General features: G+C 35.2%; 4 protein-coding genes across 9 annotated transcripts in view; 1 reads left to right on the top strand and 3 right to left on the bottom strand.

Annotated features, from left to right (window-relative positions):
* Positions 1-579: 579 nt before the first annotated feature.
* Positions 580-1,749, bottom strand: LOC102668858 (uncharacterized). The gene is made up of 2 exons (XM_006579065.1): positions 1,738-1,749; positions 580-1,365 (listed from the first exon to the last, which is right to left on the bottom strand). The coding sequence occupies exons 1-2, from the start codon at positions 1,747-1,749 to the stop codon at positions 580-582; spliced, it is 798 nt and encodes a 265-aa protein (XP_006579128.1).
* A 6,640-nt stretch (positions 1,750-8,389) lies between these two features.
* LOC100500327 (uncharacterized) lies at positions 8,390-10,283 on the bottom strand. Of its 2 annotated transcripts, NM_001249479.2 has the most exons (4): positions 10,185-10,283; positions 8,988-9,105; positions 8,772-8,834; positions 8,395-8,686 (listed from the first exon to the last, which is right to left on the bottom strand). In NM_001249479.2, exons 1-4 carry the CDS (start codon positions 10,194-10,196, stop codon positions 8,607-8,609), a joined length of 273 nt encoding a protein of 90 aa, NP_001236408.1. In that variant the 5' UTR covers positions 10,197-10,283; the 3' UTR covers positions 8,395-8,606. The 2 variants fall into 2 exon arrangements, with proteins under 2 accessions (XP_006577780.1, NP_001236408.1); XM_006577717.3 differs by lacking the exon at positions 10,185-10,283 and having other exon boundaries at positions 8,390-8,686; positions 8,988-9,132.
* Positions 10,284-29,115: 18,832 nt separating this feature from the next.
* On the bottom strand, positions 29,116-31,568 carry LOC100805957 (60S ribosomal protein L13-1). Of its 2 annotated transcripts, none has more exons than XM_006578317.4 (5): positions 31,433-31,568; positions 30,498-30,619; positions 30,228-30,361; positions 29,694-29,852; positions 29,116-29,567 (listed from the first exon to the last, which is right to left on the bottom strand). In XM_006578317.4, exons 2-5 carry the CDS (start codon positions 30,604-30,606, stop codon positions 29,346-29,348), a joined length of 624 nt encoding a protein of 207 aa, XP_006578380.1. In that variant the 5' UTR covers positions 30,607-30,619; positions 31,433-31,568; the 3' UTR covers positions 29,116-29,345. The 2 variants fall into 2 exon arrangements, with proteins under 2 accessions (XP_006578380.1, XP_003522855.1); XM_003522807.5 differs by having other exon boundaries at positions 30,498-30,614; positions 31,433-31,513.
* Positions 31,569-55,033: 23,465 nt separating this feature from the next.
* LOC100805422 (elongation factor P-like) overlaps positions 55,034-58,564 on the top strand; it is a 9,805-nt gene continuing 6,274 nt past the window's right edge. The window contains exons 1-7 of one of the 4 annotated variants that reach the window (XM_006577780.4): positions 55,034-55,125; positions 55,247-55,286; positions 55,398-55,703; positions 55,816-55,846; positions 55,975-55,988; positions 56,071-56,121; positions 57,898-57,967. In XM_006577780.4, the coding sequence (XP_006577843.1) occupies positions 55,500-55,703; positions 55,816-55,846; positions 55,975-55,988; positions 56,071-56,121; positions 57,898-57,967 (370 nt within the window). In that variant the 5' untranslated portion in view covers positions 55,034-55,125; positions 55,247-55,286; positions 55,398-55,499. 4 annotated transcript variants of the gene reach the window in all.

Genomic DNA, 58,564 nt, shown 5'->3' with positions numbered 1-58,564 from the left:
ATTCCAGAGAGATATTTGGGCTTAGCGGGTATCACCCGCTTAGCCCAATTAACATGGGGGTTCAGGCAAAAAGTAATAAGCATTTAGCGCATAGACGCGCTTAGCGAAACACTGGGTTGCGCTTAGCGAGCTGGCTCGCTTATCCCAATTCCATTAATTGCAATTCCAGAGAGGTTTTTGGGCTTAGCGCAACTGTCTCGCTTAGCGAGATCCCTTCAGCCAATGGGTGGGGGTTGGCGCGCTTAGCGCAAGTGACAACTCGCTCAGCGCACGAAGTAAGATTCGCTTAGCACACAGGGCGAGCTAAGTGAGTGGATGACTGAAAAATTTTCTTAGCTATTTCCTCATCCATAACTTCAGAGAAGCTTTTTCCAACCCTTCTATCTTACAAAAGAGACTGAATTCTTACTCTAGCAATCACAAACAAGTTGAAGCCTAACTATATGCAGTGATGTATAGAAAACAATGATTAAGAAAACAAGGAAAAAGTTGGGTTGCCTCCTAGTAACCACTTCTTTAACGTCATTAGCTTGACGCATGTTACCTCTAAGGGTCTTGTGCAATGTTGGCTCTAGCCATCTAAGCCATCTCATTCTTAATTTCGTCCATCTTAGAACACACATTCTGGTCAAGTGACTGCTTTGCTGCATCAAACAAATCAAATGTGACTTTCTGGTCATCTACACCCATTTCAAGATTACCTTTCCCTATATCCACCACACAATTTGTAGTTAACATGAAGGGACGGGCCAAAATCAGTGGGATTTCAGCATCCTCCTCAATGTCCATGATTACAAAATCTGCAGGGAAAGTAAACTGCCACACTTTGACCAAAACGTCTTCTACCATGCCATAAGGTCTTGTAATAGACCGATCTGCCAGTTGCAATGTCATCCTTGTTGGCATGATTTTCAGCTCACTAATCCTTCTGCACATGGAGAAAGGCATCAAATTAATGCTGGCCCCCAAGTCAATGAGAGCTTTTCCAACTGACACGGCACCAATAAAGCAAGGGATTGTAACACTCCCTGGATCCTTGTATTTAGGTGGAAGGATTCTTTGGATAACAACACTGCAATTTCCCTCCACCACAATATTATCACTGTGGATATATTTGCCCTTCTTGGTCAACAGATCTTTAAGAAACTTGGAGTAGAGTGGCATTTGTTGCAAGGCTTCTCCAAAGGGGATAATTATCTCCAATTTCTTGAAGATATCAAGGAAACAAGCAAAGTGTCGTTCCTTGTCTTTCTTGGACGGAACCAAAGGGTATGGTGCTTCCTTCCCTGTATATAGGACAACCTCCTTCTTCTTTTCTCTGGACAACTCACTCTTTGTCTTCTTTTCTTCCTCAACAAACTCAGCCTAAAAGAGTTGCATTAAGTCTACAACATAATATGAACTAGATCGCTGCACTTCATTCCTAGACATACAGTTTTCTAGCTTGCTCTACCAAGTTCTAAGGCTTTAAAGCATTTTCCAATGCTAAAAATCCTAACTATACATACAAATGGGTGATCAAGCCACAAGCATGTAAAAATAAGCATAGATAGAAGCAATGAACACAGAAAAACAACATTAAAAAAATAGTGGAAGAATATTACATCAAGGGTTCAGCAGAACTTCCCAACCAAGAGGTTTAGCCTTCCATTACAAGAAATGAACTATCAATACAAGGAAGAACAAAGTTTAAGTGGAAGAAAATGGCTAAGAAGGATTGGGGATGTCTCCTTCAACCTCTAGAACCATAATCTCACTCCTCTAACCTAAACTCTCTTGGTGGCTCAATTTTTGTCGCTTCAGCTTCTCCCTTGGCTCTATTTTTTTACTCTTTTTTTTTCTCCTTTCAACTCCCCTTGGCTCTCTTTGTTTTAAAGGCTACTTGGACGTTTCAGCTTCTAAAGGCTCGCTTAGCGAGACTAGCTCGCTAAGTGAGAGTAAGTGAATTTTGGCTTAGCGAGCTGGGCGCGCTAAGCGCGAGAAGAAACAAACGACTCGCTAGGCGAGCTAGCAACGCGCTGGGTGAGCACATCTATGACTGATCCTTTTCTAGGATTTCCCAACACGCTAAGCGAGTTGTATGCCTTGCTTAGCGGATGTTACTCGCTAAGCGGATATCCCTCGCTTAGCGAGACACCAGCTACTTGAACCTTCTCTTCTTTTAGCCTGAAATTGAAGTGGTTTCAACGTTAATTCACAAAAATGGAAGCATCTATTGTATAAAATCAAGCTAAACATGAAAATATGTATAATTCCTATAGCGCGTCGTGAAAAGCGACTAACAGCGCATGCCACAGGTCATATTTTAATTTTAATTAAACACTTTATGTCTACCAATTAAAGATGGTGTTTATAGTATGATCGTCGTTGTCTCTCTTGGCTTCAAAGACGGTGCAAGTTCGCACCGTCTTAAATAATTTTAAATTAAATTTAAAAAAATGCCATTGAGCTTTCTACGACAGTGTTGTAGTACCCGTCGTTGAAGAAGTAATTTTAAGACGGGTTTAAGTAACACCGTCTTCGTATAGCAGCTTCAAATTACCAAAATGTCACCGCCTATATTTTTAAGACGGTTACATAACTACCGTTGTAAAAACTGCGTCGTAGAAAGCCCTTTTTTTAGTATTGGGACTTGGAAGTTATAATGGAGGAGGGAGTGGTTTGTGTGGGAACTTGATTTGGTACAACAATTATGGGAGGTTATTGGTGGGATATAACTGAGAGAAGGGGCTTTGGATGAATGGCAATGGAACAACACCAACGATCATGGTTATTTAGTTAAAAATGTTTATGAGCTACTTAATTGTGTGAGGGACAAGGCTCGGGTGACAACAATTTCTTCATCATAATGTGGAAGGTAACGACACCATCTAAGGTTAAATGCTTGATTTGGAAGCTGGCACATAATAGGCTCTAAACCAAGGACAACCTTTTGTCAAGAAATATAAAAAGTGTTCAAAACATACAGTGGAATAAAAAAAGATCTATTTTGCATTTAAATAGATGACATATTAAATGTGTACCTATGGATGAGCTCTTAAAGCAATATTTTTTTCAATAATGTAAAGATTTCATGTGTATCTGCAATCGAGACTAATCTCTATTCGTTAACAATTTTAACAGGTGGAACAATAATTGGTGCTATGAGAGAATGAGAAGAAAAGTCATAACTGGTCTATTCAACGTGCAGCCTAGGGTTGTATTAATAGCACGCTGAAGATAATAGATTTGTGATAAAATCGAAATAGCTATCTTATCTTTTAAGCCATTTTAAAATATTGCTTCTTGTTATTTTTTGTTGCTAACAATTTAGCAATTTGAAAAATAATAAACCAAGTCCAACTTGTAGTAAGAGCTTTTCAAACCAAATTACAAACATGAAATCCTCCGGTTTGTTTCTTTTCTTTTACCAAATATTTATATTATTTATATTTTCTGTGTTAGCAAAAAATATAATAATATTCCACTTAGGAAATTAATTAATCATTTGATTATATTAAATTCTCTAATTTAATTGATCATCAAATATTAAAATAATTTCCTAAATAGAGATTAGAACACTCGTTTATGTGTGACCTCGTAGGTTCAATACTAAGTTAGTAATATATTAATCAAATTAATACATTAGTTAAGGTAGACATCTAGTAACACTGCTTAACATCTGGATAGTATGAAGTAACATTTTGCTTTCAATAACCATTAGAAGAATAATACAATAATTTCTTTCATCTTTACATTTCTAGGTTAATTCTAGAGTATGGTATTATTGTCAAACTCTTTTTTTTAGTTAACTTATAATGACTTAAGAAATTCATTTCTTCTTTTATTTAATTTTCTTAGCCATGATATAGTTTTATTCATAGAGTTCAAACTCATTACCAAGAGTTGATAGATTCCTTCTTGATTAATCATTAATTCTACATGTATTTAATCATAATCATATCCAATATTCATTTAACAAGTGCTCTAAAGCATTAAGTGTCCGGAATTAAAACATAACAAATAACCTGTTAATTATTATGACAATCTCAGGTCAAAGAAAACAATTAAACCTCTTCTTGAGAATTTTCTATTGACAATTTATGGTGATTTTAATCATTAGAAAATTTTAATTGAGTCAATTTAATGATCACATTCACATGTGACTCATCTATAAATGTAAATTAATAAATAAAATCTATTAATATTTAACCAATAAATACTATCACATATATATTAAATCTGAATTATTACTATCAGTGGATTGTATATCTCACTTTTGGCAACATAGTGGTCACCTAAGGGGAAGAAAATCGGTGATGTCTAGTATCTAGGGTGGTGGGGATGTCGGTTGTGTGAGCATAGAAATGCTATCATTTTCAAGGAGGAAATCTTTCTTTTTTTTGTCAGTCAAGAAACGTCTTTGATGAGATTTTTTGTTCAAGCTTTTACTGTTGTAGGGTCGTATGTATGGTTCCTCTTTGTAGTGCTTTTGCGCTTTTCTTGTTACCATTTGTATTGTTGGTGGTAAGGATCTGGTTTCACACCTTGTGATAAGATTCTTGCTGTTTATCTATGATAATTCTCTTTGCTGAGAAAAAAAAATCTCTAAATGCTGATCCTATATGCTGAGAAGTGGCTTCTTCGATTCTTGTTCTGGTGAGTGATCGGCAGATGGAGCCAACAAAAGGTATTCCTATGTCCAAGTCGGATATCGAAAAAAAACTAACACACTCAAACTAAAGGGCAGTGATACTCCTTGTCCTCATACTATCTTTTAATAAATTTTGCTTTATCTTAAAAAAAAAATACTCCAACTAAACAGAAAAGTGGTACGTGTTGTTGTTAGCAAACCCCACACAAAAATGTTTTAATAGATCAAAATTTTGTTTTGGATAATGTTTTTTTAAAATTTTTCATTAGATTGAAAGTTTATTCCAAAAAAAAAAAAAAAAAATATATATATATATATAATATAAAATTATACATATAATGACATAATATTTAAATGTTATTATATATAATTTTATTTATTTTATCACTCAGCTCATTGAAAAATTAATGTAAGAATTTTTGAATTTATTTAATTATAGATTTCGAGTTCAAGTCCGAAACTTTCTCAAATAACTTTTATACTTATAATGAATTTACTAACATTATTGTCAATTGGGTAATTTGATGTCAAGTCATTGTTAATCCTTCCAAATATTTTATAGTCTTTCAAATTCTCTCTCCTATAAAACCTATGTCAAGAAATAAATAGATAACTCATTGTTTGAAATAATACATATCCAAATGATTTGTGACGAAAAAAGATTTGGGTAATATCTGGTGAAGAGGAATGAAAGTATAAAGAATGAGAAGAAATGAAAAGATATGAAAGATACTAGAAAGAGAATAGAAAATAAAGTTATTTGATTGAGATGAAAGAAAGTGTAAAAGAAACGATTTTTTTTAATTAAATTAGTAGTAGATAAAGAATAAAAAGAAAAGATTAAAAAAATAGAGATAAAATAAATGTCAATTTTATTCCCATTAAATACGTAGAGTTCCTACTTGTTAGGCGGCAATTTTTTTTTAGAATCACACTGTTAGTTTAGTTGATTATGAAAATTACATAATTAATTATGCAACTTCATCTTACCACATAATCAATCATGATATAAACATAATTGATTATGTTACAAACCTGATACCAACTATTTCATATTTTGAACGATTCAATAAATGCATAATCGATTATGCTAACATGACAATCAATTATGTAGTCAATTTGACAAAATGTTCCAATCCAGTGTCATACCTAATTCAGTGTCATAATTGATTAAGTTGACAATCCAATGAGACACTAACACCAAAAAGAAGCAAAGAATAATAAAGAAACAACCACAAGAAACAAGAGATCTTCTCTAAGGCAATTTTGAAAAGACGTCACTTTTTCTTACCCGCCAACACAATTTACTCCCTTTCATCTCATTTGGGAGTGAAAATTTTACCCCACATGAGACCCACAATTTTAAAAAAATTGCATCGCACATTCACCCAAAACAAACAATCATCTCCCAACTTTCACTCCTTAAACACCTCAATTCACCCTCTTAAACCAAACATATCCTTGGCTATTTGAGTGAAAGATGGACTTGTGTACTTGTGACTGATCCCACCTAATGATTGCATTAAAGTGTGATAAATTTAAATAAAGGAGAGAAAAATATATAATTAGTCTTAACTTGAGCATCGTTATTTAACCAATGTAAAAAATATTACATTTACAATTTACATCCAGTATTTAATCGATATAAACAATTATCATCATAAGTTTAAATAATATTAAATTTTATTTCAGACCCAAAAATAACACATTATAATTTTATGAAGATAAAAATTTTACAGGGACAAAATTAAATTCAATTTCAAAAGGAGAAAAAACATATATTAATTATAACTTGAGCATCAAAATACTTTTCTGCAGATATCTATCCATTTTCTACCACATCTCAGCTACACTGGGTGGAGCACGATCATACTCAAAAGATTTTAAATATCGATCCACTTAAAGCATGCCAAAATCAATAACATCAGGAGCAAATTAGTTCTCTACCTTGGATACACCAACAATTCAACACAACATCCTAGTCTTTCTCTGGAACAAATCATAAACCAAATTAATAATAATTTTCAAAAATATAAAATCCCTAAGTTTATTTTTATGTACCAACTACTTTGGTGTGTTTATTTAAGATTTGTTCGGTATATATAATTGGCCATGTGGTTGTGGGTTAGATCGATGACGAATTTATGTGTATTCCAGATCCTCACTGTACTCATAAGTGCCTTAACTTTTCCAACTATTCATGCCGTTCCATTTAAACAATACCGACCTACATCTAGCAAAACAACTACTTAACTGCCAAGGGCCACCTCGATTTCTCACAAAATAAATAAATAAATAATAGTTTTCCATTTTGGGGGTGGAAGGAAAAGAGAGAAAAAGACGAGAATAGAAAGAGCAAAAATAGAATAAAAAATGAGGTGAAAAAGAAGCAGAGATACTGATAACGGCTGAAATATGGTATGGTATATGGATATCATTGTTGTATCATAAAGCATCAAGAAAAGAAGCTCAAAAAAGCATTTTTACAGGACCACAATGCATCAAACTAAACCTAGCACTTATAACGGCTTAAAATTAATTATACACAGTATCTTTCTATAGTTGTATTACGTACGTGGTGTCAGGTCTAGAGTATTATTTAAAATCTAGTGACTTATAAAAGAATACGAGCCTATAATCATATGCCACATCGTTGTATCCAGTCCGTTACAATCGATTAAATAAAAGACAGAAAAGGTATGGTTATGGAAGTTCAGAAAGCATGGGACCAGTGTAACATGGATGCTGGTTGCATTCATGTCTGGTCTAAAGAGAACGGTGGGATTGTGACTAAACTGAATATTTGGTACCAAGTCAAAATTCAGAATCTTATCAAATCTCATGCATCCTGAAATAACAAACACTATTACTAATATTAGATTCAGAAACGTCAAAATTGAAAATGGACTTGCTTTTTGTTTATGGTGCAAAATTGTTTAGCATCTCAACTTTATAAGCAAGATTTTATAAAATGGTCTGAAAATTGTAACCTCAACAAAGTTTTTTTTTATCACATTGTGACTACATGCAATCGTATCAGTGGCATTTATCTATAATTTACTGGAATATCAACAATTCCAATGAAAGGTGATGTTCCGATTTTATTTATTTTTTTAATTTAAGAGCCTTATGAACTATCAACATTATCTTGCGTTTTCTTTCTAATATTTTGTTTATGTTTTTGCTTATAAACGTTGTCCTTACAGTTGTATCTTTTGAAGGGGTGTTAAATTTAGTCCTTATACGACCATTTTTCATTTTAATTTGTAAGATTTTTCGAGTAAGAAGTGAGAATTCCTGACAGTTATTTCCTCTGCTATATTCAACATGGGTTCAGTGTGTTTGATATGCTTCCATCGGGAGACATGAAAATTTTCATTAGAGTTGGGAAAAATATAAGTGCAACGTATCTACCAATACCAACATAGATAAACTCCACACTGATCTGTTGTTTCTAGGAAAGTTTCATTCTGCGACTCTAAACACAGCACTGTTGGATTCAGGTTTATTTACATGCGTGAGATGAGATTTGACTCTTCTAGAGTTAAAGTAAATTAAGTAACCTTTGTGGTTGATGAGATGAAATCATTGCATGCCACAGTACAACAAGCATGACATCATCAAAGTGTGGTTAAAAATACATATGCACTATTTGGGAGTTTGTTTAACACAACAAGTATAAGACAAACTCAAGCATCTAATGAAATTTAGATTCATATCACCGAGAGTTGAGAGGGAAAGTGCGAATCAAGCAACTTAAGTAAAAAGTTGACAGAAATTTTCAGGTCCTCTGCATCTGTCTACAGGCATTTCAAATAATAGTGATACAGATAACTGAACTCAAAGCAACATGTCTAAATCATCAGAAATAAATAAGATTATGATAATAAAAGCTTCAAACACTGCAATTGTTTATTTCCAAACTGTTGGGAACTTCTAGCACAGAATAAGAAAGCAAGGCATGACAATGTTATCAAGCAGGCATGCCGGCTGCTTCCAGCAGCTGTTTCACCTTAGTGATGTAATCACTCATTGCTTCGTCCTTGGATTTCCCTGCCAAAAAAGAGTTTTGATGTCTCTCAGAAAACATAAAAGTAATAGAACAAAACATATATTGATCAACCTAGCTTTTATCTACCTTCAACAGCCTTCCATGCATCCCATTTAGCTCTGTCCCTCATGTTGAACATTCCCGGACGGCCTGTAAATCATACAGAAAATTCATGAATAAGGGTAGTCCTATTAATAGAGAAAAGAGGGGTGGAATTACAAAACCACCACCACCTATTGATAGTGAGAATTCAAAAGTAGAAAGACATTGATTTATTGATATTGGCTAAACAAGAGCACTCACTGGTGTTGACAGGTCCAACGGTGGCCTGCTTGTACAATCCATAAAGGATAAGCAAGTCTTCGTTTGATTGAGTCGGTGGCAAAGTCTTTGCTTTCTCAGCATACTGCTCAAAATCCTCCTGCATGACCATGTCCCAATTAGTGTGTGATGCTTCAAGTGTCAATTCTTTTTGACAGAACAATATCAAGCATAGAAGTATAAAGCTAGTTCAAAATTCAGAACATACACACAAATAAGATTCTGATAAAATACTAAACTACATTAAAAATTATCCATGATCATTATAGAGTACAGAATTAGCATCCCTTCCTAGAGATTTAGGATGCATATTTGATGAATTAAATTTCACACAGGCAAAAGAATAGGCCAATTACAGCATTTGAAGACCAGGATTCTTTCCACAATTTGGTCAAATAAATAGTTGTTAAAAGCATTATATAAAGCATTGCTTTACTAATATAACCAGTATCACTGAAAGTATAATAATCTCCCTTTGCAAATTAAATTACTAATTTGAGAGCATGTGCTTCTGCATTCATTCGAGGATCCATAAAAGAACAATCAATTCCCCAAAAAACCTAATCAGTATCCTCAAGTCTACAATACAAACAGTAGATCAAGGGATTCCTGCTACAAACCCTAAAGCAACTGAAGCCAAAAATCACATTTTATGGTACTATGCTGAATCGACATTTGTCCACATGAATTACTAATAAAATCTAAATGAATACATAGAGAAATTACAATTATCTATTACTTTCTTTTATTCAAAAGTAAGGCATAACTATGGAAGAAGCCACTCAATCTAAAGTTCCAACAAATCAAAGGATACTACATCCTCTGAGGCCACAAAAACAAAACAGACCCCATCAAATCTCTTTCACTTCAAGATGAGTCTGCAATACCCACCAATCAAAACCAACAAAAATTCCCTTTATTCCCCAGAAATTCGTCACCCCATAACAAATTAAACAGTGACACGGATCTGAAAATCCATAGCAGAAGAAGAAACATATTTGCTAGCACAGAAACCCCCCACAAAAAAATCATAATAGAAGAACACAAGGCAGTAGCAAAATTGAATGCTATGAATGATATGCATGATATTCAACAATTATATCTATCATGGAGACATATAATGATTGATGAAAAACAAACGCTGAAACACATGAAAGCACATAGATTAAGGAGACAGACCTTCAAACCCATGTCTGTTTTGATTGGGAGACAGAGAGAGAGATTGATCTGCTTGTTGGATCTTTGTTACTAGTTGTAGATGACGATGATGATGTTGCTAATCAGCGTTACGTTCGAAGCGTACTTGTAGTAGCAGAGTGGATGGAGTGTGGGCCTGGGAACAATTTCACACCTCACGCGCGTCTACGTAACGCAACTATATTCCTCTCTCTCCGTTTAAAATATGTTTGTAAACCCCAATTCGTCATTTGAGGGCGTGTTGCGGTCATAAATTAATCTTAACAGATAAAAAAATATAAATTTAATTTTTAAAAATATACAAAGTATAATAAATTAGTTTTATCGTTAAATTTATAAAATTATTTTATTATTAAATTATGATATTTAAGGGCAATTTAATATTTAGGTCATATTATTTAATGGTCAAATTAACGTTAAATTATAAAGATTAGGAATTAACTTATTATTAAATTATTAAATTATTTGTATGATGAATTTATCATATTTTTTTACATTCGTAAATTAAATTTAAATTTTTTATTTTTATGGCCTAAATTGTAGAATTTGGTTATTTATCCTATCAATTTCCTCGCTGGATACAATTAACAGCATTTTTTGTTTGCAATTATAAAATTTAATTTGAGGCAAAAATAATTTCATCAAGAATCATGACTCTTACTTTAATTTTTAGGGACTCTTATTTTTACAGTTCATTTTATTTTTATACGTCAAATTTACATTTCTAACCACACATCAAACATGCACTAATTTGTTTATTTATTTCTCTTTGAATTCCGTTTATTGTTATCAAATTATCTTTTCACGCCAAACAGTAGCATAAATTTGTTTATATACATATTAATATATAATCAAATTATCTTGTCATGCTTAACAATAACGTTGGGTAAAAAAACAAATAACATAAATTTAAGATGTATAATTAATTTATCTTTTAACACGTAACAGTAACAAGAATTTAAATATATCATTAATTATCTTTTTACGCACATAACAGTAACACAAATTATCATCCCAGCCATGTAAGTCCATCTTTTTCTAGCTGGTTAAGGGACCTCGACGCATTTGTTCCCCCTCACCTTCTACTGATCTTTATTTGAGTTCCTCTCATGGGGCCAATGAATCTGTCACTGAGACCAGTACATTGTTGGTTGGGCAGTTTTATATTCCATTCACAGCAGTGGGTTGGTTCAGCATGCCTTGATTATCATCATCACGATTTGTTTTGCAAAAAAAGGAATTGGAAGGGTTGATTAAGTCCTAATTTGGGACAACTACAAAAGTTAAATTATTTCAATCGATTATAATCTGAATCAGTTTTTATTTGGATAGGTTTACCGTTTAAAAAAAGTGATTTTGAAGCCTAGGAGAGTTTGAATTTATTAAGTAAGATTTAGATTTGAGACTTATAAAAGAAAAAAAGATAAAATTATAATAACATTCTTTTTGAGATTTTGTGTAATTATACATAATGTCACCTTTTTTATTTTCCTACATTAATCTTCTTTTAAATTTAAAAATATTACACTAACATTCCTTATATATTTAAAAACATTACACTAATATCCCCCAAACCTTATATTATAATTTCCTACACCAGACGAAAAGTAATGGTTAAAAAAGCAGAAAATACTTATAATTACATGAAACTTTAAGAAATATTGATGTAATTTGCTCAAGAAAAAAAATATGATTATTGAAAGAAGAGATTCTCGAAAAAGAAAAATCTTTTATTTTCCATTATTTTATTTTGTGTGATGTTTTTTTGTTGTTGTTGAGCTTCTTTGTCATTATTTTATGCAGTGTATTGCTGTATATATAAGATACTCTTCCGAGTGCTTTCACGTTGTGAACCTATCTAGTTGTAAATCTTTGCACAACTTGTGCCTTTAATATTAGCCTTGTTTGCCAATAATAAGAAAAAATATTTGTAAATTTTTCTTTCTGTTACAATAAAATCAAAGTTTTAATTTCATATTTTTTTTCCCTCTTGACCGATCTTGTGCAGCTCTGCCACCGCTTCAGTTTCTTCTCTTCTCCCCCTCACGGATTCTGTTCAACTCTGTCGTCGTTTCTATTTCTTTTATGTTTCGTGCATTCTAATTTCATTTACAGTTTTTTGCACTCCTTATCTTTAGTTTTATCTCAGTTTATACATATTGACATATATTATTTTCTTACTTCCTATTTGTTCGACTTATCTCGTTCCGCTGAGCTCTAGTATCAGAGCCTAATAGGAAAGTAGGAATAGTATCTATAAGGACATATGTTAACTGATTTCATGGATCTAAAATATTATACGTACAGAGAATATTTTCCTATGACGTACAGTACGTTTGATTTAAACAATACATGTTTGAATAGTACTCTTGAAAGTACAACAGTCTGATATTTTAGTTGAATGGTACTGTAGCAATAAGACCTGTGAATGAGAAAGAACAGTAAGGCTAATATGTATTGTTCAAGTAAAATATTAAGACATAATATATTGGTGGCTATAGGGGTAACATTCAAATTGTATTGTTCTTATTTTTCAAAAAAAAAAAGAGTTAATTTTTATTTTGCATATCTAAGAAATTTAGTAACATATAACCTTATGGAATTATTTCTATGAAACCAAATGAAGGCAAAGATACTAGAGGATGAAATCATTATGTTGCGTCTTTTACGTTCCTTCTCTCGTATTTCTTTTCATTCTAATTCATCATCATCCTTAAACAGTTCCTCTAGAAACCTAAATTTTCTCAATGAGCAAGAAAACCAGACTCACAAGGTCGCCACAAAACATAATCTCTTCGATAAAGAGGTATGATTCAAAGAAATAAATCAAAATATGGATGACTGAAGTATTCTGAAAATCCCTCAGGACTCACTGTATGTCCCTGAGACAATCAAAGGCAAACATAATTTTGATTACATAAGCAAATCTGTAGAAAATAATATTCCTTTAGGACAAGACATAGGGGAAAAATTTCGTTTGCTTTCCAAAAATTCAATCTTTGAACACAGTCGAAAATACAAATACCTACAGATAGGATGTGTACAAGTAGCCATCAAGCCTTTAATTGATATGAGCATAGATCTCGCAGTATTAATGTGCCTTAGATACATTAGGCACAACAAATTCGAAGATTCCTTAATAGGAACTGTAGAAACAAGCTTGGGACAAGGTTCAGTCTATTTCAATTGTTATCCAAACAAAACAATGAGTCTAATGGACAGAAATATTTTTGACTCTTTGTTCCTAAACATCCACTTTCATGGGCTTCACATGAAAGAATGATCAACCCTAGCAGCATTAATATATAGGATTCAATACAAAGTCATGAACACTTGTGCACCACGAGTCCTTCTAAAACCACAAAGAGGAGAGACAACTTTGTTTATTACTAATATGAAAAAGGCCAATCTTTTTCTCCCAAGAACCATAAAATAGGATGAGGTAACTCTTCTTGAAAAATAGGTCATGAACAAGGCCACATCGTCAGTCCCCCGGCCCACTCCAACTATAGAACAAATTAAGCAAGATAACTCCGGAAAGGTAGAAATAAACTTTAATAGGAGAAATTATTTTTCCTCAAGAATAGAAGCCTCAAGATCCGAATACGAATCGGCAAGAAAGTCTTTTTCAATAAGAACTCGATCAATCCCAGTAGGATTAACTAGATCTATGTCACAAAACCATTTTACTAGTATAAACCTCCAAGGATTAGACACAACTTCTAGTATACCTAAAACAACATACAATCAAGAGCAAGAGGACGACCAAAAGTCGATCCAATCTCTAACCTACTCTTCTATGCATGAACCTTATGATGTTATCTGATAACTTTAGCATAGATAATGATGCAATCCTACCCCACAAGGGCATTGGATTTAATGGCAGCGGAATGGAGAAGAATAAGAGTTGAGAGGAGACGCCACTTCAAGGAGAAGATGAGTCAAGAAGAAGCTCACCACCATAGGAAGCCATGGATAAGAGCTTGAAGGTAGGAGAAGATGAGTGGAGGGAGAAGGAGAAAAGGAGCACGAAATTTTGTGCCTCAAAAGAGGTCTTAACTTTGAAGTGTAATTCTCAAATTATCATAGTTGAAAAAATGCACACACATGGCCTCTATTTATAGCCTAAGTGTCACACAAAATTGGAGGAAAATTTGAATTTCTATTCAAATTTCACTTGAATTTGAAATTGAATTTGTGGAGCCAAAATTTCACTAATTATGATTAGTGAATTTTAGCTATGGTTCAGCCCACTAATCCAAGATCAAGTCCAAGATTCTCCACAAAGTGTGCTTAGGTGTCATGAGGCATGTAAAGCATGAAGAGCATGCGCAAAGTGTGACTATATGATATGGCAATGGGGTGTAGCAAGCAAATGCTCACCACCCCCTCTAAAATTTAATTGGATTGGGCTTCTCCCAATTCAATTAAATTTATTTCCAATCACACACATCAAATATTCACTTAATGCATGTGAAATTACAAAACTACCCCTAATACAAAAACTAGTCTAGGTGCCCTAAAATACAAGGGCTGAAAAATCCTACATTTCTAGGGTACCTTACCAATATTATGGAGCCCTAAATACAAGGCGCAAAAATAATGAAACCCTAATCTAATATGTACAAAGATAAGCGGGCTCATACTTAGCCCATGGACCCGAAATCTACCCTAAGGCTCATGAGAATCCTAGGGCCTTCTTTTGCATCTCTGGCTCAATCTTCTTAGAGTCTTCTATCTAATGCCCTTGCGGGGTAGGATTGCATCAAATAAGGACACTCTTAGAAAATACTTCTATTCTCCAAAGAATGAACCTCAGAGGAGATGGTTTTTTCAACATTTTAAGAGTTCAAATAGAAAACAAATCCAAGACAAATTTTATGAATTTGTTGAAGGAGTCAAGATCAAAGTCCTTTCCTTTGATTGGTTTCATGCCTATACCATTAGAGAAAACATAGATTACCCGTGGAAACAAGATAACATAGGTGATTCAACAACTAATGTCATTACCAATTGGCAAATCAAGGATGGCGAGTTAATCCAATCGGAACTACCTCCCACAACACAATACCAACTACTAAAAGTCAAAGACAGTAATGATAAACCTGTCATGGCCAGTCCGTTCAAAACAAAAGATGTTAACAAAGAAATAACTTCCAAAGACATTAAATGCCTAATGGAACAAGCTAATTACACCAATAAATATCTACAAGTTTTAGGGGAATCCATTAAAACAAAGGCAACTCCTAAACAGAAAAGTCATGAAGAATCTTCGTCATATATCCCTATAGAAAAACCCTTATTCAAGCCTTTTAAGGTTAGTGATAAGGCAAAACAAAAAATTAGGGAACTGAGAAAAAAAAATCCCTCATGGAAGGAGTAGGTGACAATAATAGTGAATTATTAAATAAGCTTGATAGTTTGCTTAGGGTTATCCCTGAAACTCCCCAACCTTCAGAAGAAACATCAAAAATGAAAACGAGAAGCACCTCCAAATTAATTAATGTTATTAATGAAGATAGTGACCAAAATTCAGAAAATACAACTGAAATAGGTTCAGTATCTGAGAAGGACATTAATCCTATAAATTCTAAACATTGGAAAACACCCTCTAAACTTTGTTACCAAAGACCAACCGCCCCAGATCTCCTATTAGAAGAGAGAGGAAAGAGTAATTTCAAAAGCTTTAGTGCAAATAACATCTATGAGTGGAATATAGATGCCCAAACGGAGTACAATATCATGAATACACTTCAATATATGACCATGGTAGCCACAACATACCAGACATCCCATGAGTGTTATGAGGAAACAATCATCGATATCCTAGTGGCAGGATTTTCCGGCCAATTAAAAGGATTGTGGGACAATTATCTCACTAATGATGAAAAATAAAAAATTTACGGTGCAGTCAAAACGAATCTCAATGGAAAAGTTATTACCAATGACGATAATAAGGAGATTCCTGACGCTGTTAATACACTTATTTTTACAATAGCCCAACACTTTATTGGTGGCCCATCCCTTTGGAAAGATAGGTCCGTGGAATTATTATCAATTCTTAAGTGTAGAACTTTAGCGGATTTTAGGTGGTATAGAGATACCTTCCTAACTAGAGTCTACACTAGAGAAGATAGTCAACAACCTTTCTGGAAAGAAAATTTCTAACTGGTCTTCCAAGATCATTAGGAGATAAGGTTAGAGACAAAATTCGTAGCCAATCTTTCAATGGAGATATTCCATATGAGAGTTTAAGTTATGGGCAATTTAATTTCGTATGTCCAAAAAATAGCCTTAAAAATCTATCAGGATGACAAAATCCAAAGACAATTAGCCAAAGAGAAGGCCCAAACGAAGAGAGATTTAGGATCTTTTTGTGAACAATTTGGACTACTCGTCTGTCCAAAACAAAAGAAGAAACAAAACCTTAGGAAAGAACCCCATGAAAATAAAACCTTCAACAAAAAGAGATTTCCAAAAAGGAGATACTCACATTGAAGAACAGATTAATAATCTACTTATTGAGACATCGGAGGAAGAAACGGAAAATACATCCTCTACATCCTCTGAAGAAAACCTCAATCTAATCCAACAGGACGACCAACCGTCGTCTACGGACGATGAAGAGATACAACAAATAAACACTCTAACAAGAGAACAAGATCTCTTGTTCACGATAATCAATTCCATACCAGACCCCCAGGAAAAGAAGGTTTTCTTGGAAAAACTGAGAAAATTTTTAGAAACCAAACCAAAACCAAAAGATTTTATTACAAATAACAAATTCGATGTTAGTAACATATTCAAAAGATTAGAAAATATTTCAGCAAAACCAACTACAATCCAAGATCTCCAAACAAAGATTAATAATTTGAAAAAAGAAGTTAAGGAACTTCGTCAACAACAAGAAATTCATCAAATCATCCTATCTCATCTTTAAGAAAATAGTGATTTTGAAAGTATAGAGAGGAATGAAGAAAATAAAAACCTAAAAGATGAAATGTTTATGGGATTAATCAACAAGATTAAAATCCAAAAATTCTATATAAACATTAGAATCATTATTAATGATTTTGTTCTGGACACAATGGCCTTATTTGACACGAGAGCATATTCAAACTGTATTTTAGAGGGATTAGTTCCTACAAAATTCTTTGAGAAAACCTCAGAGAAATTGAGCACAGCAAATGGCTCAAAGTTGAAAATTAATTACAAATTATCAAGTGCAATCATAGAAAATCAAGGTCTTAGGATTAACTCAAACTTTCTTCTGGTAAAAAACCTAAAGAATGAGGTTATCCTAGGAATACCCTTCATTAGAGTCGTATTCCCCCTTTTAGATATCCAAGGAAGGAATAACTACCACTCATTTGGGAAGAAAAATTATATTTAATTTTTTTACCAAACCAATCACAAGAAACATAAATTTCATAGAAAAGAAATTAGTCAGATCAATTTCTTGAAAGAAGAAATCTATTTTAATAACATTCAGTCACAATTGGAAAAACCCCAATTAAAAGAGAAAACCCAAAACCTGTTACAACACATTCAATTAACAATTTTTTTCGACTTGCCACATGCATTCTAGAACCGTAAGAAACATATTGTCGATCTCCCTTATGAGAAATTTTTTAGGGAAAAACAAATTCCCACAAAAGCTAGACCAATCCAAATGAATGAAGAACTTCTTCAATATTTTCAAAAGGAAATTAAAGATCTGCTGGACAAAGGTTTAATTAGAAAGAGTAAAAGCCCATGGTCTTATGTTGCTTTCTATGTCAACAAACAATCAAAGCTTGAACGGGGTACACCTCGTTTAGTCATAAATTATAAACCTCTAAATCAAGCTTTACAATGGATTAGGTATCCTATTCAAAATAAAAAAGATTTACTCAACAAATTAAATTCTGCAAAAATATTTTCAAAGTTTGATATGAAATCCAGATTTTGGCAAATCCAGATACAAGAATCAGATAGGTACAAAACTGCTTTTACAGTACCTTTCGAGCAATACAAATGGAATGTCATGACATTCGGTCTAAAGAACGCCCCTTCAGAATTCCAAAAAATCATGAATGATATTTTCAATCCTTATTCAAAATTTGTCATCGCCTACATTGATGATTTTTTAATCTTCTCCCAAAATATAAACCAACATTTCAAACATCTACAAACTTTTATTCACGTCATCAAACAAAATGGCCTTGTTGTCTCCAAAACAAAAATCAATCTATTTCAAACAAAAATTCGATTCCTTGGTCATAACATTCACCAGGGAACAATCATACCCATAGATAGATCAATAGAATTCACAAACAAATTTCCCAACCAAATTTTAGACAAAACTCAGTTACAAAGATTCATTGGTTGTCTGAATTATGTAAGAGAATTTGTACCATACTTAAACAATATTGTCAAACCATTACATGATAGGTTGAAGAGAAATCTGCCTCATTGGTTTGACATCCATACTCAAACTATCAAAGACATCAAACTCAAAGTCCAATCCATAAAATGCATGTATCTTCCAATTCCGCAGGCATTCAAAATTGTTGAAACTGATGCATCTGACATAGGTTATGGTGGTATCCTCAAAGAGTCCATAATTAAGAACATGTCATTGCATACACATCAAAGCATTGGAATTCTACACAATTAAAATATTCAACTATTAAAAAAGAAGTTTTAGCAATTGTTTTGTACATTTCCAAGTTTCAATTTGATTTACTAAACCAAATTTTTTTAATAAGAGTTGATTGTAAATCAACTAAAGATATTTTACAAAAAGATGTCAAAAACCTTGCCTCTAAACAAATTTTTGATAGATGGCAAGCAATATTAAGTGTTTTTTATTTTGATATAGAATACATCAAGGGCACCTCAAATTCTCTACCTGACTATCTCACCCGTAAATCCTTACAGAAAAACGGTCATGCCACCTAAGGCAACGGGAACCTCCCTAAGGGGAGGCAGAAGCACAGGTAAAAGTTTTAAGTTGGCCCTACCAGAGCCAACCATCAAAAAGAGTTCTTCAACATCTTTTGGGTCACCAACCCAGGTCATCTACCCAGAAACCTAAAAATGAAGGGTCATTGACCCAAATAGTTACAATCAAACCTGAGTCATCCATATAGGAACACCCAAAACCTGCAACCACAAAACAAACAAAGGCCAAATATGCTTGGTCAATACAAACACTCCAGGCCCTACAAGAAATGGGTCTAGCCAAACTACCAAAACTAGCCAAAAAGACTTGGGCAAACATTGCCTCAAAATCTAATGAAGATTTTGAAACAGATTTACAAAATATGATCCAAAATTCCAAACAATCCAAAATAATTAATCCAAAAGGGAAACGGACTATATCCCAACAAAAAACACCACCACCAAAAGCTACTAACAGTTACATTTACAAAAATAAATTTCAACTGTTTTGCATATGGAGCCAGAATTCTGGGACAAAAATCCATTCAAAGCCACGACCAAGGCATTTCCACCAGGCTTCCATTTCAAACCCACCGCCACAAATAAAACAAGAATCTTTAATGAGTTCATACTAATAGACACAAACTCAGTGTCTATTAAACACTTCAAAGACACAAATGACCCAAATATGAATACTTATTCAACTATCCAGATTTTAAAGGTTTTACAACCTAGAAAATTTGGAACAAATTTGAATCAACCCAAAAAAATTTCTGCACCGTTTGACCTTATAGGTTACACCTACTGGGATTATGTAAATGCCTGGACCAATGTATTCTGGCATCAAAATAGCAAGTTTAAACATTCCTGGTTGATTTACTTCAAAACTAACACAATTTATAATTTTCCAAATTGGTCCCTTCAATGGTGGGATTTCTTTGGACCAAATTCTGAGGTATATCCAGAGCAAGTCCAACAAGGGTTTGATCAATTCAGACGAATGTTCAATTCTCAGGAATCACGAATCCCTGCAGATTTGATGTATTTTTCCAGTTTTGCATTGTCATGGATATTTTCATGGCAATATAGTTATAGAAAAACTGAAAACAACAAGCAGTTTCCATTACTACAGCGACACACATTTATCAAGTGGTGGAATCAGTTTGGTATATCTAAAGTAGCACCAGATCAAGTAAAAATCTGGTTTCAAGCCCATCTGGAATTTCTGAAAGTTGCTAATACAGAGACTTCTTTATTTCCCAATCAAAAGTCTCAATTAGTTGCTTTTCTAGCCAGCTCCAAATCAAAAGAAAGTCTGGCTCAAAATTTGAAAGAAGTCCTACAAATTCTTCAACAAGAAGAAGAAAGCTCTTCCTCAAAAAAGGAAGATAACAATTCCAAAGAAGAAGAAGACCCGTTTTACCAAAATGAAGACGATTGTTTTGGTATTTCTTTAAATGATGATTAATTGTAATTTACTTGTACTATTCAAATAGTTTTGGTCACATAACTAGTACTGTAGCTACAGTAAAACAATTTGGCTATAAAAGGAGTCCTCGGCTCAGTTGTGAGGCACCCTTTCAGATAGTTAGATTTGAGATTTTAGAGAGAGAAGCTCTGCTAAGAAAAAATCTTTGTAAGTTTTTCTTTCCGTTTCAAAAAAATCAAAGTTTTAATTTCATATATTTTCTCCCTCCTGATCGATCCTGTGCGGCTCTGCCGCTGCATATATATTGTACTCTTCAAGGTGCAAAAAATATACATGGTAAGCTATCTGTTACTCTGAGACACATGTCAATCCTGGTAGGGAGCACTAACGTTATGTCCTTAATAGTCAGGATCTCAAATGACAGGTCATCTCTAACTTATTATTTGAATATATTGCAATTTTCTTATCACGTGGAAAATATACAATTATCTATAAGCCACCATTATCTATTGGCTATTATCTACAAGTCGGTAATTATCTGCAAGGGTTGTTATGTCACCATAACAGTCCCTACAAACAAGGACCCATGGCTCCTACTCTATTCTATAAATATCAAGTTTCATCTCATTCTTTTCATAATCACTCATACTTTCCTAACTCACGTACTTACTTGAGCATCGAAATCCTTTATTTAGCAGGTCCTCCCTCTTGTCCTCTTAACAAAGGTTATTTATCATCCGACGTGTGAGATCTAGGAACCCACCTTAGCTGCGTCCACCCTAACATGGAACAGCTACACATTTTGGTAAGTACATTTGGCGCCCACCGTGGGGCCGCGGTAAAACATACCCCGCAACCTCTCTTTTCCACCCATGGTTAGCACCTGTTCCGACCTTAGACATGAGACCTCTTTCAAAGGCTCCAATCCTCCTCTAGCAACCATGACGGTTACCGATACTCTCCAACAACTCAAAACTTCATTGCAGAGATGGAGCGACACCATGAGAAGGAGCTCAGAAAGCTAAAGGCTGACCATGATCATCTGGAGGCTCGTGTCAGACACCCACAGGGTGTCGAGTATTCTGCTCTTACATTGCCTGAGCGCACTCAAGAGGAATCACACCCCCGATACACAGTCAACACTTAAGTTGATCCTAGTCTCTCCCATATACACCGTCCTGAAGGGCGAACTACTCGTCAACACCCCTTTGTCGACCGCATCATGGAAGTCGACATACCCCTAGGTTGGAAACCACTCAACCTAGAGCAGTACGATGGAACCACTGATCTAGATGAACATCTGGACGTTTTCCTCACAAAAGAGAATCTATACACCAATGACAACACAATCTTGTGTCGTGTCTTTCCAACATCTCTCAAAATGGTGGCATTAACCTGGTGTAGTGGACTTCCTCCAAGTTTCATTGATAGCTTCGACACTTTTGTCGTACGTTTTAGTTTGCAATATGCAACCAACTAGTCACATCGTATGACATCGGCCGCTTTGGCCAGCCTACGACAAGAAGATGATGAATCTCTCCAAAAATTCATGGACAGGTTTGGACGCATTGCTATCTAGATTTGAAATATCAACCCAGAGATAGCATTACACTCCATGTTCCTCGCCCTTCAACTCAGTAAGTTTGCAGACAGTCTGTGCAAAAAAACCCTAGTAGCATGGATGAGTTGTGCGAATGAGCTAAAGGCTACATCCAGATGGAAGAGATGTCCAAGTGAAGAAACGAGATCCAACAAGTTGGACAAAAGCGCGATAAGAGAGAAGGAGGTACCAAGACCGACTCCCACAAGTTGGACAAAAGACACAAGCCGTACAAGCGCTAGCCTCTCCCAAAAAGGCCTGGGTATGAGCTATACATACCCCTAACAGCCAATCGCACTATAATCCTTAAGGAGGCCTTCAACCCAGAGGTACCCATAAAACTACCTTTTTCACTTCCTCTCATGCCAAGGTTATACATGACAAAATACTACAGATACAATCGTAGTTACGATCACAACACAGAAGATTGTTGGGCCCTAAAAGACAAGATAGAAGAGCTCATACAGGTTGGGTACCTAGCCCAGTTTGTGAAAAGGTCGAATAGTCATGCAATGGAAGCAAGACCCGGAGGACACCAAGAGGAGCACCACAGACACCACGATGTCGACAAAAAAAGAGACAAAGTAGAAGATCGAGGAAGATGGAGACACCACCATCAAAGACGCCAGCAACAACCTCCGCAGGAACAAGAAAATGAGCCCACCCAACAAATTAAAGGTGTAATCAACACCGTTGCGGATGAATTTTCCTATGGAAGGCAGTCAAATTAGTCTCGCAAACGCCACTTCCATGATATCTGGGACATCGACATCAACTGTGTCGACCTATCACCCCCATAATCACTTTCACCGATAGAGACTTCAAGGATATCAACCTAAGGACTTCATGGTTGTCTCCATCATAATCGCCAAATTCATGGTGTCCAAGGTCCTCATCGACTAGGGCAGCTCTACTGACATCTTATATTGGAAAATATTTTAGAGGCTCGAAGTCTTGTCTGATACCGTCCAACCTCATTCTGATCCACTCCTTGGCTTCGCAGGAGAAATAGTAAATACCAAAGGCTATGTCAACCTAATGACCACCTTTGATCAAGGCCAACTCTTATGGAGCTTTACAATTAGGAAAACGCTCAATGAGCTTAGAGCCATCGTCTCCACACTGCATCTGAAGATGAAGTTCCCCACCTTGACGTGAGAGATCATGACTGCCAAGGAAGATCAAAAGCAGGCACGATAGTGCTACACAGAAATCCTAAAAGTAGCACCCCTATCCTCCCACAAAGGAGCCTCCAAGGCCTTACCCCACAGCGGGTGGTGGTACTTAAGTCATGAGCCTGGGCGAAAGGTCTTAAGTCTGAACCCTGACCGTCTACCAAGCAAGCCTGGATGATATATTCGATGTAGATTCGCGCAACGACACTTCTGATAGAGGCTAAAGCCTATTGAATAACTCGTTAAGCTGTAGCTCAAACCCAAACCTAGGTAGTCTACGCAACTCAGCAGGGACCTCACCAACCATGAGCACAGACGCATAATTGATGTCCTACATAGAAACACAGACTTGTTCGCATGCAGCCATTTGACATTCCGAGAATTCACCCCAGCATTATTTGCCACAAGTTCACCATCTGTCCTCAGCTCAAACCGGTATCATAGAAGAAGAGGAAGATAGGAGAAAAATGACACAAAACAATTAGAGAGAGAGTAGACAAGCTCCTCAAAGCTAATTTCATCAAATTCGGGTACTCTACTTGGCTCGCCAACGTCGTCATGGTCAGAAAAGCAAACGAAAAGTGGTGAATGTGCACCGACTACACCGATCTTAGCACGACATGTCCCAAAGATGCATACCCTTTGCCCAACATTGATAGGATAGTCAATGGAGCATCTGGTTTCCAAGTACTAAGCTTCTTGGACGCCTACTCAAGATACAATTAGATCTAGATGTATGCCCCAGACGAAGAGAAAATGGCATTCACACTGAAGATGTCAACTTCCGCTACAGGGTCATGCCCTTTGGCCTGAAAAATGCAGGCACTACATACCAGAGATTGATGGACCAAATCTTTAAACAGCTGATCGGACGAAATGTTGAGTTCTGCGTCGACGACATGTTCGTCAAATCCCATAGCATATCCCAACACATGGCAGTTTTGGAAGAGGGATTCAGAGAAATCCGCAAATACGACATACGCATCAACCTGGAAAAATGCACTTTCAGGGTCGATGGAGGCAAGTTCCTCGGCTTCATGATCCCAAGTCGAGGAAGAAAAGCCAATCCCAACAAATGCACAGCTATATTGGAGATGCGCAGTCCTACCAATATCTAGGAAATCCAAAAGTTGAATGGTAGACTGACATCCCTGTCTAGGCTTCTCCCAAAGCTCACTGAAAAGGCTAAGTCGTTCTACAAACTGCTCAAGAAAACTGAGTCATTCCTGTGGGACGAGGTCTGCAAACAAGCTTTCTTAACCTTCAAGAAGACCTTGCCACACCGCCAGTCCTGAGCCAACCCAGGGCAGAAGTATGCCTACTTTTATACCTCTTAGTAGCTAACGCAATCGTTTGCTCAGCCCTCGTACAAGAGGAAGGGAAGCATCATTTTCCCATCTACTTCACTAGTCGCATACTCCATGACACTGAGAAGTGCTACCAAATGATAGAGAAGGTGGCACTAGCACTCATCACCTCGAACTGATGTCTCAGGCCATACTTTCAGAGTCACGAAGTGGTAGTTAAGATGAACTACCCCATCAAACATGTGTTGCAAAAGCCTAAAGGATGGTAGCATGGTTAGTAGAATTGTCAGAGTTCGATCTCCAATACGAACCTCATTGCCCCATGAAGATAAAATTCATGGTAGACTTTCTAACAGAATTTTCTAGAAATGACCAAACTTCCCCAGACTAGTGGAACCTCTACGTGGACAGCGAATCCAAGCAGGGCATGTATTATCCTCGAAGTCCCTGGAAATGTCACTCTAGATTAGGCTCTCAAGCTTAACATTAAAGCCTCTAACAATCAGGATGAGTATGAGGCATTTATAGCACATCTAAAACTAACAAGAAGCTACAATGCTACACAGACTCGCATCTTGTCTAGGGGCAAGTTGCCAACAGATACCAGATCAAGGAAAAAGTACTGCTCAAGTACTACCACATTGCCAAAACTCTAATTGACAACTTTGAATGCTTTGAGATGTACTACATACCCTAGGAGAGCAACACCAGAGAAGACTTGCTCTCCAAACTGGCTTGCACCAAAAAGACCGGTCACCTCAAGACTATCATCCAAGGGACGCTCCAAACTCCCACTATAGACATTGAGAAAATTATGGCCGAAGAAGAGGAGGAACCAAACTGGATGACCCCCTACAAGAATTTCCTAATTTGGGGGGTGTTGCCAGTAGACAAGAACGAAGCCCAGCGACTAAAAGGAAAGGTTAGCTACTATGTATCCTTGATGACGAGCTATTCAAAAGAGGGTTAACAGCATCCCTGCTCAAATGCCTGAACTGCCAACAGGCAGACTATGTCATGAGAGAACTTCATGAAGAGATCTACGACCTTCATACCAAGGGATGCTCCCTTGCCACCAAAGTGGTGTGTGCTAGCTACTAGTTTCAAATGAAATATAAAAATTAGTGATTAAAAACATAGTACATGAGCCATAAGAAAAAAAAGTGGACTCAAACAGGATAAGTTGATGTAGTGAGTGCATATATTTCATAGCGACCTTCAATAAATCTCTCTTGCTAAGTATTTTCACATTTCTTAGTCCAAGTCTAGTTTAAAATCATGTCGTAGATTCAATGTTTAAATATTACGATAACAGGAGAAAAACAAATACTTTTATGAGCATCTAATAAGGGGTAGTACTTGGAATTTGTAAAAGCAGTCAATGAATTCTGCAACAACTTTTCTAGGAGTCCTACAAATATCAAACAACTTAGTCTAGTGATTCTCAAGTTTGAGACAGCAAGTCGGCCAAGTGTGGCAAAAAAATTAGTGTACAAAACATTGCAGAGATCAAATTCCACTTTCTACTCGGTTCTCACATTTTAAATGTGTTGTTTGTTTGCCTTTCTCTTTAAATGTTGCTTTTTAATGGAAGAGCTTGGCCGTACACATGCACTACTTTCATTCACCACAACTACATATAAGTAGGTGTTTCAATGTACTTCAAATTTAGTTGTATATTACTCAGACTCATTAATAGAACTAAACATAATTTAAATGCTTCTGTACAAATGCTACCCACACTAATTTGATGTCATTTCAAAACTCCTTACGTTTGTAACCTTGTGAGCTCATGCAGCAAGTTAGTTCAAACTCCACTTCTTTTATGGTTCTTTGAGAGTTTACTTTGTTGAAGTAAACTGATGATTGCTTATCAGCTTCATCATTGATTCTGTAGTATTTGCAGAAAGTGATTTAAAGAATGAGAAATATGCAAGTGCAAGATACATCAATTCAGTTGATTGTTTGGAGGCTGATCAAGTGATTTTTGTGACTTGATCAAGTGTGTTGTGTCATATTTGAAAGTGGTTCAGCTCTACATGAGCAACTATTTAGTTGTCCTCACTGTTTTCATGCTTATGGTTATATGGGATCTGAATATTGAACTAAGTATCATCTAATTCTACATTGTACAGTTTTGTTGATCAGTCACTGGTTGTAGATTGTAAATTAGACAATCTTATACAGTTATGCTATAATTTTCTGATGGGGCAGAGCTACACACCAGCTGCACAAAGTTTATTTCATTTGTTTTTCACCCAAGAGGTGGATTTAGATTTGCAACACAATTGTGTAAGGGTAATTGAAACCATTTGATTGATCTTCTTGATTCAATCTTCTTGATAAGGTGCTGTATCTTATGTTTGTTTGCAGAAGAGTTGTTTCTCTTGTCACCAACAAAATGCTTCCTAAGTGTCTTGTAGTTGCTGCTCAAGTTTGTACTCACTGTTTTGTGCTAAATGTCTAACTAGCTTCTAGTCTGAATAATTTGTTTCTAGACACACAGCATTAACAATTAGGAGAAAGGCGTATGGGAAATGAGAATCATACAATGATCAATTAGTTTCTCTAGAAAGGAATTGGTCATAATTCAACATGTTTTTATTTTTTATTTTTTTGTCGTCAAATGCATTTTGTGTTGCTCCAAGCACGCGCAACCAGTCCAGACCTTTTCCCTGTACAACTTGTGTCCATTATTGTGATCATATTATTACTTTTTTTAATCAAAAGAGGCCAATTGATGCAAACAGACAGCGCAAGCAATCCCAATTAGGTTGGCACCACAAACGCTATCCAGCAAAACAACAAAAGGTCAAGAATATGTTAATAAAAAAAGATTAGAAAAACAAAACAAACATGGGGTGCATCAACCAGACCCATGAGAGATCAAATGATTTTCTGGTGGTCAAAGAAGCAGACTTAGGTAGCAAGATCAAGTGTAGAAGCTGAATACAAAAGCTTGGCTATTACTGCTGCTTAAATCATTGGGATTCAGTCACTGTTGAATGAGCTTCAAATTCAAATTGACATTCCTACTATATGTTGTGATAATCTTAGCACTGTAGCACTTATTCAGTCATAATCCTGTTCTGCACTCAAGAACCAAGCACATGGAACTTGATATCTTTTTTGTATGATAGAAGGTGTTAGACAAGTTTCTAATTGTTACTCATGTTCCAGCTAAGGACCAGCTTGACTGAATTTTCTTGACCAATCTACAAGTGTTGTCTTTCTCTCAACTTCAGAGCACTCTGAGATTGCAGGGGGAATGATGGAGTATAAGTTGAGTCAGCATTCTGACTCAGCGCAACTGTTAAAATTAGTTTATCAGTTGTCATTCTGTAATGCAATTGGCGTTAGTTAGGATCTATCTTCTAGTGCAAGCTACTCACTTCTATATAACTAGCTGAGTTGCAACTCTTTATAAACTAAGAATCATTTACACACATTATAGAATCTCTCTTTTCTTTCTCTTTCTCTCTTCTCATTAATTCTTTAATGTTGAGGGGTTCAGTGTTTAATTTATATTTATTTTATGAACTTTTACCCCTATAACTTGCTATATTTTTTTTATCAGTTTGTCTTTTTTTGATCAGGTAACTTCCTATATTAGTCTATGAAAAAAAGCTTGCTGTCTTTAGTGGTATTGGACCCAATTTTTTAAAAATATTAAAAGAAAATAGGAATCATCAAACACATTTCCGAGACAGAAAAAACTCCTAAAAAAAAAAAGGAGAAATAGCTTGTTTTTTTGAAAAAAAAATAATTGAAGCAACTTTTGAAAAATAAGTTGTACATTTAGTCTTTCTTTTATCCTAAAGCAATCGATCTAAAAATAAAATTGTCAAATAGCTTCTATTTTATTTTTAGAGTTTTGGATTTGAGATCTAATTTTAAAGTAATTTTTAAGCCATAATAAGGGTGAATCAAGTATAGTCATATTTTAAGTTTCTTATAAATTATTGTCTTTAAAATTTCTAGTATTTTCAAATATAAATTAAATGATATAATAATTAACACATAAAAATTAGTTCTTGACTACAAACCCCATATACAACTCATTGATGGTGACTGTCTTAATTCAATTACTTCTCCTTTTCAATCTCTTTCATTTCTATCTTTAAATTTAATTTCAACATCATTTTATGATTTACCAAAAAAAATCTCAACACAATTTAAATTGTTCTTGAAAAATAAAATGTAATTTATTTGAGTAAACAATCAATTTTATAATTTATGAAGTCTCGCCTTTTTATTGGATGCATCTACCATCTCACAATTGGGTTGAGTTTATTTTCTCCCAGAAAAATTATACTTTTGCAGATAGGAATGCCTATTTAAAGCTCTTTCTGTGGGAAGAAGTCTAAAAACCTAGCAGAAATTATCCACCTCCCACCATTATGGTGGGGCTGAGTTAGAGAAGAGACTAACTATTATCCCATAATCACTAATAAATTAATAACTATGCCAACAGCAATTAGAAAACAGCCTCTGAACAAAATCAATACAATACTGCCAAATTAATCCAGACAAAACAAAATGCTAGTTAAACCAACAAACTTGAATAAAAGTTCACAATAAAAATGGGTGAAAATATCCATGTTTTAGACTGAACATGTTCTGAATAGAGCTAATCAATCTCGTGCAAAAATTGTCTTGCAACAACTATTATATGGATGGACTACAAACGAGAGACTTCTAAGGTCATCACTTTTTGTCTTCCTTCTCAGCTTCGGCAGCCTTCTTCAGTCTGGCACCATAATGGCGTTTGTTTGTGCGTTCAAGTCGAAGCTTGTAATAAGCTTTAAAAGCCTTCATGTCATCTGTAACCTTTACAAGTTCAACAGTTGGCTTCTCCCTCACAATAGGCAAGAAAGAACCCTGGACTTGCGTTGCATTTGCAAGCTCCTCGGGAGTAGAATCACCAGCCTACAATAAAACAACAGTCAGATTTCACACAAACATCATTCCTTTTTACCTTTCACCAGAAATGATGATATCAAAATTAAGACAATGCCCACACAATCAAAACAGATAATTGAACATCTGTATTACCTTAACCTTCTGTGCCCGTCTTGGGAACACAACCAATTTGGCCTTGTATGTTTTCAGCCTCTGCACATTAGCTTGCAGACTTTCCAAAGAACGGTTCTTGCGGCGATGATCAACAGCAATACCAATTGTTGGTGCAAGCTTTTTGGGAATCCCTGCTGCCTATGGCATAATATAGAGAATACATAATATCAGAAACATATCTAAAAGCAGAACTCATGTTTAGCATATTTTCATTTTATAATAAATAAATGCTTAAAATAATTTTAGGGTAATATTATCTTCAAGTTAAAAAACAGGAAGAATTGAACTAAAAACCCACAAGTAATAAGGACATTCCCAGAAATTAAATTTCTAATGAAATAACTAATTATTAATGTGTTAACTGTTTAGTACATTACATGCTCTTCCATTGTGAAACACTAAATGATACACGGAGGTTTGGGTTTAGTACCTCAAAACTCATGTGGCATGGAGTTATAAATATCAAGCTGGATAATAACTACATACAATTAAAATAGGAGATACAAGTATTACCTTGAGTTCTTCAAGGGAAAATCCCCTTCCAGCTCTCACTTTCATGTTGTATTTCAAAGTTTGACCATGTACAATGGGTCTAAGAGGTCCAGCTGTAGGTCTGGGGAAAATCTTCACAGCTTTCTTCTGACGAGCTGAAGAATACAGCAATAACATGTCAAAGAATTAAAAGTAACCATAATACTAACTCAAGCTGATCTTTTTACCACAAAAGACTAACACAGAAATTACTAAGAAGTTTCAAAAGAACAAGAAAATATGTTAAATTACCCAACCGTCTTCTTGTCTTCCGTGCTGGCTGATTGAACCAGGTCTTCACATAGTTCTGCCAGTGCTTACGGAAGTGTCCATTGGGGATAACATTGTTATGCTTAACCATGGCTTTGGCTTACCTTACACATAACAGGTCATCCACGACAACAAGTTAGATTATGTAATAAGGTAATTGGATAAGCACAAGAAAGCGTAACCATAGCAGATCAATCACAAACAACAAATACAATAACCACATTTGATACATTCAATAGGCGAAAAGTAATGCAATGTCAGAATGTCCTAAAAAAATAGGTGGCAGTGAAAACCAAGAAGAATTCAACTACAATAGACCATAACGCTTATAATAATTTACAACATATATCAAACATCACAATAAAAAAAAAAAGCATGTCTTTATTCAAAATCATTAAACATATACAACGAAAATTGTTATTTTGCAGCATTTTCATAAAACATTGGATGGTCTCGTTAACTAAATACATGCACAGTTATCAGCTAACATCTTTCCAGAGAGCAAGCTTAGCCACACAACTCAAGAGGCTAATCTCACACTAACGGGAATATATCTTGGTATAATCATAATCACACATAGTACAGAAAATCAAAGCAATTTTCAGAGTCCTACATCTTCCAAAACAATAACAGCTCAAACATACAAATCTAAAACCAAATACAAGGGAAACAGAACATCGAAAAATACGATAGCTCTACCTCTAATTCAACCCCAAGCACTACTAATCCAGAAAACAATGAACAAAAACAGGAGAGCGATCCACTTTCAGAAGCAAAAAAAGACGCGAAATTTCAAAACAAGAATATAACGAGCACTGTCTTAGAAACGTAACAGCGTAATTAAGATCTAGAATGAGAAATATACACAATTTTGCAATGAAGCATCTAAGAAGAAGAAGAAGAAAGGTGAGAGCTACCTGAGGCTTGTTCACGCGCAGGAACAGCAGCTGAGAAAAGTGACGGAGGCACAAATTAGGGTTTGTGCTGCATTTTAAAGTAGGCTACGACTCATACAACACCTAAATTGGACGGTTAGGATTGCGTTTAGGTTTTACTACTATTTCGGCCTCCATGGGTAATGGGCTCATAATAAAAAGTAAGGAGTCCTGCTAGGTGCACCCAGCATATTTGCTGGTGCACCCAGCACTTAAGGGGAAAAGACATTTTTACCCCTGGCTTAATTATTTAAAAAAAACGGTTCATTCTCGTCTCTCTCCCTTCCTCCCGTGTTCCGCTTCTTCTTCCTCACCATTTTTTCTTCTTCCTCGTTACTGAAGCTTTTGGTCTCCTCCCTCCCACATTCTGCTTCTTCTTCCTCACCTTCGTTCTTCTTCCTTTTAGTCTAGGCTTGTCTCGAAAAAGCTTGACCCACGGTCTTCATCAGCCGCAGCGCATTTGTTCCCCATCTTCGTCTTCTTCGTCGGCGTTTCGTTGTGCAACCGCGTCGATGGTGTTGCTGCCTCCACGCGTCGACATTGTCGAGGTAAGCATCGTTGCGTTGAGTTCGTCGGCATTGTTTGCAGCAATAGAAGTTATGGATCAAGTTGATCCGTAAGCTTTTCTGGATCATGTTGATCTGAAAGAAGCTTACGGATCAACTTGATCCGTAAAATTGAAATTTATATATTAATTTATATTAACCGTCAATCTTAATTTTTTAAAAATGTTAAATATTAGATGAATTGTGAGAAAATTGAAATTTTTGTATTAATTTATATTAACAGTCAATCTTAATTTTTTAAAAATGTTAAATATTACATAAATTGTGAGAAAATTGAAATTTATTTAGTAGTTAGAAAAAACCATTAAGAAAAAACATGGGCTAATTTTAAAATTGAAATTTAATTAGTTAAAAAAAAACCATTAAGAAAAGCCTCCTGGTTATAGACATTTGATAAAAAGCCTCCTGGTGAGTAGTTAGAATGGTTAATCAAAGCCTTGGCTCATTTTGGTAATGCATCCACCTCCTCATTATAGACATTTGATAAAATAGTTATTTGATAAAATTTTAATTCATTATTTTTAAAAATAATTACATATCATAAACAATAATATGTTAGCCCTTTTAATTATGAAGTTATACCAAGCAATTTCTTGTTAGAGTATACTTAACTTTGTTATTTTTGTAATATTTAGCATTTTTAAAAAAATAAGATTGAACGTGAACGTTACTGATCAAGTTGATCCGTAAGGTTGTTTAGGATCATGTTGATCCGAAAGAACATCAACTTGATCCGTAAATTGTGTAGACACGGTTTACGGATCAAGTTGATCTATAAGTTTCTTTATGATCAACATGATCCGTAAACTGTCTAAATCTGCATTTTAAAAATTGCTAACTCTGAATTTTATGTGTTTTTGTTTCTGAAATTTGCAGCTTACTTCATCAAGGCTATTTCTTTGTCACAAGGTGTTCATTTGAACTCTGAACAACGTGAGTACTTGATATATTTGATGAATTTTTTTTTCAACGTTTAGTATTACTTTGGTAGAAGAGTAAATATTGCCTATAATTTGGATCATTCTTATTAGATTGTTGTCACAATTTGTTTTGACCTTAGTCACAATTTGGTTGTAAATAATGAGATGTTGACATATAGATAAATAGTATAGATTGATTAGCATGAATTATGATTATATATAGATATATCCTCTTTCAGGAAATTATCCAAATAGTATATATTGATTAGCATGAATTATGATTATATTGAGATGTTGACAATTTTCTTCATTTAACAAATTCCAAAAGATACCTAGTGCTTGTCTGAAATTATCCAAATATTCCAAACCATATATTGCTACTAAAACTAGTCCATTATTACAAAGATAAAAATCACAACTAGAGAGAGCTGAAGTCAAGTAGGGCAACTTCTTAGCAGATGTTATAGCAAACTCAAGCCTTGTTTGATTCTGCAACTATCTGCAGCAAGACATGGCAAACTTCAATTCGTGAGAAAGTTCCAGAGTGTGAGAAGCAGCCCAAAAATTCATACCAAACATTTTCCTATAGATGTTAACTTATGTACCTCTTCATTCTTGCCCTTGCCTCTAGTGAAGAACTTATAACCGCTATAGAAGAGTACACCCTATCCAGTCAAGGAAACAATCACGAACTGCAACAACAGAAGGCTTGGTAAAATTTTAATGTTTTAGCATGACCAAATATCAGAGAAACATGTACAAGAAGCCATGACATGACCAAAATATTCACAAATGGCAATGTCATTATTCAACTTAACCATCTATCTGCTTAGCTAGTAGTTTCAATAGTAGATCAACTTTCTGACCCTGACTTGATATATACTAGTTTATGTGAGTGTGTCAGTATGACGAATTATAACTCAAGTGTGTGTGCTTGCGTGCATGTTGTTCTTCAAGAGTTACTGAGGTAAATTCCCTTGTATTTCAATGTCAACATAAACTTGTACAGGGCTATAATGTTGCCAATACGATAATGACTCGGTAGTCAGCATCAAAATGTGGTCAATCTGAATATCCTGAACTAGCATATGAGAAAGTTTCTAAAATCCTAAACTGACTTAACCATGCTTTCAATGATTTTAATCACTCACTCAACCATGCTTTCAATGATTTTAATCATTCTCATTTGTCATCTGGCTTTGGTGGGTTTGTGAGACTCACACATGTCAACTTGTCTGATTCTAACTTTGAAGGGGATATTGCTTCCCAAATCTCTCATCTTTCCAAATCAGTGTCACTTATAAGCAATGCATATATCTTAATTTCAAAGTGAATATCCTTTTTCTACCAAGTAGTGCCTGAAAAAACATAATGACTATATGCGTTAGACCAATGAAATTTGAGAGAATGAAATCAGTGATGGAATTTGCAGTACTCATTTGCATATCATGGTTAGGACCAGAGGATTAGGTTGTGCCTTAGGTCACGTTACTGGCAGAGGTGTGGGTCGAGGAGATCGTGATGATTCCGATGATGCTCCGCAGCGTCGAAGGCCTACTGCATCCGCACGGAGGCAGCGAGTCCCTGTGACTGCGGTGCACAATGAGCCAGTGGTCCATGCGCCAGATGTAGAGGCTGACATATTTCCAGATGACCCGATGGCACCAACTGATGTAGAGGACACTGGGGCAGACATTCCTGCAGACACAGGCGCGCAGGCTGCTGAGGATGAGCATGAGGGATTTTCGGGTGGTCCGAGCGACCCATCCGTGCTGACCCGGTATGCGGATCACGTTGCTTGCAGTGTATGGACGGGAGAGGTATTTATAATATTTATTTTTAGTTACTTATTAATTATATTTTATGATTGAAATTATTTTTCCTTTAAATGATGATTTTAACGAATTTTGTGTTCCTTTATACTTCAATTCAGGAGCATCCTGAGTTGAAGTTATCCTCTCACGGGAGGAAGGTCCATAGTTTAGGCAGGTCTGTCCCTGCCATTGAGGGACTAGTGCTGGGACAGGACTAAGTCCTCTGATCGCGTGTTCGGTAGACACTGGCGATCAGGGACTTTTGTCCTCGTTTGTCGAGCGGTGGCACCGGGAGACGTCTAGTTTCCATCTCCCTGTGGGAGAGCTCACGATCACGCTGGACGACATCTCCTCACTTCTGCATCTGCCCGTGGTTGGTGACTTGCACGCCTTTCAGCCCTTGCACGTGGATGATGCGGTTTAGATGCTGGTGGACTTATTGATGGTCTCTGTAGAGGCTACCAAGGCTGAGACAGAGCAGTGTCGTGGACCGTATGTACGCTTGTAGTAGGTATGTGATATATATGAGCGTCGATGCCAGGCAGGTCATTGGACAACTGCGGCTCGCGCATATCTTCTGCATCTTCTGGGTTGCACTCTGTTTGCTAACAAGAGTGCAACCAATGTGTATGTTGTGTATTTGGAGGCCCTTCGTGACCTCAGTCAGACTGGGAGGTACGCCTGGGGAGTGGCTGCTCTGGTGCATATGTACGACCAGCTAAACGATGCCTCTATCAGCAGCAGCCGATAGCTTGGCGGTTACATCACACTACTACAGGTAACAAACATGTTTTTCATTCGTTGAGGTTCAACAACGTTCAACTTTAAATTTTGTTAGACTTTCATTATTAATGTTTATCATTTTGATGTTATATCTGTAGTGCTGGATTTACGAGCACTTTCTCTCAGTCGTGGAGTCCACTGTTGATCAGGACTACGACGAGGATTCCTCGCGTGTCGGTTTGTTTTATAGGTGTTGTCTATCAAAAACACCAAATTACATGCGTTAACTAACTTCACTGCATCAGGGTGACACCAAAAGATATTACGAACCATGTCTTCATCCTTTATTCTGTGCCAATGAATATACTAATCATGTTCAAGAAGCTTCATCAGATGTTGCATTTCAAGATCACTTCCTCTTATGGAAGAACGGAATGCACTTCTTGCATTGTATATCTCTTTAATGGTCGTACAACTATTGGCATTGTGTTCCTTCATAGTTAGCAGAATGTTTCTTGGCTTCACCATGGACTTCGTCATATCAACAATAAGTGTTTTTTCAGCTTTAGTCAATTGCCCCACATATGGATGTCCAACTAATGACTTGGCCAATTCATTATTATGCACTCCACAAATCAACTTCACCATCCAGCCTTCTCCTCCAACCACTGGCTTGCAACGAAGCTTGAAGGGACACCCACATTTCCTAGTTCCAGTGTCTCTTCTGATAAATTCCTTTTTCCTACACCTATACTCGCCACTCCTTTCACAGTCAATTAACACAAACGTAGTCCTTCCTCTACTACCTGTGTTTGTGTCCGACCTTAAAATCACCGCCACAAATCCGTTTTCATGAGCCACAGATCGAGCCCACCACAAAACATCCTCTCGGCACTCAAACACCTACAAAGCAATCCACATAATTTAAGTATTCTACCAGTATTCATTTTATTAAATCTGTGACAAACATTAACATTATAACCTGAGAAGTATTGAACGCATCCGAACAATCAACATGTGGTTCATTCGCACCACATGCTTCTGCATTTTCATAATCCATATCCGCTCGTTCAAACATTATTTCATACATCCACTCATCTTCGCCCATCTAACCAACTCAAACAAAAAATTGTCATACAAAAAAATTAGTAATTTAAAAGAAAAAAGGAATCTAAATTCAAAAAACATCAAATACCAAAAATAAGTCTCTTACGGATCAAGTTGATTCGTAAGTGATCCGTACGTCTGCGACAACGCAACCACCTTCTGCGTACCTCGTTTGCCGCCGCCGACCACCGCAACGCACCTTCACCTTCATCGCACCTAACCGTTCACAAACAACCAACGAACCCGAGACAATTCCGCACAAAAACAGAGAAAAAAAGTGAACAAAAATGGCAGTTGTGTAGCGCAGGAAAAAAAGTTTTTATAAGGAAAAAAAACCTAGGGGCATTTTTGCCATTTAGAAAATTTGTTGGGTGCACCAGCAAAAATGTTGGGTGCACCTAACAGCACTCAAAAGTAAGCTCCAATTCAGGCTACTGCTAGGTGCACCCAGCAATTTATGTGAAGTGTAAAAAATATTCTTCACTTAAATTTTAAAAATCCTCTCCATTTCATCTCCCTCATGGCACATTCGTAATCCTCTGCCACAACGCTTCTTCCTCTCTCCACCATCTCTGCATTTTTGTTGCCGCGACATCGTCTTCGTCAATGTTTGTTTGCTCTGTTACAGCCGCCCACACCATCGTCGTGGTATTTGCCATTGAGGTAAGTTTTTTTCTGGTTTTCAATGTCGCTTTTCGTATCCGTGTAACATACGGATTATATAAATCCATATGTGTTATACGGATTAAGTAATCCGTATAACACATAAGGATTAACTAATCTATATGTCTTATACGGATTACTTAATCCATATAACGTATACGGATTATGTAATTTGTATTTTTTTTTTAAAAAATATCAATAAATTAATTTTATTTATTTTTAAAAAATAGTAAATATTTTTTATTTATAAAAAGTATTATTTTGATCTTTTTTTAAAAGTTATTTTATTTATTAAATATAAATATATTAATTTATTTTTTGTTTGTAAATAGATATTATTTATTTTTAAATAACAATAGATTATTTACAATTATGTTTTTAAATAGTAATTTTTTTAATTGTAAATATATTAATTTTATTTTTAAAAATAGAAATTGTTTGTTTTTAAATAAAAATAGTTTATTTTGAATTATGTTTTTAAATAGATATTTTTTTTAATTGTTAATATATTAAATTTATTTTTGTTTTTAAATAGCTATTATTTAATTTTTAAATAAAAATAAATTATTTTGAATTAGGTTTTCAAATATTTATTGTATTTTTTAAAATTTTAAATATATTATTTAGAATGTTGTTTTGAAATGTTTAATATATTTTAATAAAAAAAGATTATTTTAATTTTTGTTTTGAAAAAGCTATTGTTTTATGCTTTTAAATAGTTTTTTTAATTGTAAGTATATTAATCTTTTTTGTTTTTAAATAGATATTGTTTGTTTTTTAAATAAAAATAGTTTATTTTGAATTATGTTTTTAAATAGTTATTTTTTTAATTGTAAATATATTATTTAGAATGTTGTTTTGAAATAGTTAATATATTTTAATAAAAATACATAATTTTCATTTTTTTTTTAGAAATCTATTGTTTTATTTTTAATTATAAATATGTTTATAATTATTATATATTTGTTTTTATGTAATTAATTAATTATATTATTTTTTTTAAGTTGCTTTTTAATAAAGAAGTTAATTCACTATATAAAATTAATTACAAATAAAATTTGAAAATTTATATATATATATATATATATATATTATATATATATATATATATATAATAATAATAATAATAATAATAATAATAATAATAATTTTTTAATTTATGAATGATTGTATTGTAATTGATTGAAGTAATGTTTGAATTTTGACATAAATTTGTATGTATGTCCAAATTTGCAGATTGTGATTAGAATTAGAGGTTTAGGTCATGCTTTAGGAAAAGTTATAGGAAGAGTCCTTGGGAGAGAAGATAATCGTGCTTCAGATGAAGCTCCCTAGCGGCGAAGGTCCACGACATCCGCACGTAGGTAACGGGAAGTTGTCGCTGTTGCTGAGGATGTTCCTCACGTGGATGACACAGCTGAAGAGGTCTTCCAACAACTTGAAGAAACAGTTGTTGATGCCCATGGTTTTGCAAGCAGGTCGCATGACACATCAATTCTGACTGCCTATGCTAATCCTGTTGCAGTCATTGTTTGGAATGGAGAAATATTTATAGTTTTAAATAAATTATATTTCAATAAGTATTTTTTATTATTGCTAAAATTGTTTAAATTTTTTTAGGAATGTCCTGAATTGAAGCTATTCTCCCATGGAAGGAAGGTTCAGAAATTTGGGAGGCCTGCTGCTGAGATTAAAGGGTTAGTCGTTGCCACAAGATTAAGTCCTTTGATCGCATGTTCATTGGACACTGGCGATCAGGGACTTACATTGGCTTTTGTGGAGATGTGGCATAAGGAAACTAGCAATTTCCATCTTCCAGTAGGAGAGGTCACCATCACCCTCGATGATGTGACCTCTTTGCTTCATCTGCCCATCACAGGCGCATTCCACAGCTTCAAGACTTCATGTCGACGAAGTGGTGTTGGTGTTAGTGGAGTTACTTGAAGTCAGTGGAGATGAAGTAAGAGCTGAGACAATATGTGACACCCTCTACCCCTTACATATATATATATATTAATAAAGGAATAAAAATTCAGATATTAATTAAAAAACATTTTTAAATACAAGCCTTTCAAATGGGTAAAATGCTCACATTCACTTTCTTCTACATCATATTCAAACTTGTCCAAATAAATAATAAAGTCATCTCGGCTCAAACAAGGCCATCTAAGTTTCATACAATTAATATAGAACCTATATCCTAATGTCACATCCTATTAGAGGGTGGTGTTCTCGTGTCCTCTAGCATGAGGTTCTTCATAGTCATCCACCTATTCATCTGCTCCCCCGAACACAAAGTTCAAGATCATCACAGGATCCAAACACAAACAGCAAATCGAGAGTGAGTTATCACATGACAAGACAAACTACACACTAGTAAGTCAAGTCACTCACTAGGTAATATCATAGGGAGACCAGTCAGGGTCACAGTGTTTTGCGAGAATGCTCCAACCATATGGGATCAACATAGGCTTAAAGGAGCACTCAAACCGTGTGACCCCCAAGGCCTACACTTTGAAGAGTCCGTCAGGGCCTCTCCCTCCTGATTCAGGTCCAACCCAGAAAACATTTTACCACACAGACTCTATCTATGAACTGTACAAAACACACGACTCCTCAATTGTTCTCAAAATAATTTTAACTCGTCACCCTTTAAGGGTCTTATCATTAACTCGTCGCCCTTAAAGGGACTTAACATTAACTCATCACCCAAAAAGGGACTTAGCATCAACTCGTCACCCTTAAAGGGACTTATGGTCGTGTGATTGTACAATTCATAGTTCACAACTCAATGCACACAACACCTCAATGCACATATATATCTCAATCATATATATACTCAATTTATCGCAAACACTTAATCCCAATCACCATGGTATAATCTCAATTTAACATGTTATCACACCTCAAGAATCATATACACTTTACTTATAAACTATGCAATACACACATTTACTCAATTGTTTCCAAAATCATTTTAACTCGTCGGGTTCCCACAGTGAATCCCATCACAATACTCGTTGCCTTTAAAGGGTCTTACAATTGTGTGATTGCACAGTTCATAATTCACAACTCAATACATACATCTCATCTCAATACACATGTATTTCATCATTCATCACGTGTTCAATTCACCACATACTCACAATCTGAATCATCATTTCATATTCTCAATATAACAATTTATACAAAAGATTATCACCACCTCAGGACTAAAACCCCTCAAATAATATTACACAATTATATCAAGATGATAGGTCAAACTATAAAAATATCAAGAGCACAATTTATCAAACAATTCTCATCAGAACATCAATATTTTATTTATAATTATAAAGGAAAAATTATAATTCAATAAACATTTCAAAATAAACTCAAATTTAGTTCTCTAAGAATTCCTACACATGTTCATTCTAACCCCCAATTGCGATAAACTCATCCCTTACTCTGAGCAGACTCACGTGTCTTCAGCCAGCGATAGTAACATCTCTAGCGGTTCCCTGAGATTCCTTCAATTATTCCTCCGACTGCTCCGATAGAATTTCCAAACATCAGAGAGACGGAGAAGAGATTGAATCCTCCACTTGTACTGTCTTCATGTGATTCCATTTTAACCGTCCAAGAATATTATCTCAACAATCTCAACGGTGGAAGTGTGTGCAATTGAATTTCGAACATCATATCCAAATTTCATGAAAATCCAACGGTTAACGAAACCGTGATCGTAGTTTTACCGAGATAGTTTTCAGTTTCTGCGGGAAATTAAAATGCTACAATGCAAAGGGTTTTTCTCTCAGATCAGATATGATTTTGAAATTCCCAACGGTGAGAATGTTTGAAATTGGGTTGCGAACGTGATAATCCAATTTCAGAATGATCCAACGGTGAACGAGTCCGAGATCGTCATGTTTCTGAGACAGGTTTGGTGGGTTGCGGGAAAAAGAAAGGGTTTTGAGAGGAGAAGGGGAAAAACGAAAACGAGGCCAAAAAGAGACACCTGACTTAACATAACTATTTATACCTAGGGTACTCAGCCTATTATTTGCTCTATATTTATTTATTTATTTTATAAAAATAAACTCTATTTTATTTTCTATCAGACAAATAAATGAAATACCCTTTTTATTTTCTCTCAAATCATTATTTTAATTAATAATTATATCTCCTTATTTATTTATTTATAAAATCTCATCATTTTTCTAAAACTCTATTTATTTATAAATAACAATCCTTTTTAATCTAGATTACAAAAATTGGGATGTTACACAGTATAGTGTCATGGGGCATATGTGCGACTATCTTGGTTACAAGATATTTATTATAGCAAGTGTGAGGTCGAACAGTGGACTGTAGCAGCTTGAGCTTATCTACTACATTTGCTAGGTTGCACTCTTTTTGCTAACAAGAGTGCAACACACGTGCATGTGGTGTTCTTGGGCGCTTTTCGAGACCTCAGTCAGAGTGGAAGCTACGCATGGGGAGATGTCGCCCTAGTGCATATGTACGATAATTTGAATGATGCTTGTAAGAGTGACAACAGACAACTTGCTGGATATATCACACTATTACAAGTAATTGTCATTTACTCTTATTTAATTTTTTTATGTCTTGATTTGATATTTTTTTGTTTTTAAAATTTGTGTAATGTTAGATTTATGAGCATTTTTCATCTATTGCTAAGGCTTTTATGGATGAAGACTATGATGAAAGGTCACCACGTGTTTGCTGCTAGACCTCTACGAAGGCATTACCAGCGTCAACGTATCAGAAGCATTTAGATTGATTGACAATTGCTGATGTTTGCTGGATGCTTTACATTAACCACGGTGCAGTTAGAGACTTCGACCTGATTTCATGTTTTTCTAGACATATCCGATGGGGTCCTGTTGTTGTCATACACCGACCAGAGAAGGTTGTGTGGCAGTTTGTGTATGTTTAGACAATTCTTCCACACTCTCCGGGTTCAAGATTATGCTTGGAAAATATTGACGACAAATGGATGTATTTCTCTAACTACCTTAAATCGGTGGGCCAGATTTGTGTTGTGCTTGGACAATGTGCACCGGACTACTTGGACTGGTTCTACATGATTTCGCATCCATTCATGAGGTCGACACAACCCGGGGATCCACCCAAACATCCACCTGTCATGCAAGATGAAACGTATGTTGAACCAGATATGCCTCAGTACTCGATGGCAGCAACAGCTATGGAGGAAACACCTGTCCATGCACCTTCTGATATGGAGCATCCTAGACATGCAGTGGCAACATATATATTCATCTTACTCTTAATTTCATTTAATTTAAACATGCAATATGGTTATACCTTATCTGTTGTTGTGAATGTCATAGGAGGCTTGCCAAGCAATAGTTGAAAGGTTGGAGCGGTTGCTCAACCTAAGGATAATGACTGGAGGCACAGAAACATACAATGTCATGCAAGACTGCCTAAGGATTGCTAGAGGTGTCACTATGGATCACAATGTATATGTGCGGTCGCGACAAAGGCGATGCACGGATCACGCATGAAGAAATTTAGAATTTTTTAGGAAAATTTATAGACTATGTTCATCATTTTATTTTATTTGACAACATTTTTCTTTTAGCAATTTTATTTGAATTGTTTTTTATATTTCTATTGACAAACGTAAATTATTTAACCCTAAAGCATAACACTAAACCCTAATTTTCACGTACAGTTAACTCTAACAACGTACGTAACACTAAACCCTAGGTATTATAGTAGCCCTAATCCATTTTAACGTAACATATAATACATAATTACGTGAATTTCCAATGAAACAACTATATATTATTGTAGTACATGACAATGTCATAGGTACCTAAATGTTCACTATTCACTTAAATCAACATCATCAAATTTTTGTACTCTTACATTCTACTAATATATGGAATTGGTCACTGCTTTGCCTAAAGATGACAATTCCTAAACCATAACAAAGCTAGAGGCGATAAGGGACAACGATCTCTTAAATAAACCTATTACACATGCACAAATAATTTCAAGTTATGATAACACAATTAATTTCATAAATTTAAAAACAACATTATGATGAATCTACCTGAACAAAATAAGTGTCATACACGTGACCAATACATATTACGCGATGCATAAAAGAATCTATTGGTGGTTGACTTCTAAGAGGAAAAAATGTCATGCTTTTTTGCAGAGACAATGATACAAGGATAACATTAAACCTTGATGCAATGACATATCCCATGTCAGTTATATCCATCCACTTATCCGTAGTAACTTGCATGAACCAGCTATATGAATCACATTTATTTAAACTAAATTTTAAATAAAAAACAAAACATAAATTTCATACCATGGATAATCCATCAACAAGTAAGGACCTCTTTAATTCCTCAAATTTGTCTATGCCACCAAGGAGGTTGATATACTCATCAGACCATTTGGCAAGTTCTTTAAGCAAATGGTTGTACACCAAAGACCATGAATCTTCACCCATACCTAATAAGGCATCAATTGCACAATATCCATAGTTATCGTCTTCTTTGACATCGACAGTTTTTTCAATGGAATCATGAATGAACGAATGAAATAGATTCAACATTGGCATGGTCCTTCTTGGAATTGCCTGGTCAGATGGTGATGCACTACGCTTTACTAAAGAATTACTATTTTGCACAGCATGTAAAGCATCAACATACTCCTAGTAAGACGAATCACGATTTGTTGATCTTTGATGTTTGGTCATAGATTTCTTCTAAGTACCTTTGGTGTTGACCTTTTCTGGAGGAGGACACATAGAGTTTAGATCAAGGTAGACAATTTCCCGGAGTTTACTCTTTAGAGTAACTTTGCCACAAACATCAAGTTCTTCAAATTGTTTAGATATGGTTTTCATCTCTTCGGTTATGGTCACTTGGGGCTCATATAACCCTTGGTCTGAAAAACTTAGTCTCCGCCAAAACATATGGATTGTCTCAAGTGGTATGGTACCAACAACATATTTGGATAGCTCACATGCACATGGAAGACCGTGAATAGTTCTCATGACACATCCACAACAAGAAGGGTTTTTGCTAGCATAATGCACACGCTCAAACTTAGTAGCAATCTGATTTAAAGCATACCTTGATACCATACCAAGTAGCCTCTTGTATAAGGTAACTTTAAAAACATGTCCAACTATATGTGTACTTGTCTCAAAGGATGCCTTAATTTCAGTGTGTTGTAGCGTGATCATGTTGTTCATGGCTTCCCAAACACTACATAGGTCTCCAAGACTGTTCTGTAATAGTCATTTTAAAGCCCAATGATGATATTCAACCCTGCATTTGAAATACACAAAAAATAATAAACAAATACAAGAATTAAAATCCATTAATTCCTAAACCCTAATAAAAAAATCAAATTCTCATACCTGTTTGTTGTTGTGTTCCTAAGTGCATCACCTTAGTCGTCCAGACTTTAGCAAATTTTTCTTTGTGGGGAATTGTCCATGTTTGGTTGACATAGTCAACAAACATTGGGCATGGTGAACAATCAATTTCAAACTTCTTAAGGCAATCATCAAACTGATGCTCGGAAGGACTATCAACCAAACTCCCCCAAACATTCATGACATAATCCCATGCATTTTTTTAACCAATTAGGGATTTACATTTTGTCTTGACATTCTTGTCGATGTGAAACCTACACAACAAGTTGGTACACTCAGGGAATACAGTTTTAACTGCATTCATCAATGTTATGTCTCTGTTGGTAACAATAACTCCAGGGAGAGCATCATGTCTTAGAGAAAGACCTCGAAACCGTTCTAGAGCCTATACCATATTATTTAGACGCTCTCCTTCCAAATAGGCAAAACCAGCAGAGAATGTCATCCCTGTTGGTGTCACACCAACAAAGTCAAGTAACGGGAGTCTGTACCTGTTGTTTTGTAGATATTATCTATCAAAAATACCAAATTACAGACATTACATAACTTCACTGCATCAGGATGACACCAGAAAATATCGCATACAACATCTTCATCCTTTAATCTATGCCAATGAATATACTGATCCTGTTCAAGAAGCTTCATTAGTTGTTGCATTTCAGTATCACTGTCTCTTATGGAAGAACAATATGCACTTCTTGCATTGTATATTTGTTTGATTGTTGTTCAACTATTGGCATTGTGCTCCATCAGCGTTAGCAGAATATTGCTTGGTTTCATCATTGACTTTGTCATATCAGCAATAATTGTCTTTTCATCCTTAGTCAATCGACCAACAAATGGATGTCCAACTAATGACTTCGTCATTTCATGATTATGACTCCCACACATTAACTTCATCATCCATCTTTGGCCTCCAACCACTGGTTTCCCACGAAGCTTAAAGGGACACCTACACTTCCTACTATCAATATCTTTTTTTACAAAATCTTTTTTTTCTAGACCTATACTGACCACTCCTTTCATAACTAATTAAGACAAATGAAGTCCTTCCTCTCATACCAGTCCTTCCTCCCACTTCAAAACATCATATCAGGTAGCAAACACCTACAATGCAATCCACATAAGTTTAGTCTTCAAAGGGACATTCATTTTATTAATTTAATAACAATAAATCACATTAATACCTGAGAAGTATTGAACGCATCGGAACAATCAATATGTTCTTCATTCACACTAGTTTCGTCTTCAGTTTGTTCATTCATATCAACTTCTTCAGACATTATATTGTCATACATCCATTGATCTTCGTCCATCTTAACAACACATTCAAAAGTTTGAATATCACAAACAAACAACCCCTAACCACACCCTACATATACTATCACACAAAATCCTACGTAATTTTTTACTGCATATACGGATAATAAAACATTAAAATTGATAACCCTATATATCAAAAACCAATAACATCAACTTTTTCTACTTACAATTCATAACCATATAATGCATAAAAAATTATAATCGAACCATACGTAGTAAAAAAAATTATTTTATTCAACTTAATTCTAATTCATGAAATTATGACCATACAAAACAATCAATTTTAGACCACAACAACTCAAATAAATTATACATAAATTACAAGTGTAAATTTTACAATTAATACCATTTCCAAAATATAAAAATAAATAATTACAAATTAATTATCAATCTACACTTATTTAAAAATATTTAAAACAATAATACGAATTACATTTCAAATAAATAAATAAACAAATAATTTTTTTATACACTAATTTAATTTTTTTAACAATCATACTAACATATTTATAATTTAAAAATATTAAAAATTTAATATTTATTTTAATTTTAAAAAATAAAAATCCTTATAACTCATACGGATTAGTTAATCCGTATGAATTATACGGATTAGTTAATCCGTATGAATTATACGGATTACGTAATCCATATAATTCATATAAATTAGGTAATCCATATAACTCTTACGGATTACTTAATCCGTATGAGTTATAGGGATTATGTAATCTGTATAACTTATACGAATTAACTAATTCGTAAGTTATAATAAAACTTACGGATTAATCAATCCGTAAGTTTTATATAACTTACGGATTCTTTAATCCGTATGTTACGGAAAAAAATAACACCGACATATCTTCGACGTATTGACAACCAAACCAACCACCGCCACAACCACCATCGGCACACCTCCGTAATACTTTTACCTTGACCGAAGCGACACAATGCACCTCTCGCGACAATGAAACCACAAGAAATTGAGAAAACGAAGGAATGAATGTGTTACTGTAAAAAAAAAAAAAAGAAACTTAAAAGGAAGAAGAAAGTAATAAGGACATTTTTGAAATTAAATTTTATTGCTGGGTGCACAAGAAATATGGCTGGTGCACCTAGCAACATCCACCATGGTATTGGTGTTCTATTAAGGCCATAGTTGTGTTTTGGTGTTGATGGATTTCTGTGTTTTGAAGGAGTGCTTAAGTCTCAGGGCGGGGCACTATGGTGGTTTTGTTGTGCTTGGATGGTGGAACTGATAGTCATCGAGGCATTATGAATCACAATTTGTATTTAAGAGCTACATTTTGAAACATTGCTTATGTGATTGCAGCAATTGTCAAGTTAACATCACAGGCGTCCAAGTAAAAATAGAAACAACAACATACAATTGAGTTCTAGTAATTAAGTTGTTCAAGATTCGGCTTTTCCACTTTAATACTCTGTTGGTTTTCCTTTCTCTATGATTCTTCCTAATAGGTATCTATAATGCACAATTTCAGCATCAAGTGCACATTTATTAAAACACATATGCTGAATTCTTTTAAGAATAATCGTCTAATTAATAAATTATAGAAAATCACAATAACAATATAAATTTAAAAATTAGGTTTCAGTTGTATATTTTATAATAATATAGAAAATTTGAAGCTCTTATTATAAGTTTTGAAAGATTTGCTTACCAACATTATTAGTAATGTTCAAAAGTTTAAGAAGTCATAGGTATAGTTTAAAAAATATACAAATTAGACTCAAAACTTTTCGATCAATTAAAATAATTCTTATAATTTAAAAGTTAAATTTCATATATCATTGCTTTTATATTTTGATTATTTTAAAAATTATCAAAATATTTTCTTTATAAATTAATCTAGTTTTACAAGTTTTCAATCATAATTTATATATCTTCCAAAATTACAATTTCAATTCAAATAATAAATATTAAAAGGAATTTCACAATTTTAAGGGTAAATAATTTTTTTTAATATTTGATATTTTAACTATTTTATATTGCAAGAAAGTAACATTGTAACAATAAAAGAATATTTATCAGTTTTATTTCAAAGTTCATGCAAAAAATATAAAAAAATGAAAATAAAATGTCATATAAATTATTATTAATATATTTTTCTAATAATTAAATGAAAATTTCAAATTAAATAAATATAATATATTTGGAACAAAAGAAAATATTAAAAACATTGTGTAACTATTCTTATTTTTTTATGAAATAAATTAATTACCTATTTTTAAATATAAAAATTTCAATATCTGATTTTTTTAATTTAAAATATTTTTCATAAAAATATTATTTCAATGTCAAAATAAATCTTAATTTGATTTTGAAATTTATAAATTAAAATGAAAGGTAAGAATAAAAACCAATCATGACAAATTATTGCTTAGTTACTATTTCTTTGGTAAAATAATTTTGTATATTTTAAAAATATTTTTAAAATATCTTTAAATATAAATAGTTGCAAAAAGAATTTCAAAAAGAAGACATGGTTTGTAGAACTTTCGGAGTTCGATCTCCAGTACGAACCTCATGGTCCCATGAAGACATAGTTCATGACAGTTTTTCTGACATAATTAGCTGGAAATGATCAAACCACCCTAGTCTAGTGGAACCGCTATGTTGATGATGCGTCCAATGTGAAGGGAAGCGAGACATGTATTATCCTTGAAGGCCCAGGCAACGTCACTTCAAAACAAGCCCTCAAGCTCAACTTCAAAGCCTTAAACAATCAAGCTGAGTATGAGGCACTTATAGCAAGTCTAAAACTAGCAAAAGAAGTTGGGGCTAAGAAGCTAAGGTGCTACACTAACTTGTAGCTTATCCAGGGGCAAGTTGCAAACAGATATCAGACCAAGGAAACAATGTTGCTCAAGTACTACCACATTGTGAAAACTCTCATTGACAACTTCAAATGCTTTGAGATGTACTACATACCCAAGGAGAGTAACACTAGAGTAGACTTGCTCTCCAAGATGGTTGGCACCAAAATGATTGGGCATCTTAAGACCATAATCCAAGAGACACACCAAACTCCCACCATAGACACTAAGGAGGTTATGGATGGAAAAGAGGAGGAATAAGACTGGATGACCCTGTATAAGAATTTTTTTATTCAAGGAGAGTTGCCACCAGATGAGAATAAAGTCTGATGTTTGAAACAGAAGGCTAGCTACTACGTCATCCTTGAGGGTGAACTATTCAAAAGAGGGTTGACAACACCTTTGCTTAAATGCCTAAACAACCAACAGGAAGACTATGTCATAAGAAAACTTCATGAAGGGATTTGCAGCCTTCATACTGAGGGATGTTCCCTTGCAACCAAAGTGGTGCGCGCCAGCTACTATTGGCCAAAATATTGCTCGTATACTATTTTTTCAATTTCCCGAATGGTCGAAAGATTTTAGGGATTGGAAGAGAGAAATGTATATTAAATGCACATATAATGGTGTTCAATTATCTGAAAGAGAATTTCCAAAAAAAATGGCTAACAGATGGTATTCAGATAAAGATATTATTTCCTTTTCGTCTCAAACCTTGGCACAAATCTAAGCTACGATCTAATGAAAAGAAAAAGGATCTAATGAAAAAAAGAACTTTTGTTTTCTAACAGTTTGGGGGATGGAAGTCGACTTGCCCGACACTCAGGGTAGACACCCTCGACTTCACGAAGAGGTGCAGATGATACCAGGAATTTGCAGACGTTCCACGCATCACTCCTGACAATCTTCGCTGTTTGAGCTCCCCTAGGGCCTTCGCTATGTAAGGAATGGACATACTGGGATTGTTGCCAAAAGCCCCAGAAGTAGCCAAATATTTACTAGTTGTCATCGACTACTTCACCAAATGGATTGAGGCAAGGCCATTATGTGAAATCTTAGCTAGCGAGGCGGAAAAATTCACTTGGAAACACCTCATATGCAAATATGGCCTCCTTTACACCATCGTCACCGACAACGACACTCAATTCAAAGCTTTGGCTTATGAAGAACTCTTGGCAAGGCTTGGTGTCAAGCACCTCGTAATGTCTGTCGAGCATCCCCATACTAACGGTCAGGTAGAAACAACCAATAGAGTCATCCTCAAGGCCTTGCGCACTAGACTCGACAAGTCTAAGAGTCTATGGAACTAGGAATTCCCAGTATACTCTAGGCTTATCATTGTTCACCCTAGACAACATCCAATGAAACTCCTTTCCGACTCACATATGGCATAGACGCCATGATCCCCATCGAAGTCGGGGAACCATCGACAAGGAGGTTGTTGTTATAGGAACAACACAATGAGGAGAACATGTGGGTGGAACTAGAGACAAAGGAAGAAGTCCAAGAGATGATCAGAATCAAAGAAGAGACCACCAAGCTCTGAGCATCAAGAAGATACAATACAAAGGTTCAATCTCGAGCCTTTCAACCTGGTGACCTCGTATGATGAGTCTAAGATGAAGCTAGAAAAAATCCTCGAGCGAGAAAGCTTGGACCCAATTGGGAAGGCCTATTCAGAGTTGTATCAGGCCTAGACAACAGAGCAAACAAGCTACAAGAACTAGATGGTAAAGCAATTTAGAGAACATGGAATGCTACCCATCTAAAGATCTACTTCAGTTGACCTACTGCAAGGTCGAGTGCTGTACTTTTTTTCCTACTCAAGTCTTTTGTCCCAAAAGAGAAAAATTAGGGTTTTGGCTTGGGAGGTTTTAAAGAGGCACATCTAGGGTAAAAAAGGCAATTCAAACTCAATTGACTACATTGAATAAAATTCTACAACCCTTCACCTTTTATAATTTTCTTGTGTCAACTCTACAAAAGATTGTTAAACCCAAGGTCCGTCCTTGGTGAGCCTTGACAAAACACAAGACAGACGCGTCCCTGGTCTTTTCTCCAAAGGCTCGTCAAACCCAAGGTTCATCCTTGGTGAGTCTTGCATCTCCAAAGGCTTTGCAAACCCAAGGTCTACCCTAAGTGAGTATTACTTCTCCAAAGGCTCGTCAAAACCAAGGTCTGCCCTTGGTGAGTCTAGCTTCTCCAAAGGCTCGTCAAAACCAATGTCTGCCCTTGGTGAGTCTCGCATCTCCAAAGGTTCATCAAACCGAAGGTTTGCCCATGGTAAGTCTCACTTCTCCAAAGGCTCGTCAAAACCAAGGTCTGCCCTTGGTGACTCTCGCTTCTCCAAAGGCTCGTCAAATCTAAGGTCTGCCCTTGGTGAGTCTCGCATCTCCAAAGGCTCATCAAACCTAAGGTTCGCCCATGGTAAGTCCCGCTTCTCCAAAGGCTTGTCAAACCCAAGGTCTGCCCTTGGTGAATCTCGTATCTCCAAAGGCTCGTCAAACCCAAGGTTCGTCCTTGGTGAGCCTCAATACATCTCTACAGGCTTGTCAAACCCAAGGTCCACCCTTGGTGAGCCTTGCCAAAACCCAAGACGAATGCGTCTATGGTCCAAAGCTTGTTAAACTCAAGGTCCACCCTTAATGAGCCTCTCTGTTGCCAAATTTTGCATTCGCTGAAATCTAAGGTACGCAAGGTTTGTCCTTGTACGTTTCCCTATTATTAAGTTTTATCTGTGCAAGAATACAAGTCTACAGGAACACTAGAAACCCAAGTCCATCCTTGGTACACACTCGTACAAAAATCCAAGGCACGCCCTTGGTAAGCTCACTCCTTTGGAACTATGATGAATATAGCCAATGGTCCAACTTCCATAAGGCAAAATGAATTACCACCACATTGGTCAGCAAGACCTTAAACCAGGTGGAAATCATACTAAGTCCTCATCGACCTCAGGTGAGAAGCTCCACAAAGCCAAAGGAAGCATCACCAGATGAGTGACAAGACCTTTAACCATGTTCAAATCAAACCTAAGATGATTTCATGTCATCTATTTCTCTATTTCACATAAGACCGTCAAGGTCTCACTTCTGTTCCGCACTCTCCCAATTGCGATACTAATCAGCAAGTGTACTGAGCCACACAAGTAGTATAAAACGGTAAGAACCAAGTATTGAATCACAGGAAACTTGTTTCATTCAAAGAGCTTTCATTCAGTGAGTAAACATTTGTATAAAGCCAATAAATATAAAAAGAAGTCATGTTTACATTTATAATTTAACTACAAAATTAACTATCTAAAGGTGAGAGATAAACAGATGATTAAAAATGTTGGGTCTTTCTACTGAACCTACTTGATGTTATTAAGTATTTTTCTCTATTTAAGGTTGTTTATGTGTTCTATGTCGGAAACAACTACTCAAACCAAGATCCCTCTAGTGAATGAGTCTAATTTTATTTAAACTTCGTTCTAGATTCCTCGTTGAACTTAGCCTAAACGAATTGCATTAAGATTACGACATATTATAAACTAAATCCCTACACTTCGTCTCCAGACATATAGTTCTCTAGCATGCTCTATCAAGTTCTAACGATTTAAAGCACTTCCCAATGCTAAAAATCTTAACTTTACACACAAATGGGTGATCAAGCCACTAGCATGCAAGAATTAAATACAGATAGAAGCAATGAACACATAAAAACAACTTTAAATAGATAGTGAAGAGTTTTACATCAAAGCTCAGCAGAAATCCTCAACAAGGGATTTAGCCTTCCATTGCAAGTTAGCACCTTTCAGCAGCAAGATGAGGTTTTTGAGGAAAAATTAAGATTACAAAGTGGTGGGGATGTCTCCTCCACCTCTAAAAACCTAACAATCACTCCTAAACCTAAAATCCTCTTGAAAGCTGAGGCATTTCATTCAAGCTTTTCTCTCCTCTGTGGTGTCTCTCCTTCCCCAAAACTTTCTCATTTTTTTGCCAACTTCAGTCTTTTAAGGGCTTTTTGATCCTGAAGGCTCGCTTAGCGCCATTTTCTCGCTAAGCGCGAGTTAGTGAATTTTCGTTTAGCGAGATGGGTACGCTGAGCGCGAGAAGAGACAAATGGCTCGCTGAGTGAACTGATGGCGCGTTGAGCGCGTGCATGAAGGGAAGATTCTCTTTCAGATTCTCCCAACTCGCTAAGCGAGCTGAGTGCCTCGCTTAGCAGATGTTACTTGCTAAGCGCATATGCCTCGCTTAGCGAGACACCAACTGCTTCAACCTTCTTCTTCTTCATCCTTTAGCCTGAACTGAAGTTGAACCACATTAATTCACAATATTGGGAATATCTACTGAGTGAAATTAAACTAAACATAAAAATATGAACAAACCTATAAAAAGAACCATAAATTGGGGAAAAGATATAAATTTCACGAAACTTTTCAATACAAAAGTTAGTCGTAAATGATGACTAACAAACTCCCCCAAATTTACAGTTTTGCTTGTCCTCAAGCAAAGAAAGAACAATTCACTTATCCTCAAGTGACAAAATCATAGTGGTTATTCAAAATTGTGTTTGTTCCAAAGCATTCAATCACATGAACACAAGTGGCAAGCAATGCTTTCAACCAAAAGCTTTTCCTTAAGATATGCAGAATTTCCAAGATATGAACATGGTTATTAAGCAACACAAGTGAAATAAGCTATCAAGCAAGACATGTATCAAGGAAGGTTCATCAAAACCCGGAGAAGGGGCACAAAACCTGGAGTCACTGCTGCCCATGCCCATGGCAAAGTTGGAGATGAAAGACATCGGTGAAGGGAATGTACCTTAAAGAATGAAGAAGACAAACAAAGGAAGAGGGAAATCTCAACGATCGCAAAGAAATTTCGAGAAAGAGAAAGCAAAAATTCAAAAATAGTGGTGATAAAAAATCAAACGTCCACTCCATATAAAGTGGAGGCGCAACTTTTTGGTAATTGGCAGGAGCTGAAATGACACCCTAAAATTTTGCACCATGATGGAGCCCCACTCACCTATGTACTGTGTCTCCAGTACGTGTCCACTCCATGAGTGACACATATGCAGGAGCAATGCATGTGTGTTGCACTCGACCACAACAAAATACGAATGAAATGCTTGTGTTCAATGCATTCTCAAACGGTCAGAAAAGAACAAAATTTTCAAATACAGAGACTCCACCCACTTGACATGTCTGATTTCACTTGCAAAACCAAAAGCATGTCCACCCCGGAAACTTGATAGAAGTAGCCCGGACAACCCTTATCCAGGTTAAGGGGCTTGACAAGCCTTACAACCTGTAACTCTTGCACCTGTCGAGGCTATCATTCTCAACACTGGACAACACTTGTCCATGTTTAGGGACTCGACACTCGTGACCTTCCTATTTGTCAATATAGTCTACTCTCGACATGGGACAACTTCTTTCGCCCAAAAGCCGGCTCAGAGCTTAAGGGCCTATGTGTTGTCCAGGCTCCACAAAATACACGTGACAAGCTACATGACACTTTGATACACATGTCATCCGTGGCATAGGAGCACGAGTGTCATGCCATTAGTAGCTGGACTCCCAAACCGATAGGTTATCTCTAACCATTTCATTATTTGAATGTTATAACCTCTTTATCTCATGGTAGGTATTCAATTATCTATAAGCTACACATTATCTGTAAGTTGCAATTATCTATTAACTATTATCTACTAGCTAGTAATTATCTGCAAGTGCTATTATACTACCATAACAACTCCTACAAATAAGGACTCGCAGCTTCTACTCCATTCTATAAGTATCAGGTTCTATCTCACCTTTTTCACTCACTCATTCTCACCTAACTCACGTACTTGTTTGAGCGTTGTAGTCCTTTGTTTTATAGGTCTCCTCTCTTGTTTTCTTAACAAAAGATACTCTTAGTTTGATGTACGAGATTGTGGAGCCCACTTTGATTATGTACATCCTGATGTAAGACAACTCCAGATTTTGGTAAATACACTTTCAAAAGTAATAAAAGACCAAATTAAATGTAATATATAAATTAAGAGACTAAATTAAATATTTTAAAAAACAAAAAGATTTAATAAACATAAAAAAATAAATTAAAAAACCAAAATGGTAATTAAACAGCATGTAAGTAAAACAAAAAGGCCGATGCTTCTTTTATTTACTTTTTAAAATTCCTTAAAACTACGTCGTTTCGACCTAAAGAAGCTAAATATAAATCGAAAAAACGCCGTAAGTCCCATCTTTCTCCTTCATCTCGCAGCTCTGTCATTTCCGGTTTCGCACCGTATTCAGGTAACAATTTCTCTTCTTAATTTATATTTTTCTTCTTCTATTTTCTGTTTTGCTTCATGATTGAGAATTTAGATATACTTTCTGATTGGTTTGTGATTGTTACTTTACTCTTATGTTTCAGGTTCACTTACTAAGGCATATGCTGCAATTGCAACATTGAAGTAATCTGAATTCCGTCTTAAGCTATGTAAAGTTTTATAAACCCATTATTCATTGCATTCTTAGTTCAATGACTAATGCCACAATTTCTTTAACTTTTACTTTGAGTAAAGTCACAGATTTTGGCATCAGTTTTTTCTGGAAAAAGGTATTGTGCCTTCCTTTGCATTCTAACCTGTTCAAGGGTTTGTGATCGACCAAAGTAAAGTGAGACAATGCAAGCTCTGTTGCTGAGGCATAGGCTTTCCAATTCCAACACCAAGTCTCTTTTCAGACTTTCATCCTATTTTCATTCTTCCTCTTGTTCTCCGCGACCATTCATTCCGTCACCACCTTCTGCTTCCTCCATCGCTACCAACTTGTTCACCTCTCCATGGTCTGCCTCTCAATGTCGCGGAATCAAAGTATCTGGTTCTGATGTATGTATGCATCTTTTAACTTTGAGTTTAATGGTCATGCACTACACTGTTATTCAATTACAAACAACTGTTTGTATGAATTTTAAGATAATTATTGTCTCATATGGTGCAGATTAAAGTCGGAAATATCATTGGAAAACAAGGTTCCTTTGCTTTTTGGGTTATTGAATTTTACACTGATGATATGATTCAATTAGGCACGTGTAGTTATGTTATGCTTTCTAACAAATTCACTTTGCATTCTTATTGTGCTGGACATGTTTGCTTCCAGGGCACTTTTACGAGGTATTTACTACTTATTACTCGACCAAAATATTGTCAAATAGTATCAATTAAGTCTTGTTATCCATCACTTCCTCTTCATCAGGTTCTTAAAGTAGATCACTCTCATGAAGGAAGAGGAAAAGCCACAATCAAGGTTAACTTTTTCCTTATCTTAATTCACTTTTTCCTCAATTTGTTTTCGAAATAGAATATTGTATTATGTGCACAGATGCAACATATTCAACTTCCTTAAGTAAGGAAAAGAGAATTAGCATAGTGAACACTATCACATAATGTTTGTCTGCAATTATTATTGTATTTATTTTAAAGGCAACTAATGGGAAGGCTATTTGGTCATTGTGTCTAAGAAAACCGTTTTTTTGCACATTTTCTGCACCCTCTTTGAGATATAACTTGACACATAGAACCAACTCCTTGTTGCGCAATATAGTATGCCCTGTATACTGCACAACCTCCTTGGCATAAGAAACTTTCATCAATAATTCTGAGAACTTTCTTATTTTACTCCGTTTATAAAAAAGGTGGCAAACAAAGTGAATAGAAAATGAGTTGTATATAGACAATAACAATTTACTGATGTAGTCATAGTTAACTACTTTTTGTTTTTATAAATGCTTGGACGCTAACAAGTTATTCTCCATAATGAAACCACATATGTCCAACTAAAAAAGACTTCTATTGATTTATGTATACATTTACTTGAACCCAAATGTTATAGATGCTCTCCCTCCATCCCCTTTTATAAGACTCTTTCAACTAATTCACACCCTTTAAGAAAATTGATTAATTTAGTTAGTGACATTATATTTGTCAATTATTTATAATGTTCTTCTGGAGTTACCCTTATTGTTTTCTGAAATTAATCATCTCTCTCTCTTAGTTAATTGCTTCTTACCTAATTGCTACTCATCTTCTCCAATCCTAATAAGAGAGAGACAGAGAGGAAGAGTTTATCTCATTAATTTTAGCATTCATTATTTTTTTGGCTAAAAAAATTGTTAATTAATTATGGTTACTTCAGGAAAAAATAATTAATGCAACAGAAAATTAGAAAAGGATCCTGTAAAAAGGGACAAACAATTTTTTGAAAAGGGTCTTATAAAAAGGAATGGAGGGAGTATATATGAAGTTGTTTGCTATGTACACACTCAGATTGTATTGAAAAAATAACACATAAGTAACAGGAAAACAGTTTTCCTTATCAACTACTAACTGATAAAGTAATATTTTTTCATGACCTTACCATAGATGTTAGACAGAATCTCATAGATTTGTAGTGTTTCATTTTGTTACAAGGTGAGAAAATGAAGGAAAATAAAAGAAAGTGAAAGACAAAGATTAAAGAGTAGAGAAAAACAGAATATTTTTGAGAATCTAAATATTGTTATTTTCTCTATCCTTGCATTGAGCTTAAGAATATATAGAAACTGTTGAGACATTGGCAGACAGTTGTGTCAACTGATAATGCAACCACTTCTGAACCAGTTTGTTACAAACAGATTTACTGAACTTACTACAACAGCTAATAGTGTGCAAAAGCACATATGTCATGTATCCACTAACAGATAACTAATCTGATTTAAGTAATGTTGCTTTCCTAAGAGGGTGTTGATTTAGGTTGTGATTTTTTTATCCTAACATGCTATTTCTTATTTGGTTGTGTATAAAAACTTGTTACATGGTTTTATAAAAAGAAAAAGAAGAAAAATCCCTTGTTATATATTTAGATGATGGCACTTGTCTGCCAAGTTTTATTAATGGAAGTACCCATGATTAAAGGAAATCTTATTTTGCATGGTTTGCCCAATGCCTTTCTTACTTGTGCTATTTTTATCACATATAGTTGTATGTTGTAACTTCTAGACTCTTACTTTAAACTACGTTCCTAACCAAAAGTTTTTGATAATAGGTAGAACTTCGTGACATTGACCAGGGAAACAAGGTAACACAAAGAATGGGTACCGATGAGGATGTTGAAAGTATGTCCTTGTATATATAACATTTTAAATGCAAATTTCTGAGTAATTGTAGATTTAGTTGTTAATCCTAATACCATTGTTGGTATCTTTTTGCTATGGCCGGGATTCTCTATTTTTATGTTGCAAAGCAAGTTAATGAAGAACAACCCATGCATGCATTTTCTAGGGAAATCCTCAATTCTTACCTTGAGGACAATGTTTGAACATTTAGATGACATTAATAGGGGCCCAGAGAGTGACAGAGTATTTGGAATATTTATGCAAGTGGGGTTGTTGGGCACTTAAAATATTCAGGACTCAGGAGTATGGAATTAGCTTCGATAGTTGGAGAGGTAGAAGAGAGTCAGGTAGATTTGTTAGTTTGTAAATGTAGCAGTGGGTTGGTTGTAAAAGGGGAAAACTTCTGTTAAAGGGAAGCCCTTGCAAGGATTATTCTGTCCTTTATTCTTTGTTACAACATAAGTGTTCTTTCTTCTCTGTTTGCAAGCTCTTTCTCTCGCTTGGAGATCATTCCAATCAGGGAGTAATTATCGTAATAGGGAAACTAGATCAAGGAGTAATTACAAAAATAGGGAAACCAATTCAGAGATACAGCTG

Source organism: Glycine max, chromosome 4 (assembly GCF_000004515.6).
Source record: "Glycine max cultivar Williams 82 chromosome 4, Glycine_max_v4.0, whole genome shotgun sequence".
Classification (NCBI taxonomy): Eukaryota; Viridiplantae; Streptophyta; class Magnoliopsida; order Fabales; family Fabaceae; genus Glycine; species Glycine max.
This window is presented reverse-complemented; position numbering and strand designations above follow the sequence as displayed.

Excerpts from the sequence above, each read along its gene's own strand:
- LOC100500327 (NM_001249479.2), bottom strand. Across the intron at positions 8,835-8,987 it reads CGTTGGACCTGTCAACACCA|GCCGTCCGGGAATGTTCAAC; the intron begins GTGAGTGCTCTT and ends TATGATTTACAG. Across the intron at positions 8,687-8,771 it reads TGCATGGAAGGCTGTTGAAG|GGAAATCCAAGGACGAAGCA; the intron begins GTAGATAAAAGC and ends CTTTTTTGGCAG.
- LOC100805957 (XM_006578317.4), bottom strand. The coding sequence starts at position 30,606 with ATGGTTAAGCATAACAATGTTATCCCCAATGGACACTTCCGTAAGCAC. Across the intron at positions 30,362-30,497 it reads GAAGACAAGAAGACGGTTGG|CTCGTCAGAAGAAAGCTGTG; the intron begins GTAATTTAACAT and ends TGTATTCTTCAG. Across the intron at positions 29,568-29,693 it reads GACGGGCACAGAAGGTTAAG|GCTGGTGATTCTACTCCCGA; the intron begins GTAATACAGATG and ends GTTTTATTGTAG.